This window comes from Corapipo altera, unplaced genomic scaffold (genome assembly GCF_003945725.1).
Source record: "Corapipo altera isolate COAL_440 unplaced genomic scaffold, ASM394572v1 1b, whole genome shotgun sequence".
Classification (NCBI taxonomy): Eukaryota; Metazoa; Chordata; class Aves; order Passeriformes; family Pipridae; genus Corapipo; species Corapipo altera.
This window is the reverse complement of record NW_020884881.1, coordinates 12257541-12329629: the sequence shown is the minus strand read 5'-3', so window position 1 is coordinate 12329629 and position 72089 is coordinate 12257541. Positions and strand designations below refer to the sequence as shown.

Sequence of the window (72089 nt, the reverse complement as noted above, 5' to 3'; positions counted from 1 at the left end):
AAAATAAGCCATACTTTAAAAGCAGCAGCACCATTCTATTTTTAACAGAGATTTATGTGACCTCTGTCCATGCTGTGCACAAAAGGACTGTTATAGGATGGCAAGGTTGGATTTTCACAGCCTTTAGGCTACAGACCATGCTGCAGTTTGTATCCATTATTCAGCAGTAAGAATTAGTAATGAATTAGAGGAACTAGTAATGAAGAGGGCTATGGTTGCCCTTAGACATTCCAGGAAATGTGCTTGGGATCAGCATTCACAGTGAAGTTCTCAATATATTCAAGAAAGGTCTACTGGTCCATGCCAGAGTGACAGCAATACCTCTTCCTACTTCATTTTGGTGCAGTCATTTCCTGTGAAAGATGTCAGCAAGGCATAATTCTGCATAGCAGAATGGTGTCTTTTCTTGGGACACCTACATCTTCTCTGATTTGCGATGTTTTCCACTTTTAGTAATGCCAGAAATTCACCAAAAGACTTAACTAAAGGGTTTTTAATTTTTGTAGTTCTACAGAGATATTAAAAACCCCATAGCCCTTACAAAGAACAAGGGAAGATCTGTGCATATCTGTGGTGATGTCACTGAACTCAGTGTTGGTAGACCATGTGTTCCTTTTGTTTTATAGTATTACCAGTTAAAAACCCTTGGCTACACGTAGAGAGTCTCTTCTAGAAATACAAGACTTCACTGACTCAGGGAAAAAATCAAAAAGAATCCTATTTTACAACAAAAATTTTTATGCTTATTTAATAAGCAAATTTATTGGAGTTTGTGGTTTTCCTTTCCTCACAAAACCACCGGCAGAACAGATCTTCTCAATCAAATGCATTATTGGCCCTGATCCACCCTCCCATTAACTGTGAATCATAAGCTAGTGCTGAAAAAATAGACCTGATTTGCTTTAAATAGAAAGAGAACAGAAAATAAAGGCAACTGAAATGTTTCAGGTGCTGAAAAAGAAGGCTGAAAAGCTGAATTTTAATCCTGAATAAGTGATCTGGAGCACAGCTAGTGCATCTTCCTAAATGCTGTGGTGCTCGCTGTGCAAAGACTTTCTGCTCTGGGTTTAATGCATGTGACACTTCACTGATGAGCCCTCCTAGGTCTCTAATGCTGAGTTTTGGATTTAATGTTCCAAACAATTTGAAGAAAAATGCTTTCCCCTATGAGTGTTAATTATAAGGCTCTTAGAAGTTAATTGATTACAATCTCCCATCATTCATTATCTAAGGCATTACACCTGCAGCTCTAACTGAAGTATTTATGACTCCATCCAACAGAGAGCTGTCTATGCCAAACTCCAGGCAATATCTGCCTGTACCAAAAAGTAGAAATGTGATGGACTATAAAACTACCAGTTAGCAGCTGCTAACTTCTCCATGAGCTGATGACAAACAGAGCCAGCAGGACAGCAGAGCCCAGCTTGTGCAGAGGAAGGAGGAGACAAGTTCAAGGGTGCAGACTTGGAAAGGCTATGGGAAGCCACACTCACTGCCCTACCAACAGGGCTAAAGCTGTGCAGAAAGCAGTCAAGCTGTAAGGAAAAGGTGAAAATATGTTTACACAACATATTCTAGGGGTTCATGGCATGTTACATGCTGAAAAATAGCCTTATGTTTATAAATATTGAAGAGACACATCTAATAAACTCCTCTGAGATGCTGCGTGTATCAGCTTGTCATGCTACAGGCATGAAATCTGGTCAACAGACTCTTTACATGAAAGAGAGCATGCTCCTATATAAAGTGTAAATGTATTGTACAAGATTGATCTCCCATTTGCTCTATGAACACCGGTGCAGCCCCTGGAGGTGCTGGAGTAGTTACCATATGGAAACAAGAGAGGAATTTATCTTCCAGAGCCACTTGAAAAACATATGCTTGGACAGACAGGCACTATTTAGGGCTTTGAAATCCTAAACTGAACATCCAAACCGAAGACAGCTATCACAGGCAGAGAAGCAGAAGGTTATTGACTCAGACAACAGTACTTGACAAGCAGGGAACTCAACACTGCAGCAGCTGCCCTTTCAAAATGGGTTTTATAAAAATGTGACAAAATCGGATTCACCCCTGTGCAGGCAGCACAGGTGCACACAGGGAGGGAATATACTTTTGGGATTAGCTGTTAACACAGCATTTCCCACTTTCAATGTGACCCAATCTATGCAGGAAGCAGAAGCAATAACATCTGTTGCATCCTTGGGAGTTTTAGCAAACCCCACTGAATTCAACTGAAGAGAAAGGGGGAGCAAGGTACCTCCACGACCTTTCCTATCCACATACTTCACCTTTCTCTAAAGAGCTGAGCGCATAAAACATGAGCAATAGCAACACAATCTGAAACAATGGCAATTTCTGTGGTTTTCTGGTTACTACTTTTGTTATCCTGAAAGATAACATGGAGGTTTGCCTGATTACTAGTGGCCAAAATTCCATTGGCTCAAAAAGGGGTAAGTTCCAAGCTGAGACAGAAAAATGACCAAAATATGAGGGAAAAGGACATAAATGTAGTTGATAGAAGAAATGATAATTAAGTCCTAAGCTTTTACCACATCCACTACTTCTTCTTCTTCCTTCCAGTGTTAGTTGAGCAATGCAACTAAATCATGAATTTAGTCCCTTCCTTATAGCAAATTATAGAATCACAGAATGGACTGGATTGGAAGGGACCTTAAAACTAATCTAATTCAAATCCCTCTGCTGTGGGCAGGGACATCTTCCATTAGACCAGGTTGATCAAAACCCTATTTAAACTGGCCTTGGACACTTCCAGGGACTGGGCATCCACCACTTCCGTGGGCAACCTGTTTCAGTGCTTCACCACCCTTACAGTAAAGAATTTCTTCCTAATATCCAGTCTAAATTTACCCTCTTTTAGTTTGAAGCCATTACCTCATGTCCTATCAACAGATGCCCTTGTAAAAAGTCCCTCTCCAGCTGTCTTGCAGACCCTTTAGTTACTGGAAGGCTGCTCTAAAATCTCCCCATAGTCTTCTGTTCTCCAGGCTGAACCACTCCAACTATCTCAGCCTGTCTTCACAGGAGACGTGCTTCAGCCCTCTGATCAACTTTGTGGCCTCCTCTGGGCTCTCTCCAACAGGTTCATGTCCTTCTTATGTTGTGGTTTCAGAGCTGGGGTCTCACAAGAGCAGAGTAGAGAGGAAGAATCACCTCCCCCAGCCTGCTGACCACACTCCCCAGGACACATCTGGCTTTCTGGGCCACAAGCACACGTTGCTGGGTCACGTTGATCTTCTCACCAACCAACACCCCCAAGTCTTTTTTCCTCATGCTTGCTCTCACTCTCACAGACTGTGAATAGAGTGTCAATTTATTTATGCAAATTTAGACTGAACAATTAAAGAGCTACTTTAGCTGATATTTGTAATAGGGATGTTCATAGGGGAAAATTAACATGATTTTGAAGGAAAAAATGAGTAACTTGTGGTAGCCTGAGGGCAGGAGGAACTGACACGATGTTATTGCACACTTTATGCCCATGCAATATTAATGCAATCACCATGACAACTGTGACATCCTCTGAAATTATACACCTTTACAATTATGGAACATCTTCTGAAGGAAAAAAACCACATCTACAGCTTGCAGGAAGGCTGCTGTAATCTAAAATCTATTGCCTCTTTTTATAAGCATTCAAACATTTCTTCAACAGCTCTTTCTTCTACAGACTACAATAAGTTAGTTTCTAATTTGTGTCTGACCTAAGTGTAGACATGGCTGTCTGGTTCTTTTTCCACAGTGAAAAACAAATGTATGCTTTAAATTTACATGAATAGTGTTTAAAGGCAGCAAGTCATAATTTAAAAAAAAAAAAAAAAAAAAGTGCCTGTATAAAGTAGCTGACCAAAGTCTTATAAAAATTGTGAAAGTTCCTACATGTCAAAATCAATCATGGCTACATCCACCAGACACCTTGCTTAATCAGGAGTTGAGGCAGGATACATTATTTACATTTCTATAGAATTAGCACAATGTTTTCAGTGAACAAATAAACTGAATCACATTGAGAATAATATGGCAAACTACATAATCTAGGGGCATGAATAGCAGCCATAAAGTAATTGCTCAGTAAAGTAATATAAAGGCCACCAGACACTGTGTCATGACAATGTTATCCTTTTCATAATGTATTCAGGAAAATCAAAATGACATAAGCAGGCTTTAGCAACAATGCCTCACTTTAAGCAAAATGCCTCATGTGGATTGCATACACTGCAGTCCTCTGCTTTTTATAGTGTCATTACATTTCCTTCCAAATTGAAACCAGGCTGTGATTCAGATGCTCATTCCTCCACTCATTTAAACATGAAGTGAAAGTGTCCAGTACCTCAGGCTTGTTAGAAAGAAAATGAAGAGTTATGCAACTTGAAATAGTAAAAACAAAGTGGTAAATGTCCCACCCCCAGCAAAAACTGGGATGGAGGTTCAAGGTAGCAGCTACTTAACTTTTATTGCCCTGCTACTGAGGAAGGACGCACTGTATGGTGTCAGAGAGATATCAGACTCGCTCTGTGCAGTGGCTGAAGAGTTTAAATGTCCCTGTTTATTTTCATAAAAAGCTGCAGATAGGGAAGAAAAAAAGAAAACTCCTTGATCCGTTAAAAATCAAGTTCAAAAGTTCAAATCCTTTCACTGAGAGACTGGGTTTAGACTTTTCTCTAGCATCTATCTTTATCATATCCTGATTGGACACACTCATGGGTCTTCCCGCTGGCTTAGTCTTATGAAGTACTCCAGCACCAACAAGCATATTCAGAACTAATGACGTGTTTCAGTGTAACACATCCACTGTAACACATCAGCAGAATAACCCTGCAGTAGTTTGTCTCTCTTACAGTCCAAGGAGATGGTGGGAGCACAGCTCTGGTGGCAGGGCAGGCGCTGCCTCCATGGCCACTTCCAGGCAGAGGAGGAGACAGGTGCTGTGATGCCAGCAAAAAGGTGGCTAGTCCTGACCAAAGTGTTTATTCATTGGGAAGCCAGACACAGATACTCATGAAAACTCACCAGCATCCTCATTGTTTCCCCCAATTGCAGTACTGTCTCCATCACGTACCTGTCTTGTGAACAAAGTTAAAGCCATATGAGACAGGCTCTGTGCAACCATGAGAACCCAGTCAGGGGAACACAGAAAACATTGCCTTTTAATTAATTCCTACTCTCATCATGCTTATAGCAGATGTGAAATTGTCCCAGTGACACAAATTCTTGAACATAACACTGTCTTTCTGACAGTGGCTGACAAATGCAATATGGGGTAAGAGATGCTCAGGAAGGAGGGGGAGCCTTGGAGACAGACACTTTCTGTATTGCTAAAACCTCAGTGTGCTTTGCCACAGTGAGAACAGAACCAGAGCATGGGTGATCAAGTATGAGCTAGGGATAAAGATAGACAACAGTCTTACACTTCCAGATAAAAAATTATATAACCAGCATAATTAACCAAGAAATGTAGAACACACCAAATGCTTCTCCCTACAACCCTCTTTGCCAGTGATTATATATAAAAAAAGTCAAGTAAGATAAATCTTTGTCCTACATTTAGTTAAAATATTGTATATGTGTATATGCTAAAAGAACCTAGAGGGGTTGTATAACAGCTTTCTTTGGAAAATACTACAAACAGTCAAACATCAGACTTATGCAAAGCTCAACTCCAGTGACACCATTTTATTCACGACGTTAACTTCTGCAATTATACTGGCAGGGATCATTGAGTCACCCAATTGAGTCTAATAAATATTAGACTTTTTTTATAGATGTTCCTGGATATACATTTATACATTTATGCACATTTACTAAAATGAAACCACTTATGAAGCAGAGGAGAACAAGCAGAAGGTACTTGAAGGGCAAATTTCAGTCAAACCTGCTCAAACTGATAGAATCACATAAGGTAAACATTGTTAAATCTTTACCTCTGTATGGAGCAAATCAGGCTACAGCCCCATCTGAAGGACTGAGATCACAGCAACCCCATAACTCACAGCTCCCCAGCTGAGCCCAGACTCCATTCCTGGAAGCCTGACAAACACCAGGCTTCAATCACTGTCTCTCCAAGTTACAATTTACCCTGGAACTTCTACTATTATTATTTGGATTATCATAACACCATGAAACACCATGAAGAACACTACTTTGAAAACACAAAACAAGATGCAGCATAACCTTGAATAAGTTCTGTAGCCTCAGCATAAAGCAAGAATCAAGAGATTACACACATGCTGGTGTAAAAAAGCAGTGAAACAATGTTGGTCAGCATGACTAGCCAGGATCCCAGCACATCAGTGGGCTAACTATTGTAAATTAAGCCAATGGAACTACGCTGATTTACTGAGAAAACATCCTGCCGAGTTTGTATTATACTCAACTGCTGCTCCATATTTAATTATAAAAATCCTAAAGCAACACAAAAGCCTACAGCAACACAGTTGCTGCCTGCTGTGCACCAGCTGTCTGCAGTGACAGAGCATGACGGATAGCCCCAGCCTTTGGGGGTCCAAGGACTAAAGCAGTCCCTCAGCAACCAAAACCACTGGCTTCTTCATGTATTACAATCTTTGTTGCAAGAGTACTTTCCCACTGTGCCCATTTCCACCATTGGGAAGTAATTATTGTCGTCTGGACAGATCCTGTTTTCATCTACTTCAGTGGGAGGAAAAACACCATGAGAAAGAAATGATGGGGATGGAATTTTAACCCTAATGCATCTTTTGGGAAGACTGAAGCACAAATTTGCTTGATCTTTCCAGCTTTGCCCATTGGATGGGCTGCACCTGGTACCCAGCCCAGGGGATGTTCCAGGACTGCCACGTCATGCACAGCCCCACTCCCTGGAGCACAGGAAGCTCTGAGACATCCACATTGTGTCGTCACAGCACAGGTGTTGAGGAAGCAAACATGCAAAGGAGGCAGAAATCCTTCCTTTCAGGAAGGGAAAAAGACCCTCATGATGATAACCTGGTGTAATAAATAAGAGATCACAGTTGGTTGGCAAAAGAGGACTCAGATTCACTCCTGGATTTGTGTTTTGGAGCACAAGGAAAAAAAAAGTAGAATGGTATTTTTTTCTCCTAGACAAATTTAGTGAGTCTGTTGCAGCAAATTACTGTCATTAAACACATTTGAAAGCAGCTGTAAGTAGGGGAAAAACCAAAGATAGTTATACACAGAATCATGCTCCCAGGATTATGGCAGGAATATTTAATATTTTAGAGGAAGTTGAAAGAAACTTATAATAATAATAAATTATGAAATAACCAAGTCAGAAGAGAATTTTCTTTCTGCCTTCTGCTGCTGAAGATGAATGCCTGATAAGTCCCAAAGGAAGTTCCCTCCCCTCTTCATCCCCAACCCCTCCAATGAAAAAAAAAAAAGGAAAACATAAAAAAATACTCCAAGTTTTCTGTACAGACAGAGTCTGAGATCAAAAGAGATGAATTTAATAGAAGGAGATCCAACACAGAATATCACTTGTAACTTTTCCATTTTATTTCCAGTCTGCCCTTCAGGTGTCTGTTGCTTTTCTGTCTGTGTCAAGAGAGACTCTCTACAATTTTGGAAAATCAGACGTGATAAAATCATGCTAAAAATATTTCAGTTGCAAAATATGATGCTTTATAAAATAGCAGAAGGCCAGAAATAATTCACAAGGAAGCTTTCAAAATGCTTCAAGAACACTTTTGGATAAAATTGCACTCTGAACCATAAATACCGTAGGAGAGAGAGGGCTCCCCAAAGACATTTAAAGCTAACTGAAACTTTTTGTACATTAACGTTTAGAAATTTGAAGAAAAAGTAAGAAAAACATTGAAGACATTTTCTTTCCTAATACAAAGACGTGCCTGAGTGGATGCTTACACTTCCAGTTCAAATTTATTATATATAAATTTTCAGATCAAATGGAGAAATTCCAGGTAGGTTTTAAGGAACTCGTAAGACATGCTACCCAAACACTGTAACAAAGGGACATTAGTGTGTCACCACTTGTCTGCAGAGCCAGGTAAGATGACTCTGTACTGCTCTGATGTTATTGTAAAGTAAAGCATATTAACTGAAAACACCTTGGAAGTGGACTTTGAATTTACCCTTGACTGTGAGTGCGTACATGGTTAATCCCACGCTGACAATGGCAATTTATGCCAGCTATGTTCTCCACAGGCTGCATGTGCATATGTGAAAGGCCAGTTTCTATTTTGCCTCAGCCAACTCCTGGACTCACTAATACTTTGCAAAAATACCCAGTACTTCTGTTTCTTACTAATTCACTAAACCACAATCTCTCTATATGCGTTAACATGTCAATTCCTTGGTACCTTTGGAGCAGGCTGCATTTTTCACATGAAAAAAAGACTGAAATCCAAAAGTAAATTTTAACAATCCACATGCTGTATTTGACAGCATCGTTTTGCAAAGACAAGAAGAGGTGTAACGTTACTCCTCCTGAAGCAGCGCAGTAAGGCAATATTAGAAATGATCATGTAAACTACGCTTCAGTGTGATACATTTAAACTGCTCCACAGCTGGCACTAAGAGATATTCCAAAACCATGTGCCAAAAAATGACACAAGGTAGGAAAGAAACCGAGAATCATTAAGCTCACTATAGAATATATTATTTTTGACCATTTATTCATGACTTAGTGACAATAGCCTCAGCACTGCCTTTCTTCCACTGCATATTATTTTAACTGGCAACATATAGACAATATCGTACTGTGAGACTCGATTCAATAACTGATTTTCAGTCAAATTCTCGGCTTACTGTACCCACTAAACATGCAATTATCTAATGTAAGCAGACAAAATTACATGGCTGAGCAATTTAGCTCTCCACGTGTTTAAAAGACCCACAATAGTGAGTATAAGATTTAAATTCGTAACTTTTAATCCCTTGTTAAAACATACACTAGTAATTCTGCACAGTTGTGTATACTCCCCAGAAAGAAAGCTGTCAGCATCATGACCACATTTAAATAGCATTTCTGAGATCAAATTGGTTTAAACCAAAGAAAAATATAAGAACTTAGTAGCCTTCACTGTCTGCCACTTGTGTGTTAGCACATTCCACTTGTGGAATGAGTTTTTTGTTTCAGCCTCCCTAGGTGGGAAACTCCAAAGTTCCCATGCCAAACTTTCTAGTGCACCCTGTAACCGATATTACAATGCCAACCAAATGTGCTACTACAGTCCATGCTGTTATTCAGCCAGAGCAGCCACGCTAGGCTTCTGTAATTCACAGTAAGTCATAACAATAACGTTATTGTCTGTGGATAACCATCTGTGAGAACTGCTGACACAGTGGAAGGAGAAAAAACTCTCTCCATTATGTTAAATCCAGCTTGGAGGAGCCCAAAAGGAGGGGGAAGTGCAGACTGATGGCCCCGGGGTGCTTTCAAAGCACCCTACCATGTTCCAGGCAACATCCTCCCTCAGCTTTCCAAAGCTCTGACATGTCCAAGCAGGGCCAAAGGTAGCCTGTTGTCTGTGTACCCTCAGAGAGGGTTGGATTCCTCCTACTCCACCAGACTCTCCCTTCCACAAAACAGAGGATGAGGGCAGAAAATATTTCTTCTATAACACCACCCACATCATGGAGATGGCTTGTATTATCTCAAGAGCACATGTTGTCCCAGGAGCATAAAGAGGAACAGTATGGTTGGATCTGCAGGACAACCTTTGTCACTTGCAACTCTCCCACTCATCTTCAGTGCCATTTATCTAACCAGCAGCAAAGCAAGCAGCTCCATGTTACACACTGCTGGTTTGAAGAAAGGAAAAAAAAAAAGATATAATATTCCTTCATTGGTAGAGTTGGGCTATTTTGCTCCAGCGATATTCTTGTTGCTGCTGTAAAATAGAATATTGATTTGAGAAAGTAAAAAAAAGGCATTCACAAAAGCTTGAAATGTCAAAATTAGTAACTATGTCAATTTGAGGGAATGTCTGATCTAGAATACTCCAAAGAGCATTTGATCTTTGTTATCTTTGCTTTTTTTCTCCCTCCCTCATAGACATACTGCAAATCTAACTTTGAAAAAACACAGCTCAGTTATAAAAAGAGAAAGATATTAACTTTAGAAGTTGTTTTATGTCTTTTATTGCTGATTAACAGGCATGACAAATATTTGCTTAGAGTATTTATTTTGCTAAAGTATAGGTTCAAATTCATTAGCTTACTGTACTTGCTTTATACTACCCCAAAGAAGAAAAGTAGCCATAAACTCTGCTAAAAAAACTCCAAACAACTGATTATACTTGCTTTGTACGGACAGAATTTAATAAAACAGCAAGAATATACCAGTCAGTGTAGACATAAAAATCTTTCTCCACTGGTATAGATAATTTGCCTTCCTAAAATGTTAAGTTTTAAATGGAAGATGTGTCTCTTGGCTACTGACATAATTTCCATCTTTCCTATAACATTGAGATACATCTTAAAAAATATATATTATGATTGCAGTTCATGTTTTTTAAAGGTCATTTATACCACATTTCCAAATCTGTTGATGGTTGAGCCTAAACACCAGGGGAATGATTCCTGTCTGTTCAGGATGGCTTTGTCTGTTCAGTGCCTCATTCTCTCTACATCCCGAAGGAAATCAAATCATAAGGAATATTTAAGTCCCTGGTCACATATGTGAATGTTTCGTAAGATACTTCCGTATTTATTTTCCTAGAAGAAAAGGGATTCATCACCTCTGAATGACTCTGTTTATAAAGTGTTACATCCACAGCATATAAAAGTCAATTCAAGTATTTGGAATAACATTAGTAAGCCTAACATCAGACCCTAAAGTTGTTTATTGGAGAAAAAAGGTGTCCCTGTAGGCCTGGATTTTTAGATTGAAAGGCATAAAATTTGTTCATTATGAATAAGCTAATAATATGAACATTGTTTGTTGTACTTTCATCTCCAGATACATTTCAGAGAGATCTTGGAAGGCCATTTCCTCATTTTCTCCTCACCTCTATTACTGTTACACATTGTAGCCCAAAGACACTGTCAAGTCTATATACAGCAAATCTGGGTAGTACACCCAAGATCTGTATGTTATTGAGCTGTTGTCTTTATAGCTTGTAGCACTTTACCTGAGCTGCTAATGGAAGTGTCTCTGTACTGGCTCGGCCTGATCAAGAGCTGTCTACTGGTTGTCTTTCTCTCCCCGATAAATCATCTCCATTTTCTCAGGAAATAGAAGATGAAACATTCTCAAAGATCTGTCTGTGATTTAAAAGATTCATCTTCAAAAAAAACATATCACCTCACAGATCTCAGTCATAATTAGTAGTTTTGAAGTTGTTTAGCTAGAATACTTCTTCACAGAAAATCTTGCAATATTTTAAAAAGTTTCAGGGTTTTTTAATTATCCTGAGATGAAGAAAACATAATTTCTTTTCTCTCCCAACAGATAAGTGGTTTCATACTGATTTCAAGATAGCGTTGTCTTCAGAAAAGGGGCAGTCAAAAGACCACCAGCTTGCACTGTTCAAGCAACAGAAATACATTGTTGGGAACCCTTTCTGCTAGACTCTAGCTGTGATGACTATTTAATTATATGATTTAGTCATGCAGTATTTCCCCTTGGACTCATCTGAACACAACAATATAATCTTTTGAGGACAGAATTACAAGCAAACCTAGCTCAAAGTAGTAATGATGCCTGCCAGTGAAGTGTACATGATTTACATCACCTTTGAACGTAGTTGAAAGTATTGGGCTGCAAAGAGTGAAGAAAGTTTCCAAAAGAGTTGGTATATTCTTCATTTTGGGATTACTGGATCCCAAATCCCAAATGTTGAATCAGTCTTAAAGCACCCTGAAAGCACCCTGTGTTATTGTGTGCAAGTCAGGTCTATCAGCAGAAAGGGGCCTTCATTGGATACTCGTTATTTCAGCGTTCAAGGCTTGGATACTGAAACCCTGCAAAATCCTTCATCTCTTTCATTCTTGCAGTTTCTAAAAGAGTAAATGTTCATTTGCTTTTGACATTCAGAAACTTATTAAGGATGAATAGAGTTGGCATCAGACATGTAGAAACTTCGAGAGTCCTGGTGTGAGGCAGAACCAAGTCAGAGCATCACTGTCTACTTCTTTCCAAGACAGGAAGGAAATACTATTACACCTGACCATGTGACAGGGCACAGACAGTTCATATGAACAGCACAAGTATCCAAAATATGAAATACAGATGTAAGGCCTCCTGAAGAGGGAGTCATACACATATAGGAACTTAAGGGTTTGGCTTTTTGCTCTGCAAACTTGCCACAATCTACAGGATTTTTAGCTTTTGAGTAGAACACTGACAACTCAATTTCTGAACACATTAATTTTGTCTATGGATGCTGGATTCACCTTATCTGGTAGGTCCATATACCACCTATAAGGATGATATGGGATACACTGACATTGAATTCTGAAAACAGTAAACACTTTCTGATTTTAACAGTGTGTATGTAACAGTACTGCCCCAGTGACTCTTTTCACTCTTTTCTCCTTCAGCTTTCCACTCATAGGAAAGGAATAACTCTTAACTTCTTTTAATAAAGTCCCTTGAATGAATATTAATATATTATTAAGAATAAATTCTGTAGCACGAATAAGCTCTGTAACACCGCACTATCAATAATTTCTATTACATAAGAATAGTAACATATTTATTTATGAAGAATTTAAGGATTCATAAGATTCATATGAATCTTGATTAAATATTTGCATTAAGGTAAAACCCTCCACAATAGTGTTAAAAAGCACACTGAAAAAGGTAGCTGAAAATTATCAATGTAACAAGGACAATCCCTCCTCTTAGAGCCAAAGTACACATGAATATCAAACTCCTCAAACACTAACAAAAATTTCCATCACTTGGAAAAAAGGAAATAAGAAAACAGGTGGGATTCCTCAGGACTCAAATTTAGTAATTTCTGAGATTACACTTCTGTTAGGAGTCTAGTGTGCAACCATTACACATTTAAGCAGTTTAAGATTAATACAACCTACTCAGGGGAAAAAAAAAAAGAAAACACCCCCAGCAAAGCAGCAAAAGTAAGAAAAACCATTGAAATTTGGAATATAGGTTATAATTAATAATTAATTCTCCTAACACAAAAATACCATTGCTGTTAAAGTAACCTCCTTACATGGGCTTATGGGTTGCAAATTTTATTTGAAACAAATACCTTTAGCTTGAGTCAAGGCACTTCAAAAGAAAATTTTTAATCTGTTAAAATTAAAATTATCATTTTCTACAAGATAGAATACATAATTAAAGAAATCCTGCACTTTTTTTATTGGGACAACAGAGTAATTTTTCATCTTTTTCTTCTTTTTGTTGTTGTTTGCTTGGTTTTGTCATTTTTTTAGCAACAAATAAGAATTCTGAAAGCCCAAAATTAAGTGTTTATTTGTCACTCACATTATCAGTACATTTCAGTAACTGAAGAACTGAAGGGAATAAGGACCTGAAAAAAAAATTAACTGTGTTGATATAAGGAATGCAACATTAAATACACATGGTTTGCTACCAGCTTTATCACTTCAGGAAAAAGCATATATGGACAGTTATATTTTTTTTTCCCCCAAAATGACAAGAGTTGCCCATGAAGAAAGCTCAAATGACCCTGCCTTCCTATTCTTCACTGCCTCATAACTAACCAGAGATCATTTCTTTGAAACACAGGGTTGTGGAACAAAGTTATTACTCCTGTTCTCAGGGCCTACCCCTTGCTCTAGACGGGTGACATCACTGCCAAGCACCAGTAAACTGAAATAAGACTGAGCTGATTTCCTGTTACTTTGCATACCTCTCTGAAAGGTACATTTCACAGTCTGAGTTCACAGCCTTGCAGGAAGAGGATGCTTATTTCTAGCAACACCCCTGAATGTTTCTACTAGTGCACAGATATATAAGCAAACAGGACAATTGCTAAACCTTATTGCTCTGGTTTTTTGTTACTGAAGAACAAAGTTAAATAGAACACAATGGTGGATTTATATAATACAATCAAGTGCCAAAGTCCGGAAAGAACTATAATCAGTCAATGTTCTTTTTTTATTAACCTTTTAATTTAAAAAAAGAAAAAAAAAAGAGAGAAGTAAGAAGACAAATTGAAGTCCCGGCTTATTTTTCCAAACAGAATGATTCACATTTACAGTTACGAAAACATTACAAAATTCAGAACTTACAATTGAATCCTGTGGTAGAGATACAGATGGATAGAGACCAGCTTCAGAAGGATATGACTTCAGAAATGCCCAGCAGCAAACCTGCCCTTTTCCTTTTCTTCCCAAGTCAACAACACCTGTTCTGCCATGTTATTTACCATAAGATTCCTGACAGGAATTCTGCACTATTTTCCCATAATTTTCTTCACCCTGTCAGTTTCAAAACAGTATTTCTTGAATTGAGACAAGGACAGAAGTTGCAGATCCTCAGGTTTGCCATTTGGCATTCCAGAATTCACATCTTTGCAGTAGCTTTCCTCGATTTTGGGAAATCTTAAGTATTCCTTATTCTGTAACTGCATGGACTCACCACCACTGAGGGTGCTGACAGCTCACTCCCAGACCTGTTATGGAAAGGCAAAGCGCAGAACCAGCCCTGCTGCACTGCTTTGCTTTGATTGTGGTTGTGTGGGCAGAAGGAAGTGCACATTGGATGGGATGAAAGCACGTAGTTATTGCCACCTAGGAGATGGACATCACAAAATCAGACCATCCAGGATGGAAGAAGCCCTTTCTACTTTCCCACTCACATCGTTGTTGGTCTCCACACTCCACCTTCTTCCCACGAGACCACTCCAAGCTCCTAAGAGTGCTTGTCCTCTATCAAGACAGCCTGGATATGTTATGGATCCAATGCTGTCCTCCTCAGCAGAAGGAATATCTGAAGGTTTTCCTGCAGTGCCCACTCCAGGTATTTCACTGCCACCAGGAAGAGCAGATCACATAGTCCCAGATCTGGCTGAGAAGAGCAACTCCCAGCAGAAGGGATGTCTCCCCAAAGGATGATGTGGCTGTTGTGATTAATGATGGAGCAAATCCCTAGATCAGTGCAAAGGAAACAATCCAATCCCTTCAGAGCAGGCAGCAAGCTAAAAACAGGGATGGGCCAGTAGTATCAAACCCAACACTCCCATCTCAATTTCTGTTTCTCCCAATTACAGAAAAGCTCATTCCAGGTTCTAATCTGTAGGTTATTATGAAAACAGTGAGATTTTTCAGACTGAACATAGGGTACTGCCATCCCCTTCCTCTCCACACTGGAGGATATTTAGCAGAATTAGTATGTCTTCTGAGAAACAGCTCTTCTCCAAGAAGTCATTTTTTGGTATTGTCATCAAACTGAAGATTCTTACCAAAAACTCTGGTTTTGAGATCCCAGTAAGCTAAGCACAGATATCAGATATGGGCAACAATGGGCATCTTCAGACTTAAACAGTTCCTCACCACAAAAATATCTGGGAATTTACCCTCACCTGTCCCTAGGCTGGCACAACAATTCACTGTGGGCTATCCAACAGCAAGTGACGCAGAGAAGAAGGATCAACAGAAAAAGCAGCTGTTTCACGGGCTGCATTTGAAGGAAAGTCATGGATATGAAGAAAAGCACAGTTCCTCTGTTGTGTTTTCTAATCTGAGTCTCCAGCCCCAGAAGACCCCATGACAGGACACTTCCCTGGCTCCACAGTAGCAGGTGTCCAGGCAGAGGCCAATTAGGCTGCCAGCAAGACAGCTCCAATCTCTTCCCAGTCTCCTCCTCATAAAGGCTGGCTGGATCCTTAACAAAATTGTAAAAAAAAATCTTAAAAAGTTATTTGTTTTGTTTGGAGCCTTATCTGCTCCTACACCTCTCCCAAATAGTAAGTTTTTTGCCAAAAGGGCAGCCCACATAGAAAGGTTGTTACAGAAATCCAGGCTGCTGGACAGGAGAGATATGATGGAGGAACACTTTGTGTCCTTAGATAATAGGCTGTCAGGGGTAAGGAGGAACACCCAGAACCTGCAGAGGTTTGGTCATAGCTAAGAGCAGCCTTCCAGCATGCATGCCTAAGAGCTTTCACAAAAATTTTTCCTACCCTTGTAGAACAAGGATGACTTTTATGGGGATTAAATGGTCAATAAAAGCAACATACTGCTTATGCCTTGTATTATACAAGTGTCCTTATAATAAAGTGCCCTTATATGTTACAGGACATTTTGTGCACGCAGCAAGCTTTCACCGTGGAGAAAAGATCAGTGCTCTAGGCAGGGAAACAGAAACAATACAGATGAGTGCAATGTCTAGTTGTGCAAGAAGGGGGGCAGGCATGTTTGGAGAAAGGCAGCCTGGGACAAGGCTGAGCCTGCTGAACAAGTCAGTGGCACGGTATGACACAGCTCACAGCTCTCTGATCCCTGAACAGTGATTTCAAGCACTTTACACTGCTGGCAGAAGGGCTGTCCCACAGCATTCTTCTCCTTACGGAGATGGTAGAAAACACCCTGCATTTCAACAACGAATGGTTAGGAGCCTCTCAAAGTAAGTGCATGAGCCTCTTGGTGTCCTGGGAGAGCTGAATGGTAATGAAGAGTATGGATTGATATACTGGTACCCCAGAGAACGAGGTTTTCTTTGAGGAGAAGAAATGCATCTTCAGTGGAAAAAGGCTGAGGTATAAAAGCCAATTTGTGATGTAAGCTGTTGTTGCAGAGACTCAGAGAAACCACTGATCTTCAACAATGGCTCACAGGGCCTGTAAAATGACAGAACAATAATTAATAGTTAATCACAAAATTATGAAAGCTGCATACAGGGATGTGTATTCCTTTTCATTTGAGAGATCCCTGATAACACCACCAGTACTGATCAACCTTGAGTACACACGTGTTATAGACCAAACTATACTGAAAGTGAAATATGGCATCACAGGCTTAGGCCACCAGCAGATGGTCATCTTACTTTGAACTGATTCATCACTGACCAGTGCAAGTGAAGGATTTCCAAGATCCAAAAGGCAGTGGAAAGGCTCTCTTCCAGAGGGATGAGTTCTCAGGAGACCGACCTTTCAGCAGAAATAAGAGCATGGCCATGGTAACTGTAGACAGGTTGCTGCCTTCTTCTGTACAGTGATACATAGTGGCTGTGCATAGACTCTTCTTAGAGTGAATAACATAAGCTATGCCTACACTAGATTTAGTTTTCATCAGGAATGTGCTTCCAAAGGAAACACATCCCAGGGTGGACAAGTTCTGCAAATCTGAGCCAGGAGTGCACTTACAGCTGCACTTCACATCCCACGAAACACAGAGACTTTGGGCACTGCACCCTTAGCAACAGGCATTTTACCTGCACAAATGTACTTCTCATGGTCTGTCCTGCTTGCTATCAGGTATAGCCAAGGTGAGTGTGAGACAAGTGATCCATGAGTATGGGCAGCACCAGAGACACACTTCAGAAAAATCAAAAGTTTGTGTTGCAGCTGAATCATGGTACAGCCCAGGCAAGTCACTGTAGAGGACAAGGAAGAACAGTGTAGTGACAAGCCAATTGGTAGCACTTCGAGAAAGGACTTAAATACACTACATGATTATGCCTATTAAAGTTACCATAGACATAACTTTCCACAGATCCTTTCTATACTCAAGGTATGTTATAACTCTTCTGTTTTTCTCTAATGGATATAAAAGGCATGTCAGGCCGGAACAGGTCTGCAATTTCAGTTTCAGCTACAAGCTGGTTTTATTATCAGTTTTTATGAATACTTGAAAAGAGTTTCAATTTTACTTTAACAGGATTGCTGACAAACCATATTGTAAAGTGTTAGTACATAACATTTACTACCTTACACCCGGATTTGAAAAGCACGCTGTATCTGAAGAGAAGCTATGAAATACATTTTCTGTAGAGAAGTTAACACCCCTCTGAGGTCAGCTATTTTTTATTGTAGAGAAAACATGATAAAACAGACGAATTTAAGATAAGGTTCAGATAAACACACTTTCTAAAAGGACATAAACATACATTTTTCAAGAAAAAGGTTGTGGATCTAGTTTCTAAAGCAGTCTTTTACTTTGTCTCTTTAGAAACTTTAGACTGTTTTTTTAACCTATGCCTTTAAAGAAAGGCTCAGTATCTTTCCAGGCCATAAGGATAATTAACTACTAAATAAATAGTCTGTATTATATTACTGCAGCTAGAGAACCAGATCTCAGAAATGGCTGAGGGATAATAGTGCAGTTTTAGAGACATCATAAAGAGTAAGGCTCAATATGATTATCTCATATTCACTTGTTCTGCCTTCACTTGCAACTTTGAGTAAGAAATTTACTATAATGAATGAGGTATGCCAAGAAACGGTCTTTGAGAAATCCTAAGAAGTCAGTTTTGGCCTCTGTTTTCAGTAATAGGGTAATACCCCATGCCATTTCCATCAGTGGAAAAGAAGTTCCAGGTTGTTCTTACAGAAAATATCTTAAACACAAGACAGTACATTACAACATGCAAAGGGTGTGTCTTACAGGTAGAGGAACCATTCTCACCTGTACTGACATACTATTGTTTATATACTCATACATAATAAATAAAAAACAATTTATTTCAGAATAAAAGGGGGATTTTAAAATATACAGTAGAACCACCTTTTTGTTCGTATTACGTGATGTTATTGTTTATGACACAATTTGGATCTTATTGCATCACACTAAACAGAGACAACCTTATATGCCCACTAGACCAAATGCCATGTTAAAAAGTTATGCTATCTAAACCATTATGCATTGGCCAACATCCACTAGAAGTTCTGTCATGTAAAAAGGTGGTTGCTCACCTGACTTACCAACCTGCACAGGGCTCTGTGGTCATCACGGGTAAGTCAGCACTACGTCAGCTGCTCATCCTCTAACCTTAGTGGAAGCAGAATTCAGTTGTGTGGGACAACAAGTTGAACACAAAAAAACTCCTGTCCATGTTGCCAGGAAAGCAATGAGCAGCACTGTCAGGCACATTTCACCCTTGTATTCTAGTACCAGTACGTTCTGCTAGAGGAATTCCCTACCTCTGATACTGGTTTTGAGGGATGTGTTCTGATGTTCATGAGTTTTTTTCCTGAGAAGGATTCATATCCCTCTCCAGATCAGGCTCACCTCTCAAGCTTATTTACTGCAGGAAAATCCTACCTGACTGGTAAATCATGATTGCAGCTGCACAGGCTGCAGACTCCTTCAACAGTGTTTCTCCTTGTGGAATGACTTCTTACATGTCCCAAATAACTATGGGGAATTGAATATTACCCATGTCTTATTCCCATTAAATGCTGTTCCAGGTAATTCACCTCACATGATGATGTCTGGAAACAAAGACAAAAGGATTTTGCATTCATGGTCAGAGCAGGTATTTGTCTAGGAAATGAGGCAACTACTAATTCAGAATAAGTTTCTTCATTTTAAATGGGAAAGATTTAGAAAGTCTGGTTTTGGCAGTCTTCTAAATCCTCTTAGACCATCATGGCTTCATCCCCCACTCAGCATGGTTTCACACAGTGCCTTGGGTCAGACTGACCAGCTGTGTCTTCCATCACTAAAACAGCAGCCAGCCAGTTCTCTTTTGATCAACAGGGTAAAAGTGACTGAAAACATAACTTTTAAAAGTACCAATCCCAATAAAGACACAATTAGTTTATAGTTGGGCATAAAGCATTTAAAAACACAACACAGCAAGCGCTCAGAAACAGATGCCAAAACCTCCTTTGATCACACATACAACAAGGAGTTCAGGAGTTGCATGGAAGACAGTCAGAGGCTCCGTGTGTGTCCATCTGATCATCATATGGAGACTGCTACAGAAAAGACACCTACTCATAAGGATTATTTATTGCTTTAAAAGGGCTTATTTTTTATCTTTCCATGGTGTGCAGATTTGATAGCCTCTTTCCATCTGCATCTTCTCCAGAACATTAAAAATAGCATTCACAACAGGGATATTAAAATCTTATTTTTCAGCTATAACAAATCCTACAGGCACTGGCATCCCCAGCTGCTTCCTCTTCCCCAAGATCTACTCACCACAATTCCTGTTACCTCCCTCTGCTGATGAAAATCCCCCTAAATCAGTGCATTACTTGGTAAGTGCATTTAAAGTAGCTCTAGATAAATAAGTTAGGGGTAAAATCCCCTGTAAATAAGTAGAAAGGTGAACTTGTCACAGCTTCATAGAATGACCCAGCTTTCACTAAAGTGTGTTTCATGAGCTAATGGTCCAGGTTAGGATACAGAGAGATTTCAGGCAGCTTATACTAAAAAGTAATTTTGAAATGCACTCAGGGCTTCAAGCACAGTCCTAAAATGAAAAAAGCAAACATGCATGACATTTCTAAACTGTAGAAAAAGCAATTATTGTGGTCCATAATAATCATTGTATCAGCAAGACTATGAGTACTTGTGGGTTTCTTTATGAGTATCTTTAGCACAGCTGCAGTACTATAGGACACGGAAAAGAATGCAACAACAGAAGAAAAAAAAAAAACACAGAAGGAAAAAAAAGACCTAAATTAGACCCATGAAATACTTAAAACCATAGCAGGACAATGAGAAAGCTGTAGGATGGTTATTTAAGGCATTTTCCATATTGCATAAGACCGCAGCTGAAAGGTAGAATTACGATGGAACACTTTGCAACAAAAACAGTACGAATTTCTTTTAAAGCATTACAAAGTACCAAGGCCACAGAACTACCCACCTGCCTCTTGAGCCTCCAATGAGCAGCAGCCAGCTTAGATCCATTGAGCAAAGACCCATTGAGCAAAACTATTCAAATATCCCACAGAAGCACTGAGTTCTCTCACTTGGCTCTTTCTCCTCCAGTATCTACAATTTCTGGCATCAGAAGCAAATTCATCATTGCGACTTAAAATATATTATGATTATGCTGCTTCATGATAACCATGCTCTGTGGCATGCTCTCCATGCTGTTTTACAGAAATAAAAAAAATAAATCAGATTTTAAAGATTAATAGATATAGGAAGATAAATGATTGCACCTTCTCACCATACTTCTGATGTCATCTCTCTTTCATCAGCACACACACAGAATTCAGCAGCATTGGGCACCTAACTCAGAATAGTGTGAAGAGGTGTGCTGATAACAAAGTACCTTATTTTGGTATAATGAAATGCTATAAACATCAATTTGCTGTGTTTATAGCACAGAAGCCTGCATAGACACATTAACTCTATTACTTTGCCTTCCAGAATAAAGCTCTTAAGAAAGATCCACCTCAGAAGTCCAGTTTATACCTCCTGGGCCACCAGAAAACTGATTTCCTAAGAATCTCTTTCTGAAAGCAGCAAAGATTAATAATGGCTTTAAAGCAGAATACTGGTTGGCCATGAGGCAAAGAAATGCTTTCATAGCAGCCTTTAGTTAAAATTAATTCAGGCAAGGGACAAACACCTCACAAGGAAGCTGCATACCTTCATTCAGGAATTTAAAAGTGTTCTACTATCCAGTTAAACTCCTGCGCTCCTGTTTCACCATTCAGCCTTTCCTCAGTGTGCTACCTGAATTCTTCCAGAATGAACACAGTATTCTGATTTTTGTCTCTCTCTCCCTAGTCTAATAGCAGCATGAATTAGTGGAAGTCATCACTTAACCATTCTAGTATGACCAGAAACAGCACAGAGGCAGAAGAGGGTTTTGGTATTTGAGCCTATGATAATTATATTTGTCTTTCAATCTGCCTTTTTTTTTTTTTTTTGGCAAAAAAGTGTATTAAATTGTCCAGCAATCTACAGACATCTTAAACAATATTTAAGGTTTGGGAATGGAAAATTTTGAAACTTGTTGAGATGATTCAAACTGGTATTTTTTAGTAAAACACACATTTTGTATTCCATCCCCATCCATCACGGCAAAAGAAAAATTAAAAAAAAAAAAAAGCTTTCCACTTTTAAACCCTTTTCATTTAAAAATAGCTTTGCAATTCAAGATATACAAGGAGCAATGGAAACTGATGCAAAAAAGAACTACAAGAATGAATGGACTAAAAACACGTGAATTGTACAGAAAGTCTCCTCAAGCCAAATCCATCCAGCTCAAAAAAGAGACAGCTAAAGGACGCTCATTCTTAAGTGAGCTCTGTAAGTTTTTCCTGATTGCTGGTAGTTCAAAAAATAATTGATAAATTAATTTCAAATTGAATTAGACATTGCAAACTATTATAAATAAGATGATATCTAGGAAAAAGGTCAGGTCTGAAAGGATGATTTTGTTACCATGCAAAAGCGAAGAGGAGGGACAGCTGTATTCTCACACAACAGTGAGAACACAGTCCTGCTGGCTTGGGTCCTTCAGGATACAAACAAACAAGTTCAGCATCTGCTTCAGTTCAGAGCAAGCAGCTGAGTAAGGGTCCTGCACTGAGACCTTCTACAGAACTTATTTTACTTAGTACAAGATACATTTGATTGATTAGGATTGGTACCTGTGATACATATTTTACCCCTCATAGATAAGAGAAGTCAGTATTATATAAAGTGAAACTAAATTAACATGACAAGGTAAAAATAACAGTTTCAGAATATTTACTAGTCCATTTGTTAGGGGACTTTTCTCAGATTTCAGTATTTCAAAAATCATACTGACTTTGAACCTTAGTGTTCCAGTTGCCAGTTGAACATCCTTGCAGATGAACTACAGAAAATACTGTTAGTGCCATCATCCCCTCACTTTTGTGTGTAGTATGCCAATGAGAAGCACTACCTGGCAGAGATCTACCTCATAAATGAGTTTCTTAAATGCTGGCATAACATGATGATGTATATAAGTATTATTGGAAGAATGCAAGCTTTGGTTACCTAATATACAATTTTATTTTTGCAAATTATTTCCTCGGGATCATGTCTTCCATACTTCTTAGATGTACAAGTTTTGCTGTTTTAAACAAACTGAGCTACACTGTCAAAGGCTAAGAAATCATATTGCCACATGCCAGCTGATAGTGATCACTTGACAAATTCTTTCATCTCACTTAAGATGCTGAACATTTAAGTAAAGCAAATTATGCATTTCTAGCAGAACTGCTCATTGCTTCCTACAGTCGTTTTGAAAGTGATGGCACAACTAACTCCTCTCAAAGCTTTCTCTGAAAGTCAGTTTGTGCACAACCCTTCTACAGCACCTATCATAGTTTGGCCTCAAAGGACCTGCACACTTGTAGTCCAGCAGTTTAGGGTCCTGTATCACTGATACCATCCCACTATTTCCTTCCTCTTTGCCAAAGATGTCAACTGTCAGTGTACTGGATTAAAACACCAATGCTATGAGGAAGTGCTGTTAGTTCTTTGCTGCAATTCTACTGGAGACACAAACGCTTCATTCTGCTTCTCTTACAGCCTAAAGGAAGCATTTTATTTCAGCTCTGGTCTTGGGAAGGCTCATACAGAGCACTTGGAGTGCTCTATTCATCTTCATTTAGCACATTTACTGGGGAAAAAATGAAGTAGCTTGTCCCTATCTCTGCACTTTAATATTTAAAACACTAAAAATCTCTTTTGACAGCCTCGTAATTTATCTTTCAGATCCTCTCTGAAATGCTACAATATAAAAATTTCCCATGTTGAAGAAAAAAACTCATTCAAGACTAGCAAACTATTACTCTGCAGCCATATTAGCATTTTATTCTTTCTGGAATGGCTTTTAACTAGGGGAAGATAGAGCTTGAAGGATAGAGAATCAGGATGGGACAACACACTTCAAGATTAAGTGTACAACGTACCAACAACTGTCTCCTAGCAGCACCCAAACACATAATTTCTATTTGTAAGATTGTATTAAACCCCAAGAACATTCAAGAACAAACTTAAGAGACATCTGAAGAGCAGCTGTCTCCCTCCTCCTCCCCCTCTATTCACTCCAGTGGGAGAGTGCTCCCTCTCTCCTCTCCAGTTTCTTTTTGCCTCCTTTTTGCTGAGTAGCTCGCAACCCTTTTCGTCAACACATATAAGATCAGGCTGCTTGGGCCTTTAACAGACAGACATCAAACAGCCTCACTTGGGAAAAAGGTGAGTAGCTCAGCAACTGCACATACCTCTGTTACCTCCTCACCATTAGAGCTCCAGACAACAAAAACAAGTGAGAATATACCAAAAAAACAACCTTATGCCACAACACTCTCCCAAAGTTGCTTTCTTCAAATGTTGGAAAGAGTTGTGAAGTTCATCACTGAAAATTTTCTTTAAAGCTTTTCGAGAACATTAATCTCAAACATCTGACTGACTACAAACATCTTTTTTTGTCCCAGTAGAGGATACAGTTTATGACTTTCCTCAATTTCTTAAACAGTCAGAGGGCCAAAGACTGAGAACTTTACAAAGAATTAAGTTATAAGCAGAAAATCAAGGCAAACTAATGTAATTTCAGCCAAACCAACATAACTCGGCTATGAAAGATACTGGCAGAATCTCTAAGCAACAACTTCAGAACTTGATCAAATGTACAAAAGTTCAACTTTTTTTTCAAGAATCTTTCTAAAATTATGAAGGGTTAAAACCATATTTTTGTTAGAGATCAAAAATAGTAGAAAGGTCATCATTAGAAATTGGATGTAATGAACTATCCTTGTTGATTTACAGGTACCTTAAGAAAACACGGGCCAAATTCACATCTTGAATGCATGTTCTAATGTTGGCTACAATAGAGTCATTGAATGCAATTTGGATTTTTTTCTGGTTGTTGGTGTTCAGTTTTATATTCTAAATTATGCAGTTGATAACTTCAGACTTTTAGGTCTTTTAATAACTTCACCATTAATGCTTATTAATAAGAATAGAAATATAAGTTTTGGCAATTCACACCAAGTTAATATTATTCTCATGGGAAAATTCTGTGTTTTAATACCAAAGCTCTTGATCAAAGTTAGACAAGGTATTATAACTTTGTGATTTATGGAATCAAAATGGGAATAGCTGCATCTTTGTTTTAATCTACCAAAAAAACCCCCCAAAATAATCCTGGCATACAGGAAAAGTATTAGCCTTTTTTAGTCAAAACTACGTAACATTCTCAGGATGACAGTTGCATAGGATTTTTAGATTAGATTTTGTGTGTTTGTTTTTTTTTTTAATCACATTTCAAGAGAACCACTACAGTGGAATAGAGGAAGAGTGAGAACTTGTGACCATGCCTCAGCATATTTTTTTCACAGTAAGATGTTATGGGTCCTGAGAAAAACTGTTATGAAATTATGCACAAAACTGATGATTTATTCATTTGGTTTACTTCCAATAACTGCTACTTTATTTTGACAAATGGACAAACCCTTCTGGAAGTATGCTTGTATTTGAAATGTGTCTCCCACTCACTTTTTTGTACTGTACTGTCTCTTAGTACATTCTGATTTTATAGACATGAGGACACTTGTTCATAAGAGGTATTTCATATGTGCTTGGTGTCACACTGTAAAGATTTCTGATCAGACTGTGGATCACTATGGAACTCACTGAAAAGTTTCACCTGCTCAGGTTCCTGGTTTCCTAGACTTTTCTTTATGCTTTTCAATATAAACAAATGCAGTTTTAACTACACTTATTCTCTAATTAATCCACATATTCTTACATTACCATATTAATAACAATCTTACATCAGACATCTGCATGTTCTTTATCTGCAAAAGAATAAACAGATTAGCCTATTCTGCAAGGTACCCATTCCTCAGATGCCTGCACAACAGCACAACCTGTGAGGGAAAGCACAGTGACAGTGCCTCTCCCCAAACTTCTCTGTTAGTGGAAGGGCAGAAAAGGAAGGAGACTAAAGACTAAGGTAGCTGGGAACAGCTCGTTCTGTGAAGCTGCAGTGACTTCCAGTGACAACAGATTTGGTCTTAAATGTCTTTTGTACCACTGCAATTAAAGAGAGTAAAATTTCAGATAGCGCATTCTGATCGGTACATCCTTGCATACATAATTTTTTCTTTTGTAACAGATGCTCTGCAATTCCTTTCAGAATTGAGACAGCATTTCAGAAACACAAATTAAAGTGCATTTCTACACTATGGGCTCAACTCTTTTCTGTCCTAAAACCAGAAGGGAGTATAGCCAAAAATGGTACAGCCATACAGATCTCAGCCCACTGATGGCACCTTTAAAAATAAGCCTAATTATGCCTTAGTTCAAGTAAATTATTCATACAATAAAACTGCTCAATAACCCTGATCTCTGTCATGTCAGGTAACAGTCAAAGTCTTCTCACTACCACAAAAAAAGAAACTACATACAGAGCAAACCAGCCAGAAACATCTTGTCTGGAACTATGACCAATTTTGAAAAGCACAGCTTATAAACAGACTGGACAAATAGCTTGATAAATGCATTTTAACCCAGCCATTTTAAAATACAGCACATTTTAATGAGTTGGAAGTGTGACTAAGTGAAATTCTGCCCCTGGTTTCCTCTGTGTCAGGTCAGCTTCTTTGCAAGAACTCCAGACACAGAACTGAAAGCGGTTGTTTTGCACCTATGCAGCTGAAATTTAATATTCCTGTTCATCAGAAACCCCTAAAGTTTTGCAAAAACTACAAGCACTAGTGTAGTCGATGACTGATAATTAAGTTCCTCTTTCACCAGTCTCATCTTCCTCATTCATATGTGAGTGTACTCTCACAAGCTATAAATTATTCAGGGAGGAGCTGCTTTCAGCTTCTTGTTGCACCTTCTACACTTTTTTTTTTACAATTAAATAGTCAAGGATTTGGTGTTTACAACCCTGGCATTACTCTTTGACCCACAGGATCTTAGTTAGTAATATGAACTAACAACTTCAAGAGATATCCACACAGTAGGACAGCCAGCATCTTGGTAGGGTTTCCTTTTTGCTTGATTTGGAACAGATACTTATCCTTTAATTTTCCCCAATTCTAGCACACTACCCACCATGCTGTTCATGCCGCAGATGGATCTCTTTTGCTCCTTAAGGTTTTATGTAGAATTTAAATCATGAAGCTGCTAATTGCATACACGGAAACAGAAACCGCAACCCAACAAATGCTACATTGTTCCCATTCTGTGATCCTGGACCCTGTTTTAGTTACTAAAAGGTTACTACATTTAACCTCAAGTTTCCTCCTAATTCCATAGGTAGCATCATGAAGTCAAATAGCAAATTTTTCAAACCATCCTTCTACAATGTTAAGCCCCTTAAAAATAGCCATTTTTTTAAAGACAGCTGCATTTTAATGAGAGACTTCAACCACATATGTGCACAAGACCACAAGGGCTGGAGAAGCCTCCATAAAGCTCTGATTTTTTACATATACTAAATTTACAATATTTATGGTAGCCTGAGGGAATATCTAAGCTAGTAAAGGGAGCTTTCCCATGTAAGGCTAGAAAAAGCAGTTTGCCTGAACACTGCATGAAGAAATGAGACGAACAGGGAACTGGAAGAGAAGGGGGGCTCAGGTTGCTGAGGGTCAAGACTGTCCTTCTCAGCCAGTGGTGCATCTGCAGCATTTCCCCACTTTTCTGCAGTGCTCTGACACAGAAGGATGCTCCTGATGGAACAGAGATGGAGTGGAGCCTTATTACAGCTGCAGTGAAAACTAAGTGTGTGGCTCCCCCCACAACAGAATGCGAGACCTCTTGTAGCTTTTCCTAGAGCAGTGGCCTTGGTTGACAACTTTCATCTCTGGACAAAGACTGATCAACCAGCACAGCACATCTCCAAGGAAACATACCTGCTGGCCACCCATCAGGTCAGAAAAAACAAGATTTTCTGTCTGGACTAGCAAGCAAAATTATTGAAAGATTTTGTTCTGTATTAAGATGCAAATACTTCAGAAAGCACTAGTTATGAAATTCCAAAAATTCTTCAACTGAAGGTGTTGGAACAATAGTAAAGGAAATATATTAAGTCATTAATAAATATTATTTATTCTCATTTTTATGTTATTGTTTCTAGCACAAAGTTTTTGAATTTACTTTTGACTTCCTATCTTCTAATTTTTACTCCCTAGTTACCTCCACAGGATGGATGCAAAAAGATTTCCATCAGCACATTTAAAGAAAAACATTTCTTTCAAGCAAGGCACAAAATTTAGATTTATTTAATTTGATTAATCCCAATTTTTGTTTTACATTAAGTACAAAAACCAACTTGAACGTAGGTGTAAATACAATTCCACAAAGTAGTTCAGTGAGATTTAAAATCATATCCAGAACTGTAAAGCACAATTAAAAGCAGCCCAGGATATACAGATTGCTTACTATAACTGCTGAAAGAGCTCATAATGCATCAATGTACTTAACAACCTCCAGCATTAAGTTACCTCCTTTCTAATCTTACATTTAAAACACATTTAGCAAATCTGTACCTAACAAAGGAAACATTAAAGAATGAGAAGTGCAGGTAAGTTTTACTCAAGCTGAAGCCTAACTAAAACACACATACAATCAAAAATTAAACAACAGAACAGAGACTTAAATATTTTGAACATTTCTAAGAACAAAAATGCTAATATAATATAGAAAAATAGCCACAGGTTCCAAGACTTATTTACTTCTCAAAGAACTTATGGTGTACTGTAGCTGCCTGAAATATTTTAACCATTATAGAAAATCGTATTTCCAAGTTTGGTAGGTTCGTATTTTCTAGATGACAGACATTTAAGACAACCATCAACTTATTTACAATTAGAAGCTTATTCCTTTTAAAATCTGTATTAATAAAAAAAAAAAATCAATTTTGGCACTATCCATAAGGCAATGGATGATATGTACCTAAGATAGCAAATCACATAATGAAAGCATAACCAGAAGAAAATTATATTCTTTAACTTATTATTGTAAGAAACTGTGAGACTTTACTAATAATTAAAGAGGAAATTAAAGGATCAGCACTTCTAAGTTACTTAAACACCCTATCCAAAATACTGAAGAATCTTATTATATGCAACAGGAAATTGCTGAAACCTGTGAAGCCACTTTGCCATGTCCTGTGGGAGAACCCAGTATTTCTATGGTTATTAAATTATCAAACTAGTTTTATTATCAGAAAATAGCAAAATGTGTAAGGAGAACATGAATTTACTTCTTAAATAAACAGAAAAGACATTAATCTGAAGTCCAGCCTTTGCTAACCGTCTATTTAAAAAACCCCAAAGGTAGTTTTTCCATTCACTCCACTGAGTAAAGACCACAGCTTCAAAAAATATTTTATTGATATAACTAGTTTTAACAACTTCCTTTTTGCATTTCCATCAGCTCTTGTGATAGCTGAACCTTAAACTTCAATTTCCCAGTGTTGCCACATTTCCACTGCAAAGACTGCAAGCCCACATTTCATAAAATGTGAATTTCATTTAAATTTTAAAATAATTGCATTTATCTTGAATTTATAAAAAGATTTTTTTCAAAACTTAAGGCAAAAAACAAGTTTTATTGGTTATGTTTCTTTAAGTCTGAGCAGGTGTATGAGGCTGTTTAAATATCAAAAAAGCAAACGCCATGTACAGTATTACCAACGAAAGTAAAGAATAAGGCAGCATGCACCCTTAAGATGAAAAGAAAATTTAATTTTACAAGATGTTTAAATAATTCCAAGGCAAAAAGTGTCTGTCTCCTCTAAGAGTATCTTCAGAAAACATGGAAATTTTAGAGGAATGTTTTAGAGGACATCAACTTACTAAAATATTCCGTTCAACGTTTATACAAATACATTACTACAATTGTAAGTTTACATACAATCAACTGACATCTCAGTGTTAACTAATTACTTAAATTTACAAGACAAACATAAATAAAGCTGTTAAAACAGGCAAGTACAGTACTGATCTATCATTCAGCACAACGTATTTTGTACTTCTTTCACCTTGAAAAGAATCAGATTAGAATTGTGCGAAGTTGATCTTCAAACCTAAAAACAAAATAAAAGAGAATTAAGTATATCTATGCAGGTTTTACACAGCATGGGCATATTCCAAATGCCTAAGTCCTGTTTTCAGGCATGTAATTTACCATTTAACAACCTCTTGTCTGTTCTCAGAAGAGGCCACAGTCTTTAAGGTTATTTTTAATAATGACATCAGTTACAGCATCAAAAACAAACTGCACATTTTTTGTGTCTGTGGCACAAGTGAAGTGAGTGTAGATTTCCTTTGTGTCTTTTCTCTTGTTCAGATCCTCAAACTGACACTGAATGTATGCAGCTGCTTCTTCATAAGTGTTTGACCCTAGAAGAAAAAAAATTGCTCAGTAAGCAGGTTTCAAACTGCAAAAGAGTAACATGCATATTGTATCCTTGAAGGAAGTGGTTCTTTGGAAATTGTTAACCTAAACCTGAAGAAGAGTAATTCCACAGCCATTGCTTAAAGATACCATTAAAAAACTTTGAAGGAAACCTTTTGGATGCATTTGTAAGAATAAAACCTAAGTATTCAATTCCAGCTGTAGGAAGTCTTTACATTTACTTCAGTGGCAGAGGAACAAAGTCATTAATGACCCATCACTGTCCCCTAGATTAGGATATTTTGTTTCCTGAATTCACTTTACTTGCTTTCAATTTTTATGTTTTTAAAAGGTTTGGGTTTTCCCCACACACAATTAAAACCATTTAGCATATGTATTTCTAAGCTTCTTACCTCTAACATGCTATTTTCTGTACCAGAGCTTGAAGTTACAATGAAAACAATACATAAAAAGGCTAAGACTTGTTCAAATGAATTCATCCTCTTTTGCTCTGTATTCCCTGAGTAAGCCACCTACTTCAAAATGTATGTACACTCCCTGTTCAATTAAAACTCTCATGTATCCTCAGGGTTTCCTACTTACATCTAAGTACTAAAACAAGACAATATCAGAAATAAGAATGGGTTAAATAAATTAGCCTGAAGAGTTGTAGCAGTACCATGTAAATGCTATCAGTGGACCAGCATTATTTCACGTGGTTAAAAAGACTTAGTCCTATTTTACTTGTGATCCATAAAAACAATTTCCCACCCTAAACTTCATTTCATATAAATATTTTAGATGCCTAGAGTTATTCAACTCACGATTTGTCCATCAAAAACTATGTAATTTAACAAAAAACCCAACAACTTGACACCTGCACCCCCCTCTAATACCTGCATATTCAGGGTAGCAAATAGTGAGAGGACTTCTTTTGATTTTTTCTTCAAAAAGATCCTTCTTGTTCAGGAATAGAATAATAGAAGTGTCTGTGAACCATTTATTGTTGCAGATACTGTCAAACAATTTCATGCTTTCATGCATCCGATTCTGTAATTGGAAAAAAACATATCTCTTTGTATTTTATCAAACTTGGGTAGTAAAATCAGGATTCGTATTTTTGATTAGTTACAAATGAACCAGGTAAGTTACAAAACTAAGTTTTTAGCAAACGAAATCACATGTTACCACAGGGAAATACAGAGAAGTCAAGACCACCACAAAGACCACTTCTATAAGCTCGGTTTAAGTAACTACTTTTTCTCATTTTCAGGTTTAAGTTTTTAGTATTTACTGTGTTTTGACATTTTGCAGTACAGGTATTCTGCAAGAATCTCTGAGTAACCTGAATTTTTCTTAATACTGATCAGATCTTCTGGAAATTGAAAATGAATTCTGCACCTAGCTGATATTCCAGAAGAAGAAAAAAAATTTCTACAAGACTAGTGAATCAAGTAAGCAGGTTTTTTTCCTCTTACCATAATTCTTAACTCTGTAGAAAAAATTATCCAATATGTAAGTACTTTGGCCAAGTTCCAGCCATTTAAGTAGCAGGATACTAGCTACGACCTTCTTTAACTACATCTGACTTGAAAGGTTTTCTTATTTCTCTTTCCTCCCCAAATTAAATTTTATAGGAGGTTGCAGAACACGAGGAAGAGCACAAAAGTCTGTTAATGATTCACACACAACAGACAAGCATCACTTCAGACCACTCAGACAGTAAAATGCACCCTGTGCACAGTGACATGGAAGGAGCAAACCCTTGAAAGAGGAGAAAGTTGCAGAGGGGGGTGGAAGGGAGAAGGAAGAGAAAAATTTCTGCAACTGAGATCAGAGAAACATATTCAGAAAGATGCAAAAACTGAAGACTGAGGAAGGAAGGAAAAACAAAACAAAGTAGATACAGATAAGTCAAGAAAGTTCTTACTCTGTACTTCTAGCATCCCTAAAGAGACTAAAATGCGTATTACTGACAATGCATCCTCATTAACTTATGCATCCTTTAAAACATGAAAGTGTAGCTGCAAAGAATACTTGTCTCTTAGTATTCCTTCTGAGAATATGAGGAAATACTCTGAAACCCAAAGGTATGAATTCTATCACCATTCTTGGGACCTCCTGCACAAACCATACATCTTATAAAGCAGTAATACTCCAGAAGACATATTTATAGCTTTCCTTCCAAACTTATTCAGCTTCTATCCAACAACTGTTCCCTTCTTCAACATTGCAGTACTTGCCATTTCCTCATCTTCAGCCAAGACCAAGTCATAATCACTCAGTGCCACACAAAAAATAATTGCTGTAACACCCTCAAAACAATGAATCCACTTCTTCCGCTCTGATCTTTGGCCTCCAACATCAAACATTCTGTGAAACAGAAGCACAAAGCAGGGAATGAACTTTGGAATTTCTAGCTTTCTGTATATTAACCAATAAAATCTGAAAATATCAGATATGTAAGTCTGAGCACAACATTTTAAAAAGGACATAAAAATCTGCAACATTTATTACTATTTTTCTCATTAAAAACCCCAATTTTAATAAAGCCTTAAAAGCCTTCCTATACATTTTAGAGAGCATGAGGAGGTATGAGATGAAAGCTAAACAAGACTAATTATTTACAATAATATATTTCATTAACAAAGTTAATTGTAATCTATAAAAAATAAAAATATTGAGTTAGCTTTATTAAAAAGTCTAAAATAAAAAAAGATACTGAACAACAATGTAAGATTCTTTAAGAGAAGAGTGGTGTCTTTCAATACTTGGAAATAATGCAGAACTAAGGAAGTTGAATACAGGCAACACTGACTTTATTACTGATGTTTTCGTATTCTGAAAATTAAAATATATAATTAAATTTGTAGAAAATAAATTTTAGATCTCAACTCTAAATTCTGGTGAGGTTCAGCACCTCTCTCTTCTAAATCAAATTACAACTTAAATCCATTCTTCAACTGGCCATCTTTAAATGAGATTTTTTTTTAAGACATGCTTTAATTATTTTCAAAATTATCTTAAAAGACAAAAAAAGGATTACAGAATAAAAACAACTCTCATTTTCCCTCTAATAAATGCATTGTTTGGAAATGCAATTAAGTATTTCATATGATACACTTACTAAAACTGACTTGTATTTTTTTATTATCCCCCTTTCCTGTTTTTCCCTGAGCTGTAAGGTGGGGCACATGGATAAAACCTTACCAATTTAATGTTAGTGTACTACACAACTAGGTAAATTGCACTTGAAGGATTTTAATTACAGCTGTTATTTTTACAAATCAAGTGTTCCAAGTTGCTAGATTTTAATTTGAAAAAACAGAGTAAAAATAAGTAGAGAAGGAAACAAATTAGAAGGAAAACAAAGTCCCTTTGCTTTATCATCAAAAAACTGCCAGAAACCTTGTAACCTCTAATAAGGTCTTCTACTGGGGTACACTATGGTGTGAGAATGCTCATTGCCCATTTAATGTTCTACATTGGGACAATGCCATGTTAAAAATGCCTTGAAAGATTATTCCTGTTAGAATTTAAAAAGGAGAAAAGGATTCCTTAGAAGTGTTACTCCTTACCTTCAGAGATATCTTTGAGAGGACACCTTTGGATATTACCCTATATTAATGCAAGGCAGCCACCTAGTCCTACTTCTCAAATAATTAATGATGGTTGTACCCCTAGGAAGATATTTTGTACCTGTATACCTTAATAATCAATACCTTACATTTTACTTGTTACTTCTGTCACTCTAATGCTATGCTTTATAACTTCATACTAAGAGATGAATTTCTGTAAGAATTAACATTTCTACAGAAAAAAAAAAAAGGTGTTCTTTGAAGACAAAAGTAGTAAATCATCAGACTCAACTTCGGGAATAGTCTATAGAAACAGGATGAAGACTGGTTATTTGCATTTTGGATTGAATCAATAATCAAAGTTATGCTAAGCACTTTATAGAGAAGGCTGAATTGAGGCTCAATCTCAAAGAATCTAAACACATATAGAAGAACAGGAAAGAAAAGATTATGAAAGAAATAGATACTGCACAGCTAGTCATGTTTATGTACCCTTGCCTTACACTAATGAAGCCTTTCATGCCTTTGGTTCATCTTAGAAGTTCTTTTCAATGTTATGTCAGAGTATATTTCAAGCCCTTCCAATAACTCATTAAGCCTTTCTCCTAAAGCACAGGTACAGGTGTTTAAATGTACAACATTACAGCTAAATACTTCCACAGGCCTGTTACACATTTTACAGAAGCAGAATCCCATGGTCCTTGTAACAGCCCTGATAATCAGCACAGACTGGACCCATCTACCATAGGGAGTTGAACAAGAAACATTAGAAAGTGAGTGAGAAGATGAAGTGCTCCTCAGAATACTGAAGACTTCTCTTCAGGCTTGGCTGAGGACTACTCTCCTCAGGTTTTCAAGAGATACATTCCCATTTATCAGGTATTCTTCTGTGGATTAATACAGATTTTGTACACTTAAACCTTAAAACAAGGAAACAAGACATATTTACACAGTACTGATGGTCCTGCAGCATACCTATTACAGCACTTGATACACATTTCCATGAAAAAGAAATATTTTCCATACAGATACTAAAGAAACATATTATATAGATATGCTGATAACAACTTCCGCATAGTTTAAATGTGATTTCATGTAATTTAATGTGTGTTTTACTGAGTTTTCTTCTCATTCTTCCTCACCAGTAGGAGGTAGACTATTTTGATGCTTTCACCATGAACGGTGCACCTGGGGCGGGGAAACCCTGATGTCAACACAGGCTGGGGGACGAACGGATTTAATATACATAAAAAGCATCTTTACAAAATGCTTCCAATAAATCCCAAACATTTACTGAAGTTCCAACAACTATTATATCCCTTCAGAATATTGAGTCCAGCATGAGGAATTTTTTTTTTAAAGAAACAGAGGAAAAAATAATCTAACTTGTGGTTAGACAAATTTATTAAATTACACCCTTGAAAGCCACATTCTAGAATTTTACAGGAACTGTAACAGATAGATGATCATGCTGCAAGATTTACATACTTAAAATGAAGATCTTTGAAAGTAAAGTGAGTTTCCACTATTCCTGTGGTTTTCACTCTAGTCCTGAGAACATCCTGTTGAGTTGGAATGTAGCTGGTTTGTGCTATCCTGTCCAAGTCGTTCAAGTAACTAAAGGTAAAAATAAATACTGTTTTCAGTTATTCATAAAATTGTAACAAAATAATTACAAAGAATTACAGAAGTTCTAGGTCCATCCATTACATTGTCCTTGAATTTTATAAAGTAGTTTTCTCTGACGTAAGACAAATAATCTAGCCATGTTATTCATTAAAATTTCCAAGTTTTTTTTTCAAAATAAGCTTTAGAGACACAACAATATTTCATCCTAGATGAAAGACAACTTATACAATTTATTCCACTACAAACTGGAAATCCCAAAATGCAAACATGGTTCCACGTACATCAGTGTTGTTCGCACTAATTAGAAGAACACCTTCATCTTTGTAACCTAATGAGTTTACAGTTACTTTGAACTGTAAACAAAGCCCCAAAATTACCCTAGATTTGATAATAGGCATGAAAAGAACAACTCAGTGTTTTGGTCAGAATTAATGTGTTTAAGAAAATGCCTTATACATAACAATTAACTTCCTATTGAGAATTTCTAATTACACATATTTTTTACAATAATATGCTTTCATTGCCAAAATTCTTGCAACGTAGGCCAAGACCAGTGCTTCTAAAAACCATATAAATCTTATTTGTGCTTACTTTTGCTGTTCCCATAGTAAATAGGGAAGGCATTATGTTCTACTTTCTGTGTGACAAGTTAGCAATTTTAAGGATACAACTGTATGGCTAAAAGAACAGTTTTCTTATGAAACTGGAGGTAGAGATATCTAAAACAACAAAATAGAACACGGGAGGGTACCAGAGGAGAGTAATTTAAACTCCAAACAGAGTGCTTCATATTGAATAAACTTTGTACAAGAAAGTGAGAAATAACTTCAAACACTACAAATTACTTCAGAATTATAAAGCTTTAAAAAAATTGCACTATAACAGTGTCACTGCTATGCCATTCTTTACCATCTTAACTCTCCCTTGGTGGACTCTTTCCTTGACTGACTTACCATTACTTGCTGCCACACAATCTTATTTCTGCCACCCTTAGTTCCTTATTATTTTATTTTTTACTGAAGTGGCCTAGCATAAATGATACATCCTGATTGTTACCTTTCCTCAAAACATTTCTAATAGAGACCATTAATTAACAAAGAAAATGCAGTAATGTTGAACTATAGGAGAAACTCTATTATGAACATGAAATTAGTATCCTTGGTAATATTCAGATCAAGTTTTCTGGACACGTTCAGATACTGAAAAGGTAGTTGAGTCATGTTTTTGTAATAAAAATGCTATTAAAGCACCTTAAAGCAATTTTTGTCTTCTTTAAGAGGGTGAAACACCTGGTCAGAGCACGACAAGTTCATAATTATACCATACCTCTTCCTTTCCAACCTCAAAGTCTAGCTGCAGCATTTTGACCCAAGCAGACAGTATCTTTGTCCAGATACTTCTGTGGTTTCCATCTATGGGGGAGCAGAACTTGTCAAAAGATAACTACTACTTAGAAGGCCAAGAGAATCTTGTCTGTCACGCAGTACTTACTAGGCAGCAGAGTCATTAAGCTGGTACTCTCGAGATCTGTTGAAACAAGCTTGAACTCCACTGTCTTTCCACAGTCTCTTGATAACTCCAGCAAGCTCTGCAGTCATAAATCCTTCTTCTGCTGCTCCAGCCAACACAAAGAGCTGACGAGCATCATCCTTTAGGATGTAAACAGAGAGTGTAGAGACAAATATTGAGCAATACATGTATTATCACCTAAGATATTCAGCAAATGAGTTACTTAACCTGGTAAACGTGAATGTAACCAAACAAAAAAAAAGTGAAATTGGTTTTAGTGTTCTCAATAGGATATCAATTCCCACATTTTTCAACAACACAAAGTGTTTCAACATTAAAAATTTGCCATTGCTGATAAAGTTTCTAAGTTGAATAAGTTTTCATAAATAGGACTAGTAACATATTTTGTGCTCAAGCCTAAAGTTCACTGTATTTCTCATCAAATACCACATACTGGACAAAATGCTTACACTGCAGACTAGATTCTTCAGAAATGCAGATGTATATAGATTAACTGAAGATAACACATTGAACACTTAAGCTTCAAAAAACAGCTTTGAAAGTGACAAAATCACTTCCCAAATCTTGTATCAGGAGTTAGAAAAATACTTCTTAAAACCTTTCCAGATAAATCAGCTACAAATTTCGTTACCTCTAATTATTCTACAGACACCAGATTTTCTTGGTAAAGCAATACTAAACAAACATCAAGATTTTTAAGAGCAAATGCTGGATTTTAAAACTACTTATAAGGACAGGCTTTGAGAGTGAGGCTAATGGAGTACAGGATGTAAATCTATCATTCCCCTTTAACAGAATGTGACCAGTTTAGCACCTTCATCCAATTTTGACTGAGCAACAAAACACTAGACCTGTAAGGCACTGGGAAAAAGACAGCAGCTGGGTAGAGGGAAGATCTACACTAGTACCCTGCTGCAGGGAGCTCCTTGACCTTGGTTATCAGCAGTATGTGATCTAATGCCAAGGTACATCAGCCAGAAAAATCATCACACTCGAGGCTTGTCACTACTACCCACAGCATGTACTGTTTGTCCAGTAATTAAAAGAAAGAGAATAATGAACCTGAAAAGGAGAAAGGGAGAGACTTTGACACATCAGCTGGAAACTGAAAGTATTTCAAGATAGAGGAGGATTTAAAAAAGCAACACATAAGGTTATTCCCACAAAACAGTAAGAGAAGACACAGGTGCAAATCTGTAGAAAAATATATTGCTCTGCTGTTCAAACACTAAGCTGTGGGAAAAAAAATTTCCAGGATAAGCACATAAAGTAGTGATTGTTCTAAAGATACTGTCCACTGTAGACTTAAACAATCAAAGTTTATGCAAGCTAACAGAAAAATTGTTTACAGATAGATTGAGTAATACTGAATTTCACAGGCTGAAAACACAAAGCTTGCAGTTCAGTCAACTCAAGGCAAACTTGAAGAGATTTAAATATATGTATATATATGTAGGTACACATATGAAGAACCGGTATCTGATATATACTTGAAAGTGTCTTTTGAAAGTTAGAGTTGGTAGAAATCTAAAAGAACAGCTGTTAAACAAAAATACTAATTACTGTACATAGACAGGACAAATTGTGGACAAATAATAAAAATTCTATGGATTTCAATAATAATTACGTACAAAACCCAGAGCCCTAAAGATCAAAGAGTTGGATAGTCAGATCTCAGGGACTGTAATTTGAGCAATATGCCTGCATAAAAGAAACCTGAATGATAATTCTGGTCTTGAAAATTGTGGATGCAAAGGCAAGAACCTACAACTCACAGAAGCAGTAGATCTTGAAGAAGAGACAATATATACAACAATATGTACAACACATGATGGAAACAGCTTAGAAACTGATAGCCAATTTTGTCACAAAAAATGATGCCATTTTATGTCTAAATGGTCTGACTTTCAAGTATAGAAAATTTATTCTGTTTCAAATAGCTCTGATCTCTACACGCTCTCCAACAGGTAAGAGGGGAAAGGGAAGATGAAACAAGTGAGTTGATTTTAGCTCTTTAAAAGCCCAAACATTAAGAAATGGTCTCTGCTACGCCTGTACTCCTTTTGCTAAGGATGGCAACTACCAGAGACACCACAAGGGAGGCAGTATACAATGATCAAGTCCTACTTTCATTATTAACCAACGCTAGATATTTTTCTTCAATATCTTTAACTGGAATGGGGCAGCTTCCTCTCTAGGTATCACTCATTTTATACCAGATTTCATAAATGAGGTAATGTAAAAAACCTAATTTAACCATGCCTCTAATTACCATAAATCTCACAATCAGAAAGTGGTCCACAGTCCTTTGAAGCACATTCACTAAATGTCTCTCAAAACACAGTTTCTATTTAAGTACTGTCCCATAGCACGGACAAAGATACACCAGATTCCAGACTGATCATTATTGAAGCTGCTGGTGTAAGATGCGCTCCCTTGATTGAATAACTTGAAAAAAGAAAATGTTCAACTCACTGCTTTACCATTAGCCCTATGACAAAAATAAGAGCATACGATTTTCCAAACAGACTTATCCCATTTAGAGGAAAAACCTCAAAAATTCACCCAAAAGAATCTTAATGTAATACTTTGCCCCAGGAGTTACAATTTCAAGCTTTTCAAGCTTTTTTTTTCCAAAACAAAATAGAATAACTGAGGCATAAATACACTTTTTTCTTTTTTTTTTTTTTCAAGTGATACTGATATACAACAGAAATTCTGTATTACTTTTTCCATTTCTGGCTTAATAAATGGCAAGAATCTAGTACTAACGTTCCACAGCAGTGATGCTCTGAAAAAAAAAAGAATTTGGACCACCAAGACTTGACTAAGTGCAAAGGGATGGATGGCTATTTTAAGATTATTCCTGACAGAAGTCTGCTTCATCATTTATATAGCTCTCTGAAGTTGAGAAACTCAGATGACTTCAAACTGACATCATGTATAACATAGCCCTCAAAATCTTCTTGTTAGTCATTTTATCTGCTAACACCTAAATTTACTCCTCCTCCGTTTTCTCTTACTATGTATTTAGCAACATAAGTCTACCATCTGCCTCTTTGCAACATTAACTGCCAGACTCCAGAAAGAACTCCACTGCAAAATGCCAAACTAACAAGCACTGAGATACTGTCGCTGCCCTGGAAAACTTTGGTAGACTACAGCAAACACAAGAGTAAATGCAGAGAGGAATAATCAATGAAAATGAAGCTTTTCCTATTTATGTTTACAACTGAAGAGACATCATTAACATATGTACATAACAAAAATGTCTATAATTGGCTAACTGCCAATCAGATTTAGACTTCGGATACAACTTTATTACTCACTATATGTAATCTCATGAACGTTTGTCTTCCTTATGACAACCATACATACTGCATTTCACAGGATTACTAAAGGAATACTCTCTAACATTTATAAATTTTGCTCTTCAAGCAATCAATAAAATGAACACAAGCCTGTCATGAATAAGGAATTTACAAACTGTTTCTTAAAGGCCCTCCTCTCCTTCCAAACTGTAATTCCACATTAACATGACAGAAAAAACTTAAGTCAAAATATCCCTCTGACTATCTTACATACTTATTTCAATATATGAACAGCAAAACCCTTCCTCCATTTTTCCTGGGGGACAGCCACAACATGACAAGTTCCTGCATCAAAACTCTTACTGGTGAGCATTCCATGTTCTGACATTGATTTCTATGGAAAGGAGATAAAAGCACACATCCTGAGCTAAGCTTAACTATTCAGACTGACAGCTCTGGGGATCAGTTTCAGCACTGCAGTACAGACTGTACTCAGTCCTGAAACAAGAGGACAAGTAAAAACACCTAAGCCGAGCATTTTATACAAATATTCTGAGCACCTCACCACCTGACCAGATGTGGGTGCAATCAGAGTCACCACAGATAAGAGCATAGGGGTAGGACTGGAGATATCAATTCTACAGACCAGTTTCAAACAGGTGGAACGGCAAATAAACCCATCAGAGGTTTGCATGTGGGACATAAAATGAAATAAGATGGAAAAGGTGAAGAAAAGCTTAGAAAAGGTCTCATTTCCTGGGAAAAATCTCAAGGTTGGTATAATGAAAAACATGGGATACCAGCATCAGGTTTAGGCCCATGTCTCTGCTTTGAGTAAAATAAAGTTCTCAACACTGGAAATCCGTATGACAGGATTCAGTTCAGAGGCTGGAAATGTTTCAGGCACTGCTGTGCCTATGAACTAATAGAGACGTTCAGACAGTAGCTACATGCCTCCCTATTTCAGCTGTGTTTTTTCAAGGAATGTGAAGATGTCTAACTGAAATGACCTACAGAATGTAGCAGCCCACAAATCTGTACAAATACAGAAATGGCTGCATAGTTTAATGTTTCTGAAAAACTCCCTAAGACTCGGATGTTTAGACAGAATTTGGAAAATTGTATCTAAAACAAACAGGTGTTCTGAATCAATCCAATGCTCCACAGGTCACCTTGCCATGTAAAGTTTTCAATGAGACTTCATATCCTACAAAGAATATTTCTGAATATCAAAAGATTTTTTCAGGAAATAGTATGGATATTTCAGCTGTATGTGTGTGTGTGTGTGTGTACTTCAATACTCACAGCCCTGATTGGATCACCAAAGTCTATCTTCAACCTCCCCATTGCTCTAATGATAGCAATAATGGACTGAATGGTGTTACTGTAGACAACAGCTTTGTATTGTTTACATTCTTCTTCTGAATAACCAGCTTCATGGATAATCCTACGGAAGAAAAAATAATAAATTCTCCATTCACATAAAGAGAAATATTTCTCTGTCATAGTATTTTACCATACTTACTTCATCTGCTTGACAATTGTGCTTTTCCCCGATTCACCAGCTCCTGAAAAATAAATATGTGAAAATTCATTAGACTTTTATTAATCTTTGAAAATACACTTAGTTTCTACACTTCAATTGTCTAACCAATATAAAAACTTTCAATAGGTAAAAGGACACATTACAAATTGATTTTTAATATAAAAATGCATCTTAAGGTGGAAGTTTCAAAATCAAGCCATTTTAAGAACAAATCATTCAGTTCTAAAATGTCTTTTCTTTTTACAGAAGTGAACATAATCTTTACACAGTCTGCTGGTGTTTCTAATGCTAACAGATGATAAGACACTCAACTTCAAAGGGGTCTGAAGCTCAATTCCTCTAGTTGCCTTTTTAATCAAAACCTAAACAAAGTTTATAAGTTCTTCACACATTAATGGTCTTCTGTGTTGCAAATGAACATCTTAAAACTCTTCAGAGCTCTAGTCCTCATAACCCTCTTTTGACCCTTGCATGAATAAACCAACACAGCCAACCTACTTCTTGTTAGAACAGATGGCATAAGGTTTGTCAGTCATCCTGATACCATTCTTAGTGTTTAATAAATTTAAAAAAAAAAAAGAGAATGCTATGTTAAAATACAAAGCTTACAAAAACAATTAGTATCTCTGCCTACAGACAGGGGGGAAAAAAATTGTAATTTTTGCTGTCTCAACAACGTATCTTTAGTTTATTTCTTTCTCTAAAGATATATGAAACTCTTACAGCTGTGGTGGAGTCATCATCCCTAGAGGTATTTAAAAACTGTGTAGATGTGGCACTTGGGGTTTAGTAGTGGACTTGGCAGTGCTGAGTTAACAGTTGGCCTTTTCCAACGTAAACAATTGTATGATTCTGTCCACACAACCATTATGCATGCCAAGGCCCTACTTTCCAGGAAGTGGCCCAATACCTGCCTCCCAGTAGGAAGCAGGGAATTAATTCTTCTTTTTGCTTTGCTAGTGTGTGCAAGCTCTGGCTTTTCCTATTAAAACATCATTATCTTGATCCATGAGTCTTCTTGCCTTCCTTCTATTTTTAATTTATCCCAAGGGAGAGGAGAGTTATCACACAGCTGTGTGGGTGTTTGGGTTGACCCTGGCCAACAGCTTTCACGGCTGCACTGGCAAAACTGCAGACAAGTGAAAAGAACTGTTCTTCCCCAGCAGTCAGCATTCATTATGCTGCATCAAGTACTGTATCCAGTTCTCCAGCTCGGCAGTCAGTAAATGAGATACTGATAAACCAGACAAAAACCAGTAGAAGGTCACTGAGTTGTTTAGAGGGCTGCTGCACATGGCATTCCAGGAAAAGCTACAAGGAAAGGGGCTTTTTAATCCTAGAAAGATTAGGAAGAAGGTTGGATGTGTGTACAACTGCTGTCCTCTCCATAAAACCTGCTTAAGACAGTTTAAAGCAGAAGTAAATTTGTTACTCATTACACATACGCAACAAAAAGATGTGAGGCAATCAAGAACCTGCAGCACAGGCAGTTTCACAGATATAAGGGGGGAAGGGGGAGACAGGCAGGGGACCTATTCCCATGGAAGAGATTGTACTGGAACGAAATGCGCATGGAGGAAGTAGAAAGGCAGCCTTGGAGACCTACAAGATTCAACTGGCCAAGGCTCTGAGCAACCTTATCCATTTCCACGTTAGCCTGGCTTTGAGCCAAGGGCTTAACGAGATGACTTGTAAAGGTTTCTTGTAACATCTATTATTTCATGCCAGTATAACAGAGTATTCTGTACTTGTCACTGTGCAGTGATGCTTTTGAGATGTTCCTCCTACTGAACCAAATATGTAATTCAGGACAGGCTCAGGCCAATTTAAGACTGCCAAAAGTCATCCCACCTCCCCCCCAGCACCGCTACTGATGTGGCTACACTTCCCTTCTTCCAGCATTGCAGAATGAGCGCTGGCATCACGAGGAGCTGGTGAGCTCAGAGTTGAGTAGCTAAGGAATAGAGAAGGTCTGTCACATCCATCTAAGATTGCCTAATGCCATCATTAACTAATGTCCAAGTAAAAAGCTTATTTTTTTATAAATCTGCAAGTTTCTTTATAGAGCAGCAACAGTTCTCAGACTCTGAGCTACCATGGAAATACATTGATATAAACAGAAATCAGAGGCACCAATAAAAAAGTCATTTGTTATTTAGACATCTGAAGCACTTACAAATCAAATTAACACCCAATCTCAAAATAGCTAATCATGCACTGATGCACAAATGAGTGACAAAAGTTTAAAGACTAGCTTTATTAACAAAATTACTATAATTTCCTTTGCAGTATTATTTTTATTCAAATAATTTGAAGACAGTATATTCCCCTGCATTCAACAGCAATTTTGGAGATATTAAGAAATATACTACAGTATTAAATTTATATAACCTTGTAAAGTGCTCTTTCTGTTAAAAATTTGTCACATTTGACTAACCAAGCAGGTCAGTGTCAGGGCTAGTTACAGTATAAAAATGAAATTATTTTTGTCTTACACTTTCTAGTCCATTTTTTCTGAGTCAGATATGAGTGTTAGAATTCACATGTACCAAATACCTAGAATTATCATAAAAGCCCTGTCAGTAACATAACCACAAACACTAAGAATACATATGAAGAACAATTAAGTAACTTTTTATCAAGTACTCAACATCAACATTGAGTTCCTGGAAGGTGCATTCCCCTACACTATTTAACGGAAAATAGAAACGATTGTGTTTGGTTTGGGTTTTTCCTTTATTTGCACACTGAAATGCTTGCAGTTTTCCTAATAATCTTTGCAAAGTATATAGGAAAATTACACCTTACTCAGTGTCCCATAGTGAAAGGAAGTTTATTATTTTCTCACTCCTGAATGCAGAGTTCTGCCAGGTTTTCTGAAAGATGCACTTTTAACTTATCCTCCTTTATCTCAGCATACATAAATTGTCCATAAAGCAAAATGAGAACTAACCCTGTTTTAGAAAGCTTTAGACAGGAGTAAGCAGTATTAAATATTACATCTGACAGCTGCATATAAAATGTCAGAGCTGACTGTATTGTCACAACCAAATTCTACCCAAATTTAGACTGACTTGACTGTATATTCCTCAATCATCTAGTAAGGGATGTTATTTATTGCTTGCTAGTTAAGTGTGATACTTGATTTCAGCATCACTACTGTCAATAATTTGAACAGTCTTACAGGTTCTGCTACTATTTATGTATAACAAAAACATTAATAAAAAGACATGACAGTTCTGCTCAGACTAGAAGAACGGTAGCACATCAGTTCTGAATTTAAAAGAATAGTGGGCATTTTTCGTTTGCTTAGTTTTAAATGATGGTCTAAATTAACTGTTAGTCAACACACAAAAAAATGTTTAATAACTGATTACTATTTTCCTTTCTCTTGCACACTATGTCCTTCATGTGCTTCTCAAAAAGAAAAAAAAAAAGCAACACAACTTATGAAAATCTAATTTAGAGCGAAGAATTTTAAAACTTTTGTTCACAAAGTCTATAAGAATACAACTTGAACTAAATCTAATACTCTTACTACACCTGCTTGCCAGATAGCAGGTAGATCCTTATGCTTCATTATGGAGACTGACAAAGTGTGGAAGGCACATCCAAGTTAATCAGCACAATTTCATGTTTTCCCCATAGATCCTACTATAATCTGAAGGGTCTTCTGCATTAAAGTTTAGTATCTTCACATGTCAGTATTTCACAGCTAGTACTGTGCTATTCAAAGCAGTCTTTTACTTTTTTTTGGATCCAGCCTGAGTTCTGACAGTACTTGGTGAATTCAGATCCAGCACACAAACCCAGGCCTGTGACTGACCCAACTGTACCATCCACAGCTCAGGGAATCTGAACAAAGAGGGATTAAGTTTGTATTAGAACTTTTCTTTCAAAGCCAATTTTCAGCTTCGGAAATAGAAAAATCAAAGCATCTTCATGTTCAAAAAACCCAATCAAAAAACCATTTAACAGATCTGCCTTGCATATAGCCCCCTGAAGGAACCAAGTAAAACTAGCAAAGCTCAAATAAATTTAAGGAACAGCTAAAGCAGTATTTGATTCTCTGAGCTGTGATTTGTCCAATTACAGAAAAAAACTTAAAAGACAGGGTTGGACTTGATCTGAAGGTTCTTTTCCAACCTAAATGATTTTATCAGCCTATGACTCATTACTACGAAATTGTAGCAAATACCATCTTAGACAGATTGAATATTCTTTTACTTTTCAAATGGAGCAAATCTGTGTTTAAAAAGAATTAAGTATTTAATAATTTGATTAAAATTAACAGATCAGCAAAAATGTTACTTTAAACTACTCAGAGTGTCTCATGATTTATTATCCCACGCACTGCCTACATAGCAAGCATTCCAGAACTACAAATTTCTAGAACAAATGTTTTATGCACTCAGGCACAGAAACTGCTGCTTGTAAGTGCTGAGATCTTAATAGTAACATTTCAAATGTGTGACACATTCGCTAATTGATTACTGAAGGAAACAGTCAAATACCAAAGTAAAAACAAAGGAAACTTCAAGTTCACAGTATCCCTCTTTGGAGGAAACCACCTGTCAAGTACAACAATTTCTAACAGCATAAATATACTCCTTGTAACACTAACACAGTAAAAACCCTATAGATTTATTTATTTTTTTGAGAAAAAAAGGATTAGAGCTAGAGAAATAATGGGTTGACTTTGAACTACTGACTAAGTCAGACAAAGGAACAGAACCCACAAACAAGTAGAACAGCCCTGTATGTTGTCAGAAGAGAGATCAAGTATGGACAAGAGTAATTAATACAAAACTTTCTACAGATGCTTGCCAGCTTTTCAGCTTGTAGAACAGGACACTTAGACCAGACTAACTTAAGCACAGACACATGCAAAATTTAAAATAAAACACACTGACTCGTAAATTTTTGGATTCACCTCCTGTTAAGTTCTCTCCCCACAACTCTCCAGTCAGATTCTGTCAGACACTGGAGTTTCACAGTAGTAGGCACAAGCTGAATGATGCCTGCTCCTCACTGCCACTGGTCACAGACAAGCTAAATGTCCATTGATTTCTACTCTTTCTGCTATGGGGTCGGTCAGTAACCTGTTACAAAAGCACACTGCTTTGTAGCTTGGAAGATCATGTGGAAGTATAATCTCTTAAATTCATCACCTCATGACACATTACCAGACATGAGATCTAAATTAGAATGCAAGCTGCTAATCAGTGTTACTATATCCAAAACATCAATTGCTGGGACAGGAAACCCACAGTGGAAACTTGTTGATACAACATACACCAGAGTGAACACGAAATGAAACATTTTCTGACACCAGCACCCACACTGCTCTATCTCCCTGAATTTTTTTATTTTGCCCTGTGTTCCCAATCCCCCTTTTTGAAGCCACCCACACTTCTTATCTACCACCATCCTGTATTCTTCTAATGCTGGGGCAGCTGCTGACCCTAGCAGTTTATGTTCCTTTTCCCCTTCCCTGTTGTTTTCATATAATCAACCAAAATTGGACAGTGTTCATTACTTCTAAGGTGGTATTAGTCTTGGAATTTCCATAGCTGCTGGAATTTGAATGTGTCAGGAAACTTTGAGCAAGTTAAGAATCTGTATGAATAGTATGTGGAACAAAATGTTTCAGTAACGGAGCCATGAAGTAACAGAGTGTGAATCCCAGATTACAGCACTGGTTCAAACCAGAGAAGTGACATATTCTAAAACTATAGACTGAGTCAGACAAAAGATCTGAGATAATTCCCAAGGTTTCAATAGCTGCATGCTAGCTTAAGTCCTACAGAAGCAGCACCATTTACACTAATAAGACACTGTCACTTTTGTATATTCCCTAACAAATCAATAATTGATTACATCTAATTATTTCTTTTCTAGGTCTTCAGTGTTCCTCCTAGATAGATGTTTTAAACCAATAATACACAATAAAGTAGTCAATATATTATATATAAGACATCATTTAACTGTTTCCTCAAGAAGCAATCATGCACTAACTCATGGTAGCATTTTGTGTGTTTATTGAGATCTACACATCTAAAAGACTGCTCTGAGTTTCTTAATTATCTAGGCTGTTACTATAACAAACACACAAGCAAGTGATAAAGACAGTATTGATTAGTTTAGCATTGAAACAACAAGGAGAAATTATGGGTTTATATTCAGTATAACCTCTGGAACTCAATGAATTCTAAAAAATAAAGCTAATGATGAAATGAGAGAGACTCCCTCTTGCAAACCATAAGGTGACTTCTATTCACCTTGATGCCTCAGGAGTTTTTTTATTTTTTGTTTTTTTAATTTTTATAGATTTTAGAATGTAGTGGATGTAGATTTTAATGTATCAGTATTTCCAGTAGAAGTAACTACAGCAGCACACAACTCAGGTATCATTTCCACACTGGAGTCTCTACCAGCACAATTAACATGCATTCTTTTACTGTCTCACTGTATTATATCCCTTACCAGTATTTTCCAGTAAAAGTAACAGCAGTAGTTTAATGGCTGCACATACCAAACCCGTCCCATATCAATCCCTCACAATTCCATTAGCTGTTCAGTCTTCTTTTCAAGGTGGAGTTGCAGAAAAACACCTTAAGGTCTGCACCAAAAGATGTAAACACAGACAAAAATGACCTTCGAGCCTGGAACTCTGGAGGGTCTCCAAGGACTCAGTGTGCTGAGAGGAGGATGAAGATGATGAAAGAGGGGTCCCAAACTGCCCAGACTCAATTCCCGAGGGGGTGTGCCAGGGGGCAGAACAGGGCAGAACCGGGGGTTGGTCGAATGGGGATTGGATGGACATCATCATAAAATCCTAGAATCTGTGTCCGAGTGCACATGCATGGGTTTGTATTCCTGTAGGCCAAGGGCTCATTAAAGCTCTGCTCTTCTTACCTCCCACCTAAATTAGCCTGATGTTTTTTTCTCCTCAGTCTTGTAGGCAACAACCTTTTTATCTTTAAGAGTATGAACTCAGTTTTGTGCTACCTGAAATTTTCAATTTGTGCATAGTATCTTTTGATGACAAAAGGTTTATGAAATGCTCTTTTTGTTTAGGATTTAATCAAGTGATAAGCAGATACCTTAGCATAAATTGTTATGTGCCATTTCATGTACCACACAAAATTAAATGCATGCAGCTTTTCAATACAAATTCTATCTAGTTCTTCAAAACTCTTCCTATACTCCTCAGTCATTTCAAGTTATAGCTGTTGCTCCTGCTACACAGTAGGAACCCTTTTATCATTATGTGCATCACTTATACTATAACCCTAGTTATAGGAGAGCAACAGTACAATACTAAGTGTCATATTTCAGAAACTCTGCAAAACATTCAAAAGGAAATGTGGTGCCTTGGAATTGAAGCTACTTTAAAAAGATGTATCTGTTCAGAATGTACAAGAGATCTCTTAAACACCAGTGTCATTGCCTTTCCCAGGGACAGTGCCATTGGGCTTTTTATTTCAATTAAGATATAGGCGTAGCTTCCTTTGTGTGAAGTGCCAAACCCAGCAGGTCCGTGACAAGCTGAGACTCGAAGGTTTGAAAACAAAACTCTTACTTATGCCAGAAAATAAGTATGGGAATTAATGCACATTTAGAGGTGAAAACTAGTTTGCAATCATGCTTGCTGTCTGACAACTGTGTGTCACACCATCAGCAGCTAAACATTTGTGGATCCAGGTTTATCTAACATGTCAATGTTGACAACAGCCTGATAAGATTAGCAGTTTACTACTTAAATGTATTAAAGACCAGCATCCACACTACTATACTGTAAAAGACTCAGGAATCTCCTCAAAACTCAATGCCCAAAACCTTATTAGTGTTTCAAATGGAACTTCAACATAACAAATAAATGATTTCCTCTACAAAACTGAAATAAGATTTAAATTTGTTACTTAAAAAAATTAAAGCGGTTCTCTTCTTCCATACACACTAGTATGCTCAGAAACAATCACTGCATAATTTGAGATCATGGTATGAAAGAACATGATTCAAGACCACCTAGAACATGAGTTTGAGTGGATATTGTATACGTCTCCACTCCAGAAGAGAAATGCTGACTGCTCCAACAGAAAGAAGCATCTCCTTTACTCTTACAATGTTTATCAAGATTTCTGCCAACAGAGTACAGTACGCCTCATCCAGACCTCCAAGTATACAGCCAAAAAACCTCTAGAAATTCACAGTGCCCTGACATTGTTCTTGACAGTGTGGTTGGCCTTCATGGCCTTTTACTGTTCAGTGAGCTATAACTATGATGTGCAAAGATCGCATGTTCAGCGACTGAGATCCCAGAGAGAACTTACCAAGCAGGTTATCATTCATCACAATCGAAAATGCTTTATAAAAAATTCCCCACCACAACAGAGGCATACTTTATGCAGGTTATTCTGGTGGAGAGATACAACAAAGGAACTTGGAATTAACAGCACATTTTCATTGCAGTCTCTGCCTGCAATTCAGAACAACACTACTGTTGTATTATCTACAATTGTGACAGAACCTACTGTCCTGCTACCTCATATTACTATGTAACTGTACAAAGAGCTGGGACAATCAGAAAGCAGTGTGTGCATTTCTATCAAAACAGGAAAATGATCCCTCATGTAAATCTCCGCTGATTTTATTCAAAGCTCTACTTGTCACGTAACACCAAGGCATTATTTGGATATGCCATAAATGGGTACTGTCAAAGTTTATACCAGGACAAGTGCAATTACACTAAAAATTGTCCCATTATTGTAGAAACAGAGCAATAAACTTCACTTCACATAAATTTTCAGTATTCATCCACAATTAACAGTTTTTTTCATTTTGTAGCTCAAGGACTAAGATCCACAAAAATAAGAATAAGTACATTGATAGCTGACTTAATTCTCTCCAATGTCTCCAACTCCACCAAAAAACTGTATATATTTAAAGCGACAGAGATTAAAATGTAAAAATATCTTAGATACCTAAAACAACCTTTTTCAAATACAAATATTTTCAGAACTATTTGTATTTGAAGCAAGAAAGAAAATTCATGCGTACAGGCAACCATATTCTTTTGTTACATGCACATGCATTTTGCACACAAAACTATTCTCAAGCAGTATACTATTGGTGGTTAACAATACTTAAAAAAAAAACAAACTGGCTTTTTTTGGTTGTTGTAGTTTAAATTTGTATTTAACCAGTCTCATATTAAACTGAGAAAACTATGAAGCATGTAAAAATTCCAACACACAGTTGCACACAATAATCCCAGAAGCAAGGAATAAGACATAAACACATATATACAAAACCAGCAGTCTGTTAGGCCTCAAACAAGGCCTCAAAGCCTGATATAACCTAACCTCAAAAGCTCCCATGTTCCAGAACAGCAGACAGAGAAAATAACCTAAATAGTCTCCCATCCAGGAATTAGATGACAGCCTTTGCTAGCAAACACTGAGGCACTAAAGCACATCAGAAGGAATCCCTGTCAATGTCTAAGGGCTTTATGCTTAAGCATTATATGCTTCAGAAAGTATAAAAAAGTTTTGCTAAGAGTTTATCAGATTTATTAAGGATCAGTAACTTAATCTGCATACAGCTGAGAAATCCACTTTGAAAATGCTTCAAGAAATATTTAATGAATCAAGAATACAGACAGCACTTCAATGAGACTCAGCAGCTTATTTTCATTCCACCGTTGTATAGAACATCAGTGGTAGGTCTGAAAGCAACAAGTATTCAAAAAACATTTAATAAATAAAATCTACAAATATTCAAGACAACTGCCTGGTTTACTCCCAATTTTTATTGCAAGACCCGTAACTCCAGTCATAGCAAGTTTTAAAACTGCATTCCAATAAAATGCTTACACTGTATTCTACTTATAATGTTCGTACAACTTTACTGTTGTCTCCATGTTCCTCTCTACTGTTTGCACACTGAGCTGGCAGTTGTACTTCTTGCCCTTTACCATCTTGCATTCTGCACCAAGTGCTAAGCAGAAGAGGATTCTTCCTAGTCAAGCCTACAATCTATAAAATAGAAGAACATGAGAAAACACAGGTCTGAGGCTCCCTGGATTTGGAATGAAAATTAACTCCTACCTCTAACTTCCAATCAGTACACTCCTTAAGGCAGACTGGCACTATCTCCTATTGCAGCAACAAAGTTGTAAAAAAGTGGGTTTTGAAGAAAGTTTAAGATTTCTACCAACTGGACCTTGCAGAGGAACACAATTTCACATTATTCCTAAGCCAATTCTACAGTGAACTGTGACACACAAATGCAGAAATTGGAAGCATTGTATTCTGCATTTCCAGTACTCCAATTGCATATGGTATCTCCACTCCTCATCACGCTTTTAGTCAGGCCCTCATCAGACCATTATGAAATACCAGCTGAACTGACCACTCTGGCAGCAAACTAAGTCCACACAGGACAGCCAGTCTGACTGCTGAACCAGTAAAAAAAGAATTAAGAATTTAAAAGTGACAAGGAGAGGGCAAAATCATTCAGCTGGATGCTGCAAGAGTACTCTCCTTTTTAGCAATCCAGAGCTTCTAGAATAGCTCTACTGCTCATTAGACAACATCCACTGCATATTTCCAGCATTCCAATCCAGATTTAGAAAGTAGGTAAGAACCTCTTGAGTTTTACTGGAAACTATTAAAAAAGACCCAGAGATTCAGAACATCCTTGTGTCCATGACTGATAACAACTCGTATTACAAGCCAAACAACTTCAGCAGCTTCATCCATGCAAAAACCAACATAGAGTTGTATGCAAAAAAATATTTTATCAACTTTGCAAAAGGAAGATGGGATTACAGGCGGCCATTTGATTCCAACAGTATTTTCATTTCAAGAAACAGATCATAATAAATTCTAGACAACATTAAGAATTATAAACCTGATTCACATTTTCAACAGGAATTTTCATTCCAGTATATTGCTTTCTTCTATAAAAGCAATCTGCTTAGAGCAATGATTGTAAAGACTTCCTGTCCATTCTGGTTGCCTAGATACTGTTATATTTCACTAAAGATTTAATCAGGTACCTTTGTTAAGTATATTACTCACTTCAAATTCAACACTACATTTCTAAAAAGCACATATGAAAAAGTAATGAAGTAGAGTTAATTTCATAAGTTGAAGCACAGCATATTCAAATGGTGTTGATTCCTTTAAGTAGCTTCACGAGAAGTGAAATTTTCTAATTTCAATATCAATTTATGTAGGTACTTATAATATTGAAGTTTACATGTGTCTCTAAATATAGAGTGCCCAAATAAGCATACAACTATAAGTCAACAGGTAAGTTGATAAATCAAGTTGCTACCAAAACATACCAGAAATGGTCTTATTCAAAGCTTCAATGACCCTTCAGTTACCAAAGCCAAGAAAGCAATTTACTTGCTTATCACATATTTAACAAGCCTCTTATTTAAAGAATTGGTTCTTAAATGCTCTATGTCAATTAACTCCATCAGTTGAGATCCTGAAAGAACCATACCAAGAGAAATTTTTAAAAATAACACAAAAATATGTTTCAAGGAAAGGGCTAACCAGCAATTAAACCAAAAGGAAAGTCAAAATTTGACCTGAACAGATAACATACTTTCAAATCAAGGTTTAGTGCATATGAGTATCTGTGACACTAGGTGATTTTTAGGCCATTTTACTGGGACAGCATAGAGTGGTACGTGACACTTCACCTTCTGTTACATATTCAAGCTCTAGATAATTCCAGGGATTATGAAGTTGGCTCCACAGCTTTGAGATATCCAAGGGCAAAGCCATGATGATGCGAAACATCTTCCAAGTCCCCAACTCTTAAACTTCATAGAGCTATACAGTGAAAGGATTATGAGCAGTCACAAACATGGGTAATTAGTCTACAAAATCACTCCTTCAGTTCCTACCCTGATTAAGAAATCTTATTTTGTCTTTTCTGTGCCTACTTAATGGAGAAGGAGAACAAAATATGTTTAGCATTAAGAAAAGAGTTCAAATCTCTTACTGCAGAAGCATACATTCCTGGCACACAAAAGTGTCTCACCAAATACAGTTTATTTTTGTCTTAATAGTCTAATTTCAAAATTTTAATTATCTTTCCACTCAGAAATGTCACTAACTTGAGCCACTTCAAAAACTGCATTTTTCTTAACAGTGCACTCAAAACTTCTCGCTCTCAGAAGTTCAAAGTTCTGATTTTTTCAACTACTATCTATATACCTTACCAACTTCAGTACTTTTTGGATACAAAATCTCTCAGGTGAAGCCAACTGAGTTCTATTTACAGATTAACTGTGTACTTTACACAAAGCCTGCAGTAACAGTAGGGCACTGAGCAAACAAGGGGAATAAAGAGAACAGGAGACCTCGGTATAGCTGGACAATGACTAAGACTCAACCTCAGAATAGCAAGTTTTCATCAATGCAGGTTCTTCTATACGTGTCCTGGGAAAAAACTTTTATCAGTTGGGATCTTTATTTCAGTGTTTCCATGGTAAAAAAACAAAAACAAAACCAAAAACCAACCAACCAAAAAAAAACCCCAAAAAAACAAACCCCCCCCCCCAAAAAAAACAAAGCAAGCAAACAACAAAAAAAACCACAACAGTAACCAACCAAACAAAAAAACCCACCTTCACACTTAACAGAACACTTTAAATACCTCTTTTCTACTTCCAATTTTGTACCACGACATTTGCCAGACAGCATGTTACAGGAAACACTGCAGACAACCATCAAGCCAGACAACAAAACTGATTTCAGAATTTCATGCCCTCTAAGCCAGACACATGGTTTGGTTTCAAATTATTTAGCCAGACTTTAGGATGTGCCAGCTGTTCAATTCTCCTTCTCAGAGGATCAAAACATCTAAAGGGTAAAACGTGGCAGCAAAAGAACAATCCACTTTGACAATATGATTACATAAATCATTACAACCCAACTACAGCACAAAGCCCTGAGTTCAAGTTGTGCCAACATACCTATGCAGGGAGCTATACTGTAAACTCTAGTTTTGATGTGAGTTAAAAATAACTCCACAAAAGGAGGTTAGGTGAATTTTGGTAATATTATCTACAGAACAATAAACTGTCATATCAGCACAGCGATGATACAATAAACTGTACTGCCAGAAAAAAAATAGAAGACAGTAATTATGTCATAGTGTATTACAGAATTTATGTGTGGTCTTGAAGCCTCACTGATGCTGGGAGTGGACAGTTTACCAAAAAGTACCTTAACCAGAGCCTCCACTTCAGGAGGGGGAAAAAATAGAAAGAAGTATTACATTGTTTTTGAAAGAAAACTTGGAAGAAAACCATTTCTTAAGCTTCAAATGTTTTCTAACCTCTAAAATATAAAAAAAAGCCTTAATATTCAGTGCAAAAGATAAGTTAAATTTATTTTTATATATCCATAACTACACTTTTTAATCAAGATTTTAAAAAGCAAAGTCACCATTACTGATATCACAACACAGCACAAAATGTACAGTTCCTCTTTAACCCTTTCTAAATCAACATGTACTGACGTAAATTTTGTCTTAAAGAACTGAAATCGTGATACAATCATAAATAAGGCTCTTATAAAGTAACTTCCAAAAAGAAGTAAAATAATAATGCAACAGAAGACCCAAAATCACTAAAGATAATCTGTATTGTAGTGAAGTCTATACACATAATAAAGACCAACATGTTGGTCCTTTACACCAACATTCAGATAGAAAGAGACAAGCATAAAAGAACCCAAACTGCAATTACACAAACACAACCATAACTGAATGGTTGTGCTCTCTGCACATCCATGAGCCTCCTTTCACAAAAGCAAGGGGGATTATCACACTATGAGAATCTAGTAATTTTGACTTTTGTTCTTTGAAATTATTGTTATATTTAGTACAAAGGCTGGAGAATTTCCCTGACTGAACTACAAAGTCAGACATAAAACTCCACATAAATAAAATCCTGATTTGCAGAGTCCAACTGTACCATATTAAAATGCAAGAGAGCTCTTAGTTCAGAATTCCTGCTAAATCTAAGCAGACAGGCAGAAATGGGGGCGGGGGGGTAACGCAGACAAGACCAACAAGCAAAAAATCAAATTCAAACATCAAACACTTCTTTTAGGTACTACAAAACAGCTTTTCAATAAGAGGTGAACTTTGTAAATATCTGCAGATAGCTGTCTCTGAAAGCATGACAGGAAATGTTTTGTTAGAAATGTTTTAGACTAGGCTGGCATAATTTATAAAGATGAGGTCAACATCTCTGAAATGCGCAATACTTGTTTGTGAGGATAAGGCTTTTTTGAGAGTTCCCATAAGTTCAGACCTTTAAAGTCTTTTTTGTCTGCAAGTGTGGAGAAAGAGAATACTCTGGAGGAAAGGCAAGAGCAGTAATGGCACGAACAGCACAAATGTATTTTTTCAGTCCAATGTGCAATCAGGTCTGGAGGGAGGTATTGCCAAGCACTGTGAGGATCACGCTGTTGAAAAGACGAGTGTGCAGCAGGAGTCAGTTTGACTGAGCAGACAGAAAGATGCAGGTCTATAACAAAAGAAAAGCAGACAGAAAAAGATGCCCGAGATGTGAAGATTTAAAACAACAACTAAACAGAATTGTTCTAGTTACTGTCTTAAGGAACAGGAAGAACTGCAATGGAAAAGATTAAAAGCTGTACTCTGTCTTAAGTTAAAAGCCACTTATCTTTAAGAACATGACATGCCAATGTTCCAATATGAATCACAAGGATCTATTCAGGAACAGAAAACTGGCTCTGTTGGTCATGAGTATAAAGGTATCCATTGAACTTAAATCTACAGCCGTAATTATCCAGAAAGAAGACACATAATTACAGCTGTCAAACACACTGCCTGTGACCTCCTGGATCCAGGATCCACTTCTAAAGAACGTTTAAGACAGATCTGCTGCCTTCTTCATTCAAGATACAAGAACCTTAAAACTAAATTTGCTATATTAGGTGAAGAATGTGATAATTCACAAGATAAAGCGCTAATCCTATAAACTTATGCTGCCAATTTGAATGTACTCATAAAACCTGATGAGCTAACCTCATACCAGAAGGCCTTCTGCTAAATGAGGTGCTGCCTGTTCTCCTGCAGTTGGCATAAATTCAGTGTTATGTGCTTTAGCTAATTCAACAGAAATGCACTTGCAAATCCACACCTGATCTGGATCACACGTGTATTAACGCAGCACATGGATCGGTCCCACAGAACTGCCACCTCCCAGCACCAGGAGAATTACATTCATTCTGCAATCACTGGAATTTTTATTTATTGAATACTAAAAGTTGAGATGAGAAACCTGGAAGAGAAAACCAACTTGGGTCCACTGCTTTCTCTGCTTGGAAGACAGCCAAAATATAAACTGATTCTCCAAAATCTCACACTAAGTATATGAACTACATATAAGAAACAATAACAAAAAAATACAATAAAACAAAACAGTACTTCAATTAGGACACAAAATTTTAGGAACTGTCAACTTGACACAAGTATTAGAGTGCTTAAAGAAAAGTACATACTTTGGTATGTTAAATTTTCGGTGTTGGTCAATATAATACATTGTACTTACACTTTATGTAGAGTTTTCATGCAACTTAAGTATTTCTTTGTAACACACTGACTGAAAAGAATATTAAATTAAATAAACTTGTTTATTTAATAATTTTAAAAGATATAATCATAAAAATCCCATGTAAAACCAAGCATTTTTCATCTGGCTTACAAACTATATGCTCAAATTCAATTTACTTCTAAGAATGAGGATGGCTCCCAGAAATCTCCAAGGAAAGGCTCTCCTGCTGTTGACATAGCACACTGAAGTGCATAGAATTACAAGGTTAAAATAGTTATACATGGATAATGTTTAGAATCCAGTATTTTTATTCCAAATGACCTGCAGTCAAAATTGTATAAAGGGATGGATCAACTTACAGATATAACAAAAGAATTTAGGTAATCCAGTTCAACAGTATTTTGCACAGATTAGGTATATCTGCTTATTCCTAGAGACAGGACAACAAAATATAAATCTAACATGGATCAGTGATACACAGTGTACACAAAGTCATGTTTCAGGTACAGCAATGTCACATCTCTCTCATAATTAAATCCCCACAATTTCCTGTTTTAGAAAAAAACCTTTGGAAAAGCATATAATGGAATAAATTAAATTTTAAGTTTAGAAATAGACTGATTTTATGAACATATCTTCCTTCATTTGAGCATTCTAGCTCAAGCTTCCAGTAGGATTCTCTAATCACCATATAAAAATACAGGTTTTATAGATGCTGGAGTAAATCTGATTTATTAGGTCATTAGAGCTACATGACCTTTTTCTACATAGGCAAGGTATTTTAGATGCTCCTCACACACTGCATTTTCCTGGCAGCAGACCACAATTTGTACTTTTCCTTTTATTTCAGTGTCTTTTTAGCAGAACAAGCCCATAAATAGATGTAGGAGTACAACCGAGTAGATGATAAACTATGACATGTGGGCTGAACAAGCAACTGGGAAAGTGAGTGGTGAGAAGAAAGTGACTCCAGTGGAAGTAACTCTAAATAGTTTTGCCATCAGATAAAGCATTCACACCACATTTAAGACATCTGATAGAGTTGCAAGGAACACTAACAGAAAAACTTCCATTCCAAACCATGTGAAATACAGAAATGCATCCATAGGTGTATGCACAAAACCTCATTCAGAGTTCACTAAACATACAGGTAATCTTTGTTTAAACAATCACCCTAACACTGGTCCTAAGAGAAGCCAGCCTGCTTGCCTTCATACCTCTTTTTAATAAGGTATGGGGAAATACTAAACCAACCAAGCCACTGCTCAGAACAATGTGAGAATCCACATGTATCTGACCATTTGTTCCATATCCTAAGATTTCATGAGATTCGAGTAGAAAATCTTTTCAGTATTAGAAACAGAGAATTTATAAAATTTAAGCTCATAACATAGCACTTTGCACATCAGAGCATTAAACAACTGAAAATAGCAACAACATCCATTCTCAAGTTTAAAGCATCTTTAAATGGACTTTATCCGTAACCAAGGAATATGATGAAAAATACTACAACTACTCAACTACAGGTACTACAAGTTCCATATGGAACAGCAAAACACTGACAAATCATTTCAAATGCCTTGCCAGAAGACACATAAAGCATTACTTTGCCACCTTTTTCTAAAAAAACCCCCTATGTTCTGCAGTATTGTTATGGATCCCATACAGGAGAACCTTTCCATGCAACAATCTGAGGATGCCAAAGGTGTTCAGGAATAGGCACTGTACCAACCAAAAACCTAACGCTTCCTGGAAAACAAACCAGAAAGAAAAGCTTTGTTTCTCTCACCAGTATAATTTTAAATCTATAAACACATTTTAGGCCATTTGTTTTTCCCATACTAGATTTGTTTCATCTACACAAAAGTTGCTCAATATTTTTGTACCCTTCTAGAGCCATTTTTGAATTTATCAACAGAAAGTTATTTAAGAGGTCTGCTGCAATGTTCGTAGTGAGCAAACGGGAGGCGAGCAATGCAGCAAAATCAGTGTCGAGGGGAGCGAGAAATTGAGTAATCATTTAAAAAGTTTGCCTGAAACTTCAGATCTGAGGGTGAAACTGCAACCCAACAGCTACTTTAACTCTCGATTAGAAGGATTCAGTCTGGTTTAGTTATACAGAATATACTGCAAAATTCCCTACAACATCGATTCAGTGCAAATCTTGCAGCATTCAGCTGTCCCCAACCTCTACAATAGTTTTAGCTCCTGCACAAATGTATTCTAATTAAAACCCTCACTTCCTTTTTTCCTGTAATTTTAAGAGTAATCTTATCTTACTTATCTTTTACACTCAAGCATACCACTTAAAACACACAAAAAGGCGAGCTTCAAGTACTTGTGAGCCAAACTCAAGAACCCGAGATGGCACGTAATGAGAGTTACTATATTATACATGTAGAACCCCCAACAAGGCGGTAAGATCTCAGAAACACAAGCAAGTTCCACAAAAAGGAAAAAAAAAAAAAAAGGCAATGCGAAAAGTTAAACGGCGCTTTGCCTTTTGTTCTTTTGTCGCTTTCTGTACTTTATTCTCGTAGGAACAGCTCAGGGTATGTTCGGGTCTACAAGCAACATTTAAGAGTAAATATCCTCCGACGTAACATTTCCTTCCTCTCAGCAGATGAACAGCGAATCCAGGTCAGGAGTTTCGGGCGTTCTCCCCTTCCCACGGAAGGCAGGGCCCGGGACAGACCAGCCCTGCAGCTGCCCCTGATCCCCGAGGAATCGAGGCGACCACCCGCCCCAAGGGGCTGCTCTGCCCCCCGCCGCCCCCAGAACTCCCGAGGGAACCCGAGCACGGACCCCACCGTCCTGGGGCTCCCTCGCCCCCCGCCCAGCCCGGCGGGAACCTGCCCCTCCCCGGGGGGGGCCGGGAACTGCCTCGGGCGGACCCTCCCCTCACGGCAGCCCTTACCTAAGAGCAGCAGCTTCACCTCCCTGGCCGCCTTCTCGCCATCCTCCCGCAGGTTCCTGTCGATCATCTTGCTCCTCTCCACCGCCGCCTTGTCCTCGGCGCTCAGCGTGCACCCCATCTTGGGAAAGGGGCTGTTCGGCTCCGGCGCGAGAAGGGAAGCAGGGGGAGCGGCGGCGCTCGGCGGCGGAGGGGCGCTGAGGAGGGCGGGGGAGCGGCTGCTCCCCGCTCGCTCTTCTTCTTCCCCCGCTCCCTCACCTGGGGCGCGGCGGCGGCGGCGCGGGCACCGCGCGCCGGGTTCGCCTCACAGGAGAGCGGGGATGGGCGCGGGGAGGCTCTGCCGGGGGATCGCGGAGCTGGGACAGCGGGAGAAGGGACGGGCGGTCCGAGGCCTCGAACGGGGGCCGCCGCTGCCGCCGCCGGCCCTGGGGCTGCTGCGCGCGCGGCACCGGCACCGCCCCCGCCCCGCCGGAGGCGCGCGAGTGCGCGCGCACCGCCCACGCCGGGAAGGGGAGGAGGGGGGAAGAAGCGCGTGCACGGCGGGAAAGGCGGCGGGCGCGGCTGCTGCGCGTGCGCGGGGCGGCGGCGTGAGGGGAGTGGAACAGGATGGGGATGTGAGTGGGGCTGGAAACGGGGAAACAACGGAACCAGAGCGTGAATGGTGCTGGAAACGGTGGCACAGCGGGACCGGACCGTGAATGGGGCTGGAAGTGGGGGCACAACGGGAGCAGAACGTGAACGAGCCTGAGAACGGGGGCACAGCGGGACCGGACCGTGCGCGGGGTTGGAGGCGCCGCTGCCGCGTGACGTCACGGCGCGCGCGCACCTGCCCGGGAGCCGTTGGGGGCTCGGATTCAAACGGCGCCGCGCGCGGGAGGTTCCATTGCTCGGCGGGGCGGGGGGAGCGCCGGGCGGGGCGGTACCAACCCCCGCAGGGATAAGGTCTTCGCCCCGGAGCGTGTCGCATCCCCTCGTTCCTGCTGCTTCCCGCTGCCGGGAGCCATGGAAGGGCGTCAGGGTCCAACCCCACCGCCGCTGGGTGCTGGCGGTCGGCCCTCGGGAGGGACAGCAGCGCGGCTCTCTCCTCTCTGGACTTGTCAGTCAGCCGCGTTTTACACCCTGAACACAAAGCCAAACGAGCCATCCCAGCCCAGGGCTCAGAGATGCGTAGCCCACTCACTTTTAGTGTGAACCTTGTCAGTGTCTCTCAGTATCTAAAGGTGGGTGTCAAGAGGATGGAGCCCGGCTCTGCTCAGTGGTGCCGATCAATAGGCCAAGAGGCAATGGGCAGGAACTGATGCACAGGAAGTTCCACGTGAACACCTGGAAGAACTTCACTGTGCAGGTGACCACGCACAGGAACAGATTGCCCAGAGAGGTCGTGGAGTCTCCCTTGCTGAAGATATTCGTGAACCATCTGGTTGCAGTCCTGTTCCATGTGCTCCAAAATGACCGTGCTTGAGCAGGGAGGTTGGACCCAATGACTCACCACGGTCCCTTCCAACCTGGCTCATCCTGTGATTCTGTGCCCGGTCCCAGAGCCCAGGACTGGGGCTTTCTGCAGATTCGTGGTCTGTTAGGTTGTTCTGTGATTTGTTTCGCTCTTTAATGTAAAACCCTTAAGGAAACTATCCAGTGTTCACAAGCCTTTCACCACCGCTCACATGTCATGCTGTTTGGATTACAAAGGAAAGATATCATTACCCGATAATAGGATCATGGAACAAATCGGATTGAAGGGACCTTGGGGGATGATCCGTCCTGGGGCAGCTGAGCTGCTCCACAACTGGGACCCACCACCCTGGCAGATGAGCACCAACAGGGCCAAACACTGAATTCACTGTTGACATGGGATAAAACTTTGTGAATCTCGGGAAAACCCTTAGACAAAACATAAGACACAAGAGCCTACAAGGCAAGTCTGTTGAATTAAAGTTCACTGACCCAATGAGTCCTTAGAATTTTTTGGTTTTGTAGGATCTCAAGAATTTCTGCCCCCAGAATGCGTTTAAAAAGAGCATAATTTTACAGCACAGAAGGTGTTTTAGTATTAGACTACAAAAACCTTAAGTCAGATTCAGCTATTACTATACTTAGTAAATTAAAAGGGTTTTTTTTCCTGTCATGCTTAAAGGAAAAGTGTATCAAATGTTCCATTTTTATTGGATGTGATGTATTTTCTTCTTTGCAGTGGTCTTTGTATGCTGACACTGAATAAACCATAAGCAATGGTGTAAAAATGAAGTAGATAATGCTCAAACTGTAATTTAAATATTTTTGCATTTTCTGGCTTGTAGGCATGCACTCAGCCCTAGCAAAGCATAGTATAAAATCCTTGCTTAAAGTAGTCCTGAACAACATTAATTCTTAGGACTTCATAAGACCTTTCAGACATTTCTTTTGTCCATCTTTGTTGTGTTACTGCTTCAGAGAATGGCAGAACACCTGGGAGGTGTGACTTGCTTCTCTGCCCTCCTGAGTTGTTCAGGTACATAGTTCATTTTGTGTTCTCTTGTGCAGACTTCCACACTGGCACCATATGGGATAAAAGCTTTTACAAAATAGTTCAGCTCACATATGGGGAACTAGTGTTTTTTTGGGGTTCCTGGCACCTCCTGTAGTAGAGACAACGATGTCAAACGCTGCTCAGGAAAGAACAGAGTCAGAGGAGAGGAAAATTATTAAGTTTAGGGATAGTTTTCTGGTTTGGAAATCAAGGACAACGAATGATTTCTGAGATAAACAACATGTGGTTAGGATGTTGGCAAGTGAAAGTGCAGATTAAGAGATAAGAAAATAGTAAACAGAGATTATGGTAGGTGGAAATAATGTGATAATGAGAGTAGCAGATGTTACAAAGATGGAGATACTATAAGTAGGACACCCCAACTTTGAGTGGATTTTGTTTCATTTAATGCACAGAGCACACATTTTTATACTTTTGACTGAGAGGGTTTGCTAGTGTCTCCTTCCCTTTTAACACAGTCACTACACTCAAAAAGGGTGAAATAGGCCTAAGTTCTTTTTCTTCTTATCACCCTGTAGCAGGAAAACAGAACTGTATAGTATCTACCCTTTCACACATTTAGCTAGTCTTAAATACAAGAAAATTCTTTTATTTTTTTTTTTATTTCTTTTTAACCTAGAAAGACTTCATTTCATAATTAGGGACTTTTCTACTACCTTTTTCCTATTACAATCCTGTGGATAAGGTTTACCTTTTTGTACATGGACAACATTACAAAATCCAGGGCTACTCCTGAAGATCTGCTTGCCTATATTTTCTCTGACATGCATTCTTTTGAAATTTGCAGCCAATTTGTGTAGTTTTCCAGGAGTAGAAGAACTACTCAGTACAGGTTACATATGATTCACCAATATTATTTTCTTTATGCAGTCTCTTTTGAAATTATAAGAGATATGAGTGTTCACCGATGTCAGTTGTTTAGTTCTACTTAGGGAATAATGGCCCAGGTGATAAATTATTATATTCTGGAGTTACTTCACATACATAGCAGCTCTCAGGATCATGGAATAACAGAAACTCCTTTTACAGTGCCCAAGAAGGCTGAAGAATGATTGTGCAAACTCTGTTAAGGACAGGAAACTCCCAATATTCAGAACAAAGTTCGTCAGTGCAGTGCTTTACAACAAATAATATCTTACATGATGTTGTAGTGCAGTGTAGGCCTGAATCTACATCTGGAGCTAGTATGTATCTGTCCATGATGTCTTAAAGTATTTTCGTATAATCTAAAATATTCTACTGGGTAGTGAAAGAAACTACAGTTAAATAGTTAATTATAGTCTGTATTTGGGCAATACACCATCTATCAGTTTTATTCCAAAGGGTCAGAACTGGGTTTGCTCTGACTCATTGATTAGAGTTGCATCACAGCCTTATGAGACAGTGTATTCCATCCCTGCAGTTAGAACTGTACAGCTTTTACTTTCATCTGACAAGTTGGGAGATTGCTTAGGAGCTCTTTGTGTGTTTTGTGGCCTCATTCCTGAGAGGGGATTACTTCAAGAGATTTTGTTGTTTTGCCTGGTTTAACAACAAATAGCTGTTGTTTCATATGACCTCCTTTTGAGTTTCCATCACCAGCTCTTGAGCTCATTTTTCTGTGAGATTATCTTTAGCTGCCTCTGCATGGGCTTCATAGATAAATTTCTTGTGTTTGGAATAAAATACAGTGTTTTGTAGGGCTAATGATCAGCCTTCAGCCTTCTCTTTTGCTGTTTTTGAGATTTTAATTTAAATTATCTGATTTAATAATCTTATTTGCTCTCATGTTTAGCAACACACAGTACATAAAATCATATATGAGAAACTGAATAAAATTATTATGAAAGAAATAGAGGAATGTGGGCAAGAACTTGAATTTCTGCCTTTGGAAAAGTGAATAGAGCAAGGTAAAATACTTCCTGAATAAAACATGTAACTGTATGCGTAATTATATCTCCATGCCTAATATAAAATAAATTTTTATATCATTTATTTAATTTCTTTTTCTGCCAAGAAAGCCAGATGTTCCAAGGTATGGTGCAAGGTATCTTCTTCCATACTACTGCCTCAGTTTTAAAGGGTGTATGTTGCATCATGATCTTTAACCAGCTGCTTGACTTTTTTTACAGTTGTAGTGGCCCCCATTTTTGGGGGGCTTTAATTATGATTAAATGAGAGGCCTCTTATGTGATGCTGTGGTCCCATGTGGGACCGTATCTCATAGAATCATAGAATGGCTTGGGCTGGAAGGGAACTTAAAGACCATCTCATTCCAACCCTCCTGCCATGGGCAGGGACACCTTCCACTAGACCGGATTGCTCCAAGCCCTACCCAACCTGGCTTGAACACTTCTAGGGATAGGGCATCCACAGCTTCTCTGGTCAACTTGTTCCAGTGCCTCACCACCTTCACAGTAAAAAATTTCTTCCTAATATCTGATCTAAACCTACTCTCTTTCAGTTTGAAGCCATTCCCCCTTGTCCTGTTATGCTTCTCTAAAAATTCTCTGTCTTTCTTGTATTTCCTTTTTGATACTGGAAGGCCATAAATAGGTCACCCCAAAGCCTTCTCTTTTCCAGGCTGAACAATTCCTCATAGGAGAGATGTTCCATCCCTCTAATCAACTTTATTGCCCTCCTCCTGGAAGGCAGCCTTTTGGTTGGGTTCCGTGAGGTCCATGTCCTTCCTGTGCTGAGGACCCCAGAACTGGATGCAGCACTCCAGGTGGGGTCTCACCAGAGCAGAGCAGAGAGCAGAGCAGAGGGGCAGAATCACCTCCCTCAACCTGCTGCCCATGCTGCTTTTCATGCAGCCCAGGATACCTTTGCCTTTCTGTATCTAAACCATTACCAACAGTAAGAAGCTGTATCTAACATCTGAAATTTAAACAGATGAAAAAACAGTAAAACAAACCCACCATATGAATTAAATGTCAAATACCCCTCTGCCCCATTGCAAAATACTTTCATTCCAGCTCCAAGAACCTCTGGATTACACTGTATGCATACACAAAGCTGATTCTCCTCTCACGTTACTGTGATTAAATAATGGATAGTGGATACTTTAGATGTTAATTATCTATGATAATGGGTTCAGCAATGTCACTAATGACAGGGCAGAACTCATGCAGCAGCTATGTGAAAGGCCTTTCTGACTAAGAGGTTTTGTATGGTTAATTCAAAATGAAAATTTTTCTTGGAACCACAAAACAAGTTCAGCTTTAAAATTTGCCAGCGCTGTAGCTGAGCAATGCTGAATTGATGAAGCTGCAGCTTTGTAGCACACTAAACCCTATACTGCTTGTTAATATGGATGCAAGTAATTATTGTCAGTGCCTTGGGAGATTCCAAGGTGTATATTGTGTAAGGATGATGCTGTTGGGAGGGGAGGAGGTATGTGCCATGTGTGCCAGTGTGTACTATGCACATCCTAGTGCTCACTGCTGCCCTAAAATACACGGTGAGAATTCTGTTAATTTTAATGAAGGCAGTACTAATTACACTAATGTGGGAGGAAAATCAGCTTTGTGTATGCACACAGTGTAATCCAGAGGTCCTCGGAGGTGGACTGCATGTGTTTAGTTAGGAGGACGCTCAGCAATGGGGCAGAGGGGAATTTGACATTTCATTCATGTTATATTAGCCTCTCTGAAAGACCAGGTTACCAATGAGTTGTGTGAGTATCTAAGTTGATGATTTCAGTATTCAAAACACTGTAAATAAGTCGTCTACTAGAATATGATAGAGCCAGGAGCAAATGTTCAGCAGAGAAGATTTCTTTTTGCGCAGTTGTGCAGTCTGCAATTTTTTTAAATATTACCTTGTTAGATTTAATTCTAAATAGTTACAGTAGAAGGAACTACATAATCTACTGTCTGTTCTGACCCTGAGCTGCAAATGAACCACTCATGATACAGACTTCATAGTATAAATAAACAAAACAAAAACTCATTGAAAAATGGAGCACTTTATTAATAAATATTATGTTAATTTATAAGAGAAAGAGATACAGACGCATAGATACACATTTGTTTCCATAGTGGTAAGACACACAAAATCCTGTAGAACTTTAGGACATAGTATACCCATAGTAGAAATGGATTCTACATAAAAGAAATCACAAAAAATCAGGTAAAACTGTAATATTATGAAATACATGGCTCTCTGGGATATGGTCCAGTTACATTATGTTTTGTTCCTTTGTACATATGGGTAAATTGAAATTATTTCCCAGTAAGTGTGAAACAGCACTGAACCACTAAGTGTTGCATTTGTAAATGTTATTGTATGCGAGTAAAAATTAAGTACATAAATAGGTATATTCATATGAAACTGTCACATCAGCAAAAATTTTAAAGTGGATATCATTCTATTTGTGTAAAGCTGCAGTAACTTTTTTATAGTGCCTATTTCACTTTTGAATTGTAGCAGATAAAGATCAGTGTATGTGTAAAAATATCCAACAGTAATGTTTAAAACCAGTGTTTACTGTTATGATGCTAGGTCTTCATAGGTTGGTGTCTTTTTAAATGACTTTCAGATAAACGTATTTATACAAGATTCATAAAGGTGTAATGTGTGAAACAACTACATAACATTTTACACTAAATGAGATATTCAGGAAAATTGCTGCAGGAACGTTCCATTTTTCTCTCACATAAGCACAGCATAACTATAAGACAATGCAAAAACTTTTGACAGTCATATCTGTTTTCACATATGCTCTGAAAGGCAGCTCCTATGAGTACATACCTTGAACAGTCAATTTGCTTTTACTGCATTTGAAAATATATGAACATTACTTATTGTGATAAATTAATTCTATCATATATTAATACAAGCTTTTAATTCCTAGTTATAAATATAGTACAAATCCAGCAATGATTTTGCTGACAAAGCATATCAACAAACCACAGAATAGACTGATTACTTACCAAGATTCAGAGACTTTTTCAATAATTGCAATTTTAAAATAAATTGCAGGTAAAGTCTGTTGATTGAATGAAGTAGATTATGACCATATTTATCCAATAAATATTATTTGCTTTCTTTCAAATAAATGTTGCATAATATTTACTTGTAAATTAAAAGTATTAAGTCGTCCTTTTTATTTTTGCAAACATTTACGTGTGGGTCATGGCAGTAGTCTTTCCGTTTTAGAATGCTAAACAACTGTGAGTAGTGGTCAGTAAATACCAAGAAAAATAACTTTGAATCACAGAATATGCCAAGTTGGAAGGGAACCACAAAGATAATCGAGTCCAACTCCTGGCCCTGCACAGGACCATTCCCATGAAATATTTACCAAAGTGGATTTGTCCTTCTCATCTATGCATGATGACATAGACTCTAGACCTTGGAACTGTAGTAGAATAAAAGAGTCTCTTAATTACAAAAGGTGCGAAAGAAACAAAGGCATAAAACTGCTGCCTCCTCCCAGTGATTGTTATGGAGCAGCAACATGAAGCAGGTCTGAAGGAAGGCCTTTGCTGTGGTTTTAAGTTTACATGTTTGCAGAATCTTCAGAATGTTCCTGTTCATTCTCAGTAATACCAGGCCCCAGATTCCATCCAAAGTTATACTTACATCTATACTTGCTTTTACTCTTGGCTAGTAATTAGCTTTGAATTCTACAGCTTCTGAAGAAGGGCTTGTGTGCCCTAAAGCTTGTCTTTTTTTCCTTAGCTACTCCAGTCAATCTAAATAAACCAATAAACCATAGTTTTAAGCATTTTATTAGAAGCAATTAAGTTCATGGTTCAAATCCTAGATACACTGGAGTCAATGGAAATGTGACTATTAGTATTACTCTAGAATTACTATACGTAAGTACAGCCAGAATTTCTCTTTTGGTACTGCTCAAGTACTTCAAGTTACACATGTGTTTAAGTGCATTCCTGATCTACAGCCAAGCTACTCAGCATCTCTCAAAACTGTTTTGTAGTTAAACAAATTATGCTGACACTTACTGTGTTGCAAAACTATTGTTTTTACTGGGGAAGTGAAGAAAGTTATTATACTTTTTGTCCAAAATCTGATCCTAAATGATTTGGCAGGAAAGATACAGTCCTTGAATAGTAACATCTAAGTTTATTTCTGTTCAAAATTTGTATTTTTGGTGTCTTAGTAATTTTCTCCCTTAATTCTCCTTAAATGGCCTAAAAAAAGTAGAACACTTCATGTCATCACAAAGACCTGGATAAATATAAAGGATCTTCTCTAACGTGGTGGCAAGACTGGTTGTATTTTGCTGATTACTAAGCTGAGCAAAAGTGTCTGAGCAAAACAGACACTTTCCTTATTACAGGAAATAGCGGTTTCTGGTGCTACTTCCTTCATCTTCCGAACAGGAATAAGTAAACTCATCACATGGTTATATTTCAGTGCCCCTTTGTTTGTTTTGGCATTTGCTTTGCTTTTATATAAATTAGTATGAGTTGCCTGGGTAATGTTTTTCATTCTGTTGTTTGTTTACATATTCAACATCTTTAAAGCTTGTAGTAAAAATGGGCTGCTACTTTTTTTTCGGGTAGACTAAGTCACTTTTCTCATATCTATGCAGAACACAGAAAATTAATGGTTTCAAAGTTATTAATTTTTAATTTTCATTGTGAATTGGATACCATTATGATGTTCAGCTGAATAATACATTATGTCTAATGGTGCCTGGTATTATAAATTACATTTTGAATATAATCTTTTCCTTGAAAGCTAAATAGTTTTGCCTTGGATTAGTCTATTTATCTGTTTAAATCTTACTCACCCCACAAAAAAAACCCCTACATGTACCAGAGGAGGATTCTGACAGAAGATTTTCTTTTCCTGAATAAAGTTTGTAGAATTAATTGTGTTAACAAAATAAAATCAAACAACACAATCGATGTTTTTTTCATAAGAATGCAATGTTGAAACAGGCATTACATCTATTTGTAAAATAACATGAAAATATTCTTGGAAATGCTTTGTCTTAAAAATGTTATGGTTAAAAATAGAAATAAAATGTATCGGCTAAATACTGTTGACATTATTAATACCAAATCCCAGAACCACTGTCAGGAAAGAAGATTGCTGTCATCAATATCCGTAAGACTTGATTGTAAGTACACATTGCACAGTGTTGAAGAAAGTGGTAAAAGAATTTAGAAATAAAAACCTTGAGTAACAAACTAATTTCTTTTCCTCTCCAGTACGCAGAAATAATTCTTCCTTGTCTGTCACGAGATCACCTGATTGAATAATCTGACAAACTACTCTATGCAGTTTACTCCATCCTGTTAAGCTTTTGCTAGTATATTTAGGCTTTATTCCCAAGAAAATAGATGCAGTTTTAGCTTCTCCCATGAGGAGTATTTGGAAGATCCAGATACTTCCCTAACTGAGCAGAACTATAAAACTGAATTGTGAGCCTTTGCTGCAAGAATTTGGAGAACCAAGATTAAGAAAACTCTGTATTTATAAAACTGGCTAAGGGAACAAAAACAGGAAATACTTTTAGTTGAGAAAGAGCTATCAGGAATTTAAACAGGAAAGGCTGAGTACTGTTTGTTACTGCAGAATGCTAATGCTGTATGCAGAATGACCATTGCCCTGACTATTACAGCCTTGACAGAAACTCTGTCCAAGGTTGGGCAGTCCAGGTCAGCAGTGCTAAATGGTCTGCAAGGTACTTTGCTGTTTAAAAGATGAAAATTGAATGAAAGTCAGGCATCCAACTATCCCCTAAATCAGTAGGACCAATTTGCAAACAAGAATTATGACCAGAAAAAGAAGAATGTTAGAAGAGTGCACTATTACAGCTGGGGTCAGGGAAATCCTGGGCAAGCTGTGGGAACCAGATGAGTAGTGAGGTCCAACTGGAGCCAACTAATGGAGTACAGAGACAGTAATCCAGAGCTAGTCACAAATGGGGGTATGAGCAGGTACGGTGCTGAGACACAGGATGGGCTGTTATCTGCAGGCCAGAAAACCTTGGGGAAAAGAAAGGGAACATGTGGCAATGGTTTAAATGCCACCATGGCACGTGCTCTATGGTGGGAGTGCAGAGCTGTGCTGCCCAGGGCTGTGGCATGGCAGGAGGGCTATGGACAGCAGTGTTGGGCCAGAGGCTCACAGGGCTGCTTATCCCAGGCCTGCAGGGCCACTGCTCACTGACACTGGCCAGCTGAGATAGCAGTACAGGTCTTAGTGGCTGTATTGCTGATGGATAGAGATGGATATGTCAATAAATAATGACAGTTCACAACTTTCACTTCCTGGCATTCACAACAGTCCCTCACAAGGCTCAAGGCTGGGGCAGAGCTCTGGTTTCCCAATGTGCCTGCAAGCCGTGGGCATTTTTTCCCCAAAACTGCCTTAGAATGAAACCAGATCAGTAATGTAGGGAGCAAGCAAAAGAGTTTGGAATCCCCAAACTACATTTTTCTGAAAACCAAAAACAACCAACCAAATGAAAACAACAAACCAAAACAACAAACCACAAACAACCCCCATCCCCCACCTCACACTCACCCCTTCCCCTGCCCCGACCCTCATAACATTCTCATAAGTTCTAAACTGACCCATTCATATTAAATAAGCCTTCTCACTCACTGAGCCCTGCATCCTTTGCCTGTTGGAGCAAACTTAGAGTAAGTCCCAGCACAACTGTTGTTTTTGCTAGGCAAAGTTGGCATGAGTTTGGGCTATATTGTGCTCTCCCATTTCTGAAATGTTTTCAGTTAATATCGGTAGGTTTCTACAAGTATCTGTTCCTACAAAACCAGATCTGATGTTATTTTATTATTTATTAAAAAGCAGTGATGAGATGATAAATATAGAAATATTATTTTTTAAAAAATTATTATATTAACATTGAAATAGTGCTGCCAAGATATCACCTGCTGCATTAGGCAGGTCAACCTGACCAAAAATAAACAGAGAACAGATACACAATTAACTTCTTTTGGAAGTAAAAGATAGGAATAAAATAAATTCCAAACAACATTTTACTGAATTTTATTTTCCAAAAATAAATCTTTTTACTTTTGTGATGAAAACCTGTAAGGCTTTTGACTAAGTATTCTATGACGTTCAGACTGAAAATGCAGCAATATGTTTTATCCATGATTCAGACCTTAGAGGGATTTCAGAGAAGTGAGGTGGCAGATTTTTAAAACACATAAAATTTTGTATCTTTATATAGATATGTAATTTTGTCATTTGTGACATTTATGTAAACATTTTGTCCAGATTTTC

The 72089-nt window shown here is 37.9% G+C and overlaps 1 protein-coding gene across 1 annotated transcript; it reads right to left on the bottom strand.

The window, feature by feature from the left end:
- Positions 1-28075: 28075 nt before the first annotated feature.
- Positions 28076-60775, bottom strand: GNAI1 (G protein subunit alpha i1). The gene is made up of 9 exons (XM_027639699.1): positions 60350-60775; positions 41793-41835; positions 41573-41714; positions 36918-37075; positions 35286-35414; positions 32463-32592; positions 31116-31269; positions 30010-30224; positions 28076-29908 (listed from the first exon to the last, which is right to left on the bottom strand). The coding sequence occupies exons 1-8, from the start codon at positions 60465-60467 to the stop codon at positions 30034-30036; spliced, it is 1065 nt and encodes a 354-aa protein (XP_027495500.1). The 5' UTR covers positions 60468-60775; the 3' UTR covers positions 28076-29908; positions 30010-30033.
- Positions 60776-72089: the final 11314 nt, after the last annotated feature.

Bases quoted from the DNA above. Each gene is read 5' to 3' on its own strand.
- GNAI1 (XM_027639699.1), bottom strand. From the start codon at position 60,467: ATGGGGTGCACGCTGAGCGCCGAGGACAAGGCGGCGGTGGAGAGGAGC. The intron at 37,076-41,572 runs GTGAGTATTGAA...TACATCCTAAAG, and splicing joins TTGGTGATCCAATCAGGGCT to GATGATGCTCGTCAGCTCTT. The intron at 32,593-35,285 runs GTATGTAAATCT...TCTGTTTCACAG, and splicing joins TTCAAAGATCTTCATTTTAA to AATGTTTGATGTTGGAGGCC.